Source organism: Teleopsis dalmanni, chromosome 1 (genome assembly GCF_002237135.1).
Source record: "Teleopsis dalmanni isolate 2A chromosome 1, ASM223713v2, whole genome shotgun sequence".
In the NCBI taxonomy this organism is placed as follows: domain Eukaryota; kingdom Metazoa; phylum Arthropoda; class Insecta; order Diptera; family Diopsidae; genus Teleopsis; species Teleopsis dalmanni.
This window is the reverse complement of record NC_051846.1, coordinates 143,908,468-143,980,556: the sequence shown is the minus strand read 5'-3', so window position 1 is coordinate 143,980,556 and position 72,089 is coordinate 143,908,468. Positions and strand designations below refer to the sequence as shown.

General features: G+C 30.0%; 1 protein-coding gene across 1 annotated transcript; it reads right to left on the bottom strand.

Moving 5' to 3' along the window:
- Positions 1 to 51,639: 51,639 nt before the first annotated feature.
- Positions 51,640 to 67,958, bottom strand: LOC119667205 (lachesin; the record flags this gene model as incomplete). The annotated part of the gene is given in 6 exon segments (XM_038076497.1): positions 51,640 to 52,070; positions 56,186 to 56,241; positions 56,370 to 56,540; positions 56,944 to 57,063; positions 67,379 to 67,507; positions 67,766 to 67,958. Coding segments are annotated over 6 exon segments (900 nt in total), but the record flags the coding sequence as incomplete, so codon positions are not given.
- Between the last annotated feature and the right edge of the window lie 4,131 nt (positions 67,959 to 72,089).

Here is a 72,089-nt window from a genome sequence, read left to right as displayed (position 1 = left end):
GATATTGTTCAGTCAATAAAAAAAATTTGAAATGAAATTTACTTTAGATACATAACAAGGTGGCTAATTGCAAGTAAGATAAAACTGTATGATAGATTTTGTTTTTTCTTTGGAAAAATTTTACACCATCTCTAAGACTAAATGGCCATATAGTCCACTATTTTGAGTAACTAAAAGTACAATATTTAGCCAAGTAAGTACTCAGCAAATTAAAAATAAAATTTTTTGATATAAAATAAAATTTAAATTAAAATAGAAAAGGAAATGTACTGGAAAGCAATTACTTTAGTTTGTGATTTTTACTGCCAAAAGTCGAGTTTTTATAAGAATCAAAAATTTTGTATTCTTTAGGATACCATATTTCCAATATGTGTACAACAAAACAATTAGTGCACATAATTCTTCTTATGTTTTTTCAGTCAGTGAACTGAAATTGATTTCAACTTGACGCACATGATGCAGCATATCCATCCTGATGCATTTTTCATTGTCCTTCATGCATCATGGTACATGTATTTCACCACATTGGAAACTCCTTTGATAGTCTTTTATTAAATTTTATCCCAACGTATCAAAGGAAATACTGCTCACCTTGTGGCAAAATTGGATTATAAAATTCATTGTGATTAAAAGTACAGTCCATAGAACAAGAAAAGAAGCTGAGTTCAATTGGTAATATAAATGCAAAAGTGGGTTAAAATATCTTAAAAAAACTCGTATGTAGTTGAAGACGTCCATTTTAGGCGATTACTTTTTTTATTTTACTATAGCGAAAGACAAGATTTTGTAAAGATTTGTGGTTGGAAAATCATTTGCAATATAAGAAGATTACGAGGTTATGAAATCTCACGAGTCACAATCTTTTATTATTCTTGAATTTGAGAAAACTTTGAGTTTTTTGTAACAAAATGTAAATTATTTGTGATCATTTATTTATAGTCTATTAAAATGTTTGCTGGATTTCTTTATTAGATATGGTTAAAGTGTTTCATAGGTATATTTCCTGCATTTTATGTAAAAGTATATGAATATAAAATTAATTAAATGATCAACTATTCTGATTATATTTTGTCGTCTTCATAGTTTTTCTACCTGGCTCGATTTTGCATTCTATTTTCGTAGCCTGACTGAGACATGTCTTTAATTCCTTTAGTATGTTTTCTTTTATGATAACAATCAATGATTTTTCTAAATATGGTGATTTCAAATTTGGGAACAAAAAACTGTCAGATATTTAGTTTGGTGAGTGCTTGTTTGATCGCATTTAAAAGATTTTGAATGAGAACTCTCGAACAAAGATGCCTTTTTGTGATGGCATTATGCCCAAAAGTTCAATCACAAACTTAACTGACTTAAATACAATGAGTAAATTACTCAAATTCTACTTAAGTCTCATTAAATAATGCAACACAGTGCTGCCAACTTAAACAGAAAAATTGTTAAAAAATTTAGTTATTTAAATTATAAATATCGGATGCTTTTGGGAAATATCAATTTAAAATACTACCTAATACTTTTTACTGGCTAACGTTACTTGTAAGTATAGAGTTATTCAGCATGCAGATATCTGAGCCGAGTTCTCTTCTCATTTTGAAAATATACTCACATTTGTTTGTGATAAGCTTTAGTCCAGTGATATTCACAAACTTAAAGAACAATAAACTATATAATTATTTTAATATCCTTTCTTTAATATGTTTTGCATGGGCACATTTCATAGGCTTTAAAATAGGTATACATTAAGACCGAAAAGTTTTCGGAAATTCTCATTTAAAATTCGCGCGCTGTATATTTTCCGATATTTTAAGTTTATGTAGTTTGGCAGCACTGTCCTTAATTACTATGCCAAAAATGAGCGCGATCTGTCAGACAGTTCGTTTACGGCAGCTGTTGAAACCAGTTCACCTCAGTAGGGCGTTGCGAAAAAAACAATGGAAAAAAATATTGAACAAAGAGTTTGCATCAAATTTTGTGTTTCGAACGAAATTTCGTGTGCAGAATCGTTGCGAATGCTACAAAAGGCTTATGGGGAATCAGTTTTATCGAAAACTCAAGTTTATGAGTGGTACAAAGCCTTCCAGGACGGTCGTACGACCGTCGAAGACATTTCGCAACGCACTACTGAGGTGAACTGGTTTCAACAGCTGCCGTAAACGAACTGTCTGACAGATCGAGCTCATTTTTGGCATAGTAATTAAGGACAGTGCTGCCAAACTACATAAACTTAAAATATCGAAAAATATACAGCGCGCGAATTTTAAATGAGAATTTCCGAAAACTTTTCAGTCTTAATGTATAATTACTTGGACATTTTTTGGATCAATAAGGTGTCAGTGGATAAAATGCAATTCCATTCACGAATCATTTTAACAATCTTGAGGGCCACCTGTTGGCAACCATTGCTTAGTTAATTTCATAAAATTTGCACCTTTCAGATTTCCAAACCAAATAACACAACAAAGAGTGACTTTCTGAAGATTCAATTGTCTTTCAATATATAATTTCGGATTTACACTACACCAGGTATGACAATTTTGTATTTGAATATTTTTCCTCTTTGACTATGGAGCGAGTAAACTCAACTCTCTTATAAACTTTCATATGTATGTAATGCTTTCATCGAATCCCGAATTGATGATTTTGAATAAATTTCCATTTTTACTGCAGAAGAGAGAGGAGAAGAGAAGAGTGAGAAGGATTGAAGTTTACTAGCTTACTTATGATACTTTCCCTTGATAAGTTAAAAACCAAGAATACAAAACAGCAATATTGAAGTGGTTTAAGAACGTTATTCATTCTCATGGGTGTTGATAATTATCCGGTTGAAAATTCTACGAAGTTTCTTTATGGTAATCAGATTGTCTTTTTTTTGCTTTAGTTTTTGGTATTTCGATCGTAACGGATTTACTAACATGAAAAACTATATATTTTGGAGTACTCATATTAACCTTTTTTTACAAGTTCTGCTGATATAACTGTTGAAATTAATAATGAATTTAATATAAATTATTCATATTTAGAGTTTCATCATTTGTTCTTGCTATATTATTAATTATAAATAACGCATAAATTATTTCTGTGACCTTATCTCGCAAATGATATTTGATATATAAATATAATCTACCCAAAGCCATATATTCTAATTTCTGCTATCATAAGTGGAAATACGAAGTAAGGATCTATGCACAAGAAATAATGTGATACACAATACTTCTACAAAATAAATAATATTGGAACTTAACAATAATTTAATTAGTCTATAGCTGGCTTATGAATTCGTTCTAAGCTAACATCTAGCAAGTGAATTTGTTAATGGATTTTCACAGTACATTCACAGTAAATTAAGTGCATTTTTGGATGAGTTGCATAATTAAAACTGACTCTGAGTTTCAAATTTGACAGCGTACGAGTTTAAGCCTTGGTACTTGCAGTATATAAAAATTATTTATCAATAATTAATTATAAAAACTGATTCCAAAAGACCACTGATAATGGGTACATAACAATACGCATAACATCTGTATGCTCAGTCAAAAATTCAAAAAATTAATAAATAGTAAAATATTTGTTGTTGTAATTCACTACTATTCAAAATACCTATATGTTAAAATACTTAATAGTTTTTATACGAAAATATAATTTCCTTTCTAACTAAATTTTGCCGCAGAATGCAATAAGCTGGATTGTACTAACATAATTAATTGCATGCTCAACCTAAGTCAATTTCCAAAATCCTGAAAGCTGGTCACAGTTATTGAGTAATTGTCTTCCCCAAACCGGATAAGAATCTAAAATTCTCGCAGAACTGGCGCCCCATAAGTCTGCTATCAACTATAGGAAAACTAGCCAAAAGGATAATTCTTCGCAGATTAAATGCTATAGTGGCTTAAAGCAATAAACTCCCTGACGAACAATTTGGTTTTGAAATGACCTGTCCACGAAGTTTCAACTGGCTAGAACGACCCAAATGATACAAACAGCCCTTAGTAGAAGAAAGTCGACTGGAATGATCATTTTTGATATTTCTAAAGCTTTTGACAAGGTCTGGCATGATGGCCTGATAGTAAAAATGTCTCATCTAGGTGTTCTAGGCAGACTAACTAAGATCATCTCGGCATCACGTTGGTCAAACGATTCACATGGCTTAAACATGTTAAACTGAAAAGAATTAGCTGTGCCAAAATTCTTCATCACCTCCAACCGCTATTCAGAAATGAAAATGTTAATGCTAAGAACGGGAAACTGATATATGTATAACCAAATAATTCGTCCGTCACTGCTATATGGTTGTGTAGCGTTTAGCAAAGCTTCAAATACTACTATTGGCTAGCTAGAAATTGCGCAAAGCTAGGCTCTGAAAAGACTTTTCAAAGTACAATGGTATATTAGGACGAATGACATCCTCAGGGACCACAAGATTGATCCGATCAAAAAATACATTAAGAATAGAGCCCTGAAATTATTTACGAAAACTGACAGACTTACCAACACCGTGTTATCAAATCTCAGAATCGTTACAGGTATGCAGATCTGAGGTCAATTATTGCTTAGTCTGATGAAGTGATACACAATAATCCAGTCAATAATCCAGAAAGAATAAAAATGCTCAAGTGCACTGGTTCAAATAGCTTCAACATAATAATAATTTCCTTCGTCATAGTTGTTTTTAAAAATCAAAAAATAATGTGTAATTATTAATAATTGTCGAATTATGCCATACCAAATACAACGAATGGGAATGACTGCTCCAAGGGTATCTCTGTATTGACAACTTCATACTTTTTTTTTGTAAGTGGATCAACACACTATATCCTTCTCGAAAGCTGAATGGAAATAACCGATGCTAATTGTGTAAATTATGTTAATTATGTTTTAGCCAATTTTTCATGTTTGACAACTTTCATGAGTTTTATTCCAATTATTAAGTGACCTACGGTTTCCCGGCTATAAAATACATTTATTTTTGAAATACTTTCAATAGTTTGATGTATTTATTTCCATTCATTTAAATTTTCAATAAAATTCTTAAAAACTCAATAATTTGTTTGCATTATCAAAAAAATTAAACAACGCATTTAATTTAATTGACTTTTTAAATATTTTTTCTGTTTTCATACTCGTAAGTTTTTCCTTTTTTTATCTTAAGTTTGCTCAGAATTTATCGGATTTTATTTCGATTGAGTCGGTAAAATTGTTGAGCTGCTGTGCTTTTGGCTGTTAAGCCGGCAAGGAATGTGTAAATGAAAAATATTTTTTTGCTGATTTTATTTATTTCGCAAATATGTTAAACACAATATAATGCGCAGGCATCCAAAGGATGTTTCTCTGTGCAGGGCTTCCCCTTTAAAGGAAGGCTTTTGCCGCTGTTGCCGTTCATGACAACTCCGCGTGTTGCTTGCAATTGAACGATTTAAGCGTTTATTTTCATCACTCATACGCCATGAATGCCACAATTACACTTTAATTTTCATGCAAAATGAGCTTCTATGCAATTTGAAGATTGACTGCAAATTTAATATTGAAATGCAATAAAATATTTAAATTTTATCATATTTGTGATCAGGGTAAATCCCTAGTAGTTTTATCTTCTATACATTATAATATATGAAGTGCTATAATTGTCTTGTATTTACAGTTTTATTTATATCAACTATAATTGCGTAAATAATAATATTAAATGCACATTGCTTCGAATAATGTTAAAAATAGCAACAAATCAAGCTTTTTTGTCTGTAACTTTTTTAAACTGTGTTTAATTGCAATAAAAGTGTTTAACAATTAAATTTACATTTGTTATTATTGCTGTATAAAATTAATCAAAGTATTGTTATGAGAGACTATGTGGTGCCTCATTGAAATTATGTGCAAAATTAATTTTTATTTATGAAACATTGCGTTTTATTGGCATGTGCAGCTGTTAAATTGCGGCATATTCCATAAGGACTTAAATTACATATTTCCCTTGGGCTGAAATGCATTAAATGAGTAATAAATTTGCAACTATTTTCATAATGAGACTTATTGTTTTGCGAGATTAAAGGTCAATGTAATCAAATATTAAATCAATATAAAAAAAAACTCACTAAAGCATTCACCTAATTAATTAGATCGTTATAGTAACTAAAATTTAAGAATATAATTGTTGGTATATTTTATTAATTTAAGGCACTGTATTTCATTCTCAAATAAAATTTCTATTCATATTTTAATTAAGAAAATTTTAAAGAAATAATGGAAAAATAAGCTTAAATTTGGGTTCTAAAACAAACTCATCTGAATTAAGGTATTTAAACTTATCTTCAATAACGTATATATGATTATGTATATATACAATCGTACTGGAAATATTTAGAACAAGCAGGTTGAAAAAGAAAAATAACATAAAAAATCTACACAAAAATGTTACTCAAGATTGTTTTTAATTTCTACGCTAATAATCATAATAATCATGTTAATAATACGTTAATAATCAAAAATATATAGAGTGAATTTGTAAAAAATATTTAAAATTTTTCCATATGCTAATTTATTGCATCAAAGTCAAAACACTTATTCGACAAAATATAAAAAAATCAAGCAAATGCGAAAGCAAAACCTTCAATATTTATCACACATAAAATACTGTAATATAATATTATTAACATATTATTAATTATAATAATATATTTAATATAGCGCAATTCCATCACTTTTTTTATTATTTCCATACAACTGGAGGTTATTGAGGTCATGATAATGGTGAATTGACGATTGAGGATCTTGACAGCGGTATATTTTCCGAGTTTGTCATAACCATTTCTAACTCTTTTCTTATCATTCATCTATTTAGTTAAGTTGTAGCTGTAATGTTAGCCTCTCCATCATTGGCACAGAATTATTATTCTACCTACAATAGATAGTAATAATAGAATTGATATAGTAATTGATAATAAAAAGTTGTTTAATATACATATGTGTTATTGAACAAAGTCATTTGATTATAATTAAGAATGTTCCTCTATATTAAATATTTGGGTTATAAAAGGATTACCTTTATTATTAGCAAAGATGTAATAACAATTAACAAATTATATAGAATAATGAAATAACTTAAAGTACAACAATGAATGAATAATATAACTTTATCTTCTTCTACAGCATGGTCATCACACAAGACAGGCCCGGGCATAAATATAATGGCGGGCACTATAAAACTTAAAACTATATTCGGAACCATGTCGGTAAATCACTATTAAAATCACACTTAACAGCCATAAACCAACATCTTATAAGATAGTCTTATAAAACCATCTTATGGTCTTACGCAGGTGCGTCAAATCATGAAAATGCGATGATAACATCGTTTAAAATACTTGTTGCTGTGAAATGGGGCCATTGTAGCCCTAGCATTGGATCGGATGTAGCTTAAGTAAATCTATTAAAAATATTACATTATAGAAGCTAAGAGATAACTCTCAAGATTGTGTCATCATGTGAAGCAGAATAATGCTAAATTGCAGTTGTCGAATTACTTCTGAATTGGTTTCTGCTCAGAGTGACGAAATGGTGTTCAGAAGGAAAAGATGGTATCATTTTAGCAAATGATGGGATAATGTATTACTGCAATAAATTTTTTTTAAAAAAATGGTTCCAGCTCTATAAAAATATGTTCGAAATGTCTTATTCTGTAATAATACAGTAGGATTTTCATTATTTCAGAAGCAATAATAAATAAGGCTTCAATGCTCTTCAAGGAACCATTTTATATATTTTCTTAGTTAACAATTTTAATGATTTTAAGTTAAAACGCTATAAAATCATTTATTTTTCCTTTAAAATATTAGTAGAGGATGACTGTATATATAATAAAAAGAATAAGTCTACATGTATATAAAAACGACTATACATATATACCTGACTTATACAATCTTAAGCACTTACTGACTATTTTACTTACTAATCTTAAGTATTTCCAATTAACATAAGCTTAAGCTTGTTTTATCAAGAAGTCTCTCGCCAATTTATTATCAAACAACATTTTATCCTTTTATATCCTACTTTCGCAAATATCCTTTTCTGTTTTAATTAACATTTTTTGCCAAAGCAATGCAATTAGCATTTTTAACGTTATTTCGCAGATATTTGCATTAAAAGTAAAGGCCATAATAAAGATTAAAAGCGCTTTTATGAAGTACAAAAGCTACACAAAAAACGAAAAATATCCAAGCACAGCTTAGTTTTTAAGCTTGATGGAATATTTTAACACCTCAATCGATGGGGTTATTTCTGTTTAAAATTGTGTGTAATATTAAATAAAAACAAAAATATTTTAACAAATTTATTAATTAATCATGGAGGAATATCAAAGTAATATATATGCTATAAGCATTCTTTTAAAATAAATTTTTAATTGCTTCAACAATAATTCTAATGACATATGTATTGAAATACCAAATTATAAATGTGTAGAGAGCAGTGTTCACTTAATCTTTTTGAGAAAATTCTATTATAATTCCTATGCGCTTCTACATGACCAACTTACCGACTCACGATTAGAAAAATTAATAGCGTTAAATAGCCTAAACGGTAAAAAAACCGACCTTTTTCTTATTTGTGCTGTGAGACATTGTTTAAAAGTTTGAGATTATCTCTTAAAGCTTTAAGGAACTTCTCTGATACCAACTGAAACTATACATATGGATATGATTTTCTTCTTGGGAGGAAGTGAAACAACTCTACTGTTATCTCTATTGTTTCTATTGTATATCTATTCTTTGAATCGCTGCACCCGGTTAAAAAATGCAACTCTATATCCAATGCAACCAGTGAATCCAGTCATTGTACCCTCAAAATATTGGATATCAACATTATTTACAGTCATCACGATACTCCCATTAAAGAGGCTAACCTCAATTGGCAACCCTACCATTTATACACTCTCATCAATTAGTATCGGGTGGATTTTAGCCGCAAATTAATGACAGACATGCTTTATCTTTCTAGCAGGGATTATGTCTTGAAACATGATAACTGGACAATATATCCAGAGTCTCCTTCACTATAAAATTGTCCCTCATCATCATAACTTTATAGCTTACAGAATCTATTTCCGTCAAAATCCACTATTAAATTGTTCCGTTGCCGTGTGTCCCCTTTATGTTGGGAAAAACATATTAAGTGACTTCTAAGAAAGTTATCAACTCACTACTTATGATATTATGAATACGTGAAATATTGGCGAAATACGTTTGAATTTAGCTCACATATCAACTTCACAAATCTAATCTCAAAATCATCTATATGTTGTGTTGTCCTGTACTGGAGTCAGCGTCAAGCAACCCTTGCCTTTTCCATCAGCATAGAAATGACGTATTTGGCATTATATATCTTTTGAGGTGATATTTCTGGCATGTGTTGTCATGAACTTCATTGAAAGTAAAAACGTAAAAAATATGAAATATTTGACATAAATTTATCACTTCATATGCTTTCGCTTTTGATATTTATTTGCATAGCCTGCAGTTCTGCAACCAAAATTTATCACTAAATTGAAAATTGCTGACAAAAAAATTCAAATTTACTGAACTGCAGTTGCATAAAAAAATAAAAGAAAATTTGTTGATGTGGGCATATTTCAAACAATTTTGCAAACGTTTTAAAATATCTCAAACAATAAAAATAAAATTTTTAAATCACATATTTTAATGTAACTTATTGTTCGCAACAACACAATTTTAAAAACAAATTCAGAATTTCATAATCAAGTGTCAATAATCAATATAATTCATGCCCTCTACATTCGAGAAATTAAATACAATAGATACAACTCAGATTGGTACCTCGTTGCGTATGAGCAACATGTGAAAAATTCATTCCATTTTAAACAAATAAGCTCTGTCAGTGTAAATATGTACAACGTTACTTCCCTGCATCTTTCGATTTTCATCTTTTTTATATAAATTTTGACGTAGTTTGATTTAATATCGATGTAAGCATGTACGTCCTTTTTGACTGATAAAAGGTAAATTTAAAATTCAAACATTTTTTTTATGTGTAGCATATCCTTTTGTTTATGAAATCACAACAATCAATTTGAAACGATAATATGGCGGGAGAAATGTAGGTTTTGATTTGAATCGAAATCAGTTAGTGAGAAGTATTCTGTCTATTTACTTACTTATTTATTTATATGTATCTGATTTTGTGCTTTAAAATAAACGCATCCATATTGATTTGCAAAAGGTTATATTCATTATATTTACTTCATCTGTCTTGGGCAGAACATAAGAACCTTGAAATTTTAGGTTTGTATTTTTTTTATTTTGATATAATATATTATTATTCTCTATTATTCTCTTCTAAATAGTTTTCTTTTTCAATCTTACTTCTCTTTTATTAGTCCTTCTAAAAGGGTTATGTATTACGTGTTCTGTTCATAATGACAGTTGTCTTTAAAATTATGTCAAAGTCCTCAAAATATTTATTTTGATAACAACTCTTTATTTGATAAGTTTAACACCTTGAATAAAATTTTAGAGACTCAAAACAATAAATATTCATTGAGAACTAGATCTGTTAAAATATAAATTTAAGTCAAGGTGACTCCTGGACTCATTCTTCGAAAATGATGACGTTTTTCGGTAATTAAGATTTCCAGTAAAGTTTCTCAGTATTCGAATGTTTACAGTCAATCAATAATATGTCACTACCATAACAAACATGACATCCGGATATTTTCAATATTTGGTTAAAATGTTTATTAAATTTAATTTTAATAATTTAATAATTTTTTGAGCGTATATGTTTAAGCGGAGTTTCTAAAAACCCGAGTTTCCTAAAAATTTATTTCTTCTGGACATCAAAGCCAAGTATACATAGAGATAATGTATTATGATTTCTTTTCCCTGCGGGCTTCCACAATTTTAGCAGTGAGCCTTGCAGTATCAAAGCGGTCTCTTTTGATGAGTTTCGAGGATCTAATTTTAATTTAGCTGGGTCATGTTGACCTGGAAGTAGCATACGGCTTAAGTGTTTTCCATCTGTTATTGGCAAGTTGAGAAAGGTAGAGATAAGTATTTCTCTTAATGGCCTCTAGGGTAAAATACACCGATACCAACACGGACACATCCAGGAAAACACTAAAGCGGGCTAAACTGTAAGCTTTCTCGTTTCCTTCAATGTTCTAGTGAAGAACATGTATTGCATAGATTAATATATAAAACAAAATTCTATAAAATATTATAATTAATAATTTGTACAAAAACTATATTCTTTATATTACTATACAGCTTGCTTTATACTTGTGTTATATTTTTTTTTTTTTTTCAAAAAAGGCTATTTTGAAATTTCTCATCTCGATTTGATTTTTGCTTAAACAAAACTTATATTTTTTACTGTCCATTTGGTTTTAAGAAATGATCAAACCTTTGTTCATCCAGTATCTTAAATATTAACAAAAAATTACACCAATCCAGTCTTAAAATGAAGGCCTAAATACTCGACGAGTCAGAGTGGTATAGAACATAGTGCGGAAATCCCATAATTAAAGGAAGTTGAGCACTGACTACATGCATGAGTGAAGTGAAGGGATTATTGTTGTTGAAGAGATTGCATTATTTTGAAACAATTAAACTCACAAAACTCACTTTACAATAAGAACATTTTTTATGTCTGACCGAATTACTTTATTAAGTAATGCTTAGGATTACAGTATTAGTTTAATGGAAAAAATTTTTTTTTTTAAATTAATTTGAAAATTTTTTTTTCAAATTTTTAGTCACTATAAGATTTTTAATCTAAGAACAATTGAAAACTTCATACATGTAATATATACATATAATGTATAATAATACATAAATAATAATAACTTTAAAAAATATATGAAATTTGTTTTTTTTTCATTTATTAAATAATTTAAGGTGATATACTGTCGTATTATTATTGCTGTTGTTTAGATATTCTTTAATAAATAAATTTTTAGTTTTATTTAAATAATTATTATCGACTGAAAATTTACTATAATATAATTTACTATTATTGGAGTGAAATTGCTTCGGCTTGTCTACTTGATTAAAATTTCAAAACTATTTACACACTTGATGTTTATATCGTCTGATTGAATACTTAATTAAGGTAATTTCAGCTTTTAATTATATATGATAATCCAGTTCAATGCAATTAAGATTTATTATTGATGCTGAAACCGAAACGATTTGGTTAAACTATTTGTGCATATTGTATACTGATTATTGTTCAAAAATGGATTAGGAAGTGCGCATCAATGGATAATAAGCGGAGAACAGTAATAGAAAAAATTTGTCCATAAAATAATAATACACTGATATACAAAAAGATTACTAAAAAAAAGATTTGAGTATTTACGGATAAATTTCAAGTTCCATCAAAAATTGAGAGCTTGCCAAAAAAAATCACATTTGATTCCTGATAGTTTTTGAACCCAATTAAGTATGAAAACATTATGAGTCATAAATTGATGTGATTATTAAATCAACTAAAACTGAACTGGTATATAACTTAAGCCATTTGAATGAACCGTTTTTAGACATATAATTTGACTTAATGTCGTTTTCGAATGTTCGACGAGATTCATATAAATCTCTTGAGTAAAAATGCAATCAAGCCCTTTGTTGTTAGTCCAATATACGTACCGATTGTACAAGTAATGTTTTTTTAGTAAGAACATGTCACTTAATATAATTTTTAAGAAATATAATATTTTGTAAGCTTCATAAAATCAATATTTTCTAACTTCTGAACGAAAACTTCTTTAAGATATTTGAACTGAGAATTAGATCAGAATATTTGTGGTATATATTATAAAACATTATTTTAAATTTATTTTAATTCTAATGATATTATTATATATGTGGATGACAGCATAAAAATGTTTTTTTGCGTTAATTCCATTTTTTCACGAACACTCAATTTATAAATGAACGCCCGTACGACTAGTGGAGTAACATTAGCTTGACTTTCTCAGCATTACGTTCCTAGATTAGGTTCTATACATAAGAAAGAACAAATCATGCAACAAATAATGCCTCTACGAACAAAATAGTATTGAAATTTATCAATTGAAAATAAAATTATAATTAATTAATTAATTCAATTATTCTACAGCTGGTTTATGATTTCGTTCCAATAAAAACACAGCAAGTAAAATTGTTAATAAAAACTTTCATAGTAATAGTAACAAAACTCCAGAAAAATATGCGAATAAAAAAGAAGTCAAGTACGGCTTTGGATCAGTTGGTTAAGGTGCGCTGATTCTGAGATTCACATTTGACAGGACCCGAGTTCGATTCCTGGTACTTGCAGTCTCAAAAATAATTATTTACGAATAATTAAATATAAGAATTATTTCCAAGACCACTGATGATGGGTATTTGGCAATACTCGAAACAGCTGTATGGTCTGGCAAAAATTTAATTAATTAAAATAATATAAAATGAATTTTTGTTGTTGTAGTACACTACTGTTCGAAAAACCTCTTTATAAATGAACGCCATAAATTAACGCTTACTCTTTTTTCCAGCATGTATCTGAGTAAATCTTAAGAACTTTCACAATAGAAGATTTATGCAAAGTTGATTGGAGTGGCTTTCCAGGTGTTAGGTTACTAAGCTTTAATGAATGCATTTCGCTTACAAATGCATTATAGAAGTCAATTCTGTATAATCGGTGCATTTTGAATTGAGTGCTACCTACATAGTTTTTATCTATGAACAGCCTACATTTTAAGAGATATCACCATGAAAACTGAATAATAGCATAATGGATTGATTTCAACATTGCATTTCCAGAGTTGTTAATAAAAAGACTTTTTTTTTAGTACCAATTATAAGTAGTGCTACTACGTTAAATAAAAATCTGGCGCTACGAGTATTATAGCGATTATGACGACTATAATGAAAAGTGGACTTTTATTGAAATGGATATGTGTATTGAACCAGAACTTTTTTTTAAATAAATTGCTTTTTAAATTAAATCTGAGTAAAATTTACTACTGGTAATGTGGGAAATGGTATATAGCACAACGTATGACATAAATGCTCATTAAAATAAATATCAAAGTATGTATAAAGGATCTCAACGCAGTTTATCATTTGAATATTTGAGATTTTAATTTCTATGAATAATTCATAAATGTCACATATCCTCGGAATCCTTGAGTAAATAGAGATTTTATTTATTTTTCCACATTTTTTTTATTATTTTACAATATTCAAGTTGTTTATTTTTCTACATTCACTACACGCGTGAACCAGTAACATAAAAAATATTATAAACCATTTTTTAGTTGGAGGGTGAAAATATACTTTTATACCACTACGGGGACTTTTACACTTACAAGTGTATTTGTTATTATTTTTATTCATACTTATATTTAATAAATAAAGCAATAAAAGTGAAAGTTCTTTTTCACTTTTTTACTTTTTTACTTTTTTATTTTTTACTTTTTCGCACTTTCACATTTAGAGTGACATAAACCCACCATAAAGGGAGCATCTCATGAAAATTTTACATGCGTTTTTCGTGGAAGATTCGAAAAGGTCATGTAGTGGGATTCTTATCATTTAGCGACAGAAAAAGTGCAAAGGAATTTGTGGAACGCACTGCTTGAAGTCGAGCTCTGCATCACGTTGCGCTTTATATGATACCTAAATCCATATTGAGATACTTTTGTAAGTGCTACAGATTTCTTTGAGTGCTGAATAATACTTCTGAAATATTCATGGCACACAATGTGTGACAATAATTTTAACGGTTTTGTCGCGTTCCGACATAAGCACTTATAAGGCCATAAAAAGTAAATACGTGTGACAACTTAACGTTTTATTTAGTGAAAGTTAAAAAACTTCAAAAATAAATGTCAAGATATTTTCCATGCTGTGTTTGTCTGAAAATAGTTACTCTTAAAGTTTAAAGTTTTCAGTTTTGAATAGACTTAAATAGTTTAAAGTTGCAATACGGTAGGTTGTTATGTATCGTATTTAAAAACATAAATTAATTCGACTATTTTTAGTATCTCAGTGCAATTTGTATATAAGTAAATACAACATTTGTATAAAAAATTTATCACTTACTTGTAGTTTATAGTTCTTTGAAAAATTCATCGAACCAGCACAAACCTTTCTCTTCTCTGTGCAGACAGTGTGAAACATTAGCAAGCAATTCCTACCCTCATAGAGTTCTTGAAACTTTTTTTATTCACAGTTTAGCATTTTCAAACGCCTCCGGCACTCGTGCAGATTTGACCCTAATCATCACACCTTGTTCCGAAATCCAACTGAATAATGTTTAAATAACCCAAACAAAATTAAGGATAAAAATATAATAAAAAGCACATCAAACCCAAGCTGCTGAAAGCCTAGGGAAAGCGACAGTGTGCATTTTATTATTACATTTACAACTTTATTGGCTGGAGGTGTGAGGACCCATGAAAGGTGGGTGTTAAGGGCATTCATTGAATTATACAATAGCCTGGAAGGTGAATTGCTGTTAAGTGGGCAGTAACTACACGGCAATCTACGTCGCATCTACATATATCAGTAGTTAGAAGTGGCCACTCATTCAATAGACCTGTCAAATGTTTTGCATTTGAATAAAAATGATTGAGTGATTGTGTTGAAAGAGGAATAATAGACGGAAGTGCTTTGTATTCAAGAAAATAAGCACAATGGACACATTGACACAAGAAGAAGGCACTTTTAACAATTTTTGTGTTATTTATTGTGGGTATTTAAAAAAATATTACTTTTACATCCTTTGAAATGAATTATGTGATTATATTGTACTAAGAAATTATGAAAGGGTTTATAATAAAAAAATATTCTCATAATCGATTCTCATAATATTTTATTTATATCATTATCATTTACTGATTTTTTTTAATTTTTAATAAAGATAATAAAACGAATGAAGATTTGGTTTAAGAATTAAATTATGGATTTAAGAGACGAATGCAGATTCATTGTATTAATTCTGATGTACAAGTTCGTAATTAATATAGTTGTTTATAAATTAAAAGATTATTGAGTTTTGGATAGAGAGCAAATAGACTTAGACAAATAATAAATAATGAGCAATAGACGTCTCTGAGTGTAAGTGTTGACATTTCGAACAGGAACGTTGAAGGAACGTTGAAAATATACAGTTTTTCCTTTTTGAAAGTTTTATGAACTTGTATTGACAAAATCTGACACTAAATATTCTTATATATTATTTGTTTTATTTTTATATATATTTTATATACATATTAAAGTGCTGCATCAAAACATTCGTTTTTGCGGTCATTCGTTTTATTTTCAAATGTGTACCATATTTACAAATTATTTCTAAAGCGAATACGAACGAATAACAGAAACGGTCCGATAGAATTCGTTCCCGCCGCATTCGTTTCAATGGAATGGGGGTTGATTTGTTCTCTATAATCGTTTGTTTTGAATTTTAAAATCAAATAAACAAATATTTTAGAGTATTTCAATCACTTTTAGAATATTTCAATCACTTTTAGAGTATTTCAAATAATTCTGTTTTTGCAAAGTATTTTGTGTGCGTTTGGTTGCCTGCGCAAAAGTAAAGAAAGTTGGATGTGCGTAAAGATTTGCAATAATTGCAACAACAAAGTACGTAAATTAGGTTTAATTTTCTATTATTTTCAATGCAAAAGTTGTTTAAACAGGTAGATCTAATGCAAAAGGTTAACTTAAAAAAACGGTTTGCGCAGAATTTCCTTCTTTGTCGTTAGTTTTTTATGATGTAACAAAATAAATTGCTTCACATATTTACCTTTTCCTGGAAAATAATTTTATGCATGATATGGTAAAAATATCTATTTATGACAAGAGAGATTTTTAGAAATTTGTTAAGAATTCTTTCAGAATTTCTACTTTACAAAGTTTCTTGTAAATTATTTGCAACACCAGCAAGTAGTGCATCTTCGGAAAGGGTTTTTTCAGTTGCTCGGAACTTAATATCAGAAAAAAGAACATTGATTTCATCTAATCAAAGATCTATCAATCAAATCATGTTTTACACAACAATCTTGAAAAAGAGGAATTAAGTCAGACGATGCTCAACATTTAATTTGCATATTAAATTAAATTTGTGAACTGTAAAAACTGTAAAAAAACTTATTATAATGTTTTTAAATAAATTTTTGTTCAAAATTTTTTTTATATTTAATTAATATATTAAGTCATATTATATATGTAATCAACAAATTACTATTATCAACATTTTAAATAATATTTAATTAATAAAAAAACTTAAATAAATAAATTTGGGTCTTACTATTTAAAAACACATAATTTTTGTATGAACTGAAAATCAAATGCTTAGAGTACTCCCAACTACTTCAACTACTTTTAGAATGTTTAGAGTTAGAGTACTCTAAACAAACGAAACAAATATTTATTCCATTCCATTTTGTTTTTATGCCTATACATTCGTATTTGTTCGTTGAGAGTGAGAGTATGCTACCATTCTAAACACAATAGAATGCTTTGAAACTGAAATCAAATGCGCGCGTGCAGTACTCTAATACATATTTCAGAGTCATAAGCGTAGAATGGTGACATTGAAGATATGTATATGGTGTATATAAAAGTGGACAAAAGTCTTGACTATGATGTTAAGCTGGATGGTTTGAGTTCTAACTAAATACTGTCTCATTATTGCTCCAATAAATGTTCAGACAAAAGTCACATTTTTTTATTTAGCTCGTTTTTACTTAAATTAAAGCATTTATCATACATTAGTATCCTTTTTAGCTCCATAATCTGTATAGCAAATCTAGTCTCAAAATATTAATGTATTATAATACGGATATAAAAAACACATAATTATAATGCAATTTTAAGAATCCAATACCTAGATATACCTAGATTTATTAACATTATTGGAAGCCGTCTCATTAGTTTGAAGTAACTGTGATGATCATCATCAACTGCAACATTATTATTACTTATTTGCTACAGCAGAAACGGAAGAATAGCGTTATTTGTATAATCAAAAATTTTGATTTAATGGATATTTTAGTGTCTTTTTTTAAGTAGGCAAGATAGATTTAGCAGTGAATGTTTGAAAATACGTTGTTTCGTACGCCTTCACCAAATAGTCTGCAATCGGAAAAATTTTGTCTTTTTGTGCATAAGGTTTTGGAGATTTCATCAACTGCAAGCACAAGCCTGACAACATACCCTTCTCTAACACTTACCTTTACAAGAAGCTTAGTTTACTTGCATTTGCGAGTACCTCCTAAAGTTCGATTGGTGGTACATTACACGGTCGTATAAACCACTTCCCGATATATCCTCTAGCACCCTTTCCTCTGACTTCTTGTTATAGCCATGCTCCATAACTTCCCTAAAACCCTATCGTATACTTCAATCAAAAGCAATCAAATACTTTTATCGCAACCCTTAATAACAGTAGCTTTCGTGATCCAGATCACTAAAATTAACAATTAATCTACCTCCACTCTGGCGCAATATCACCTACCGTTTTATCTATCTCTCTTCTCTCTCTTCTCTTTCTTCTCTCCCATGTTATCTAGTTTAGATAACCTCCGACTTCTAAGTACTAAACCTCTTTATTTCAACTCTGGCCTTTAATCACTGAATTGCTCGCTGAGTCAATGGTTGAACAAAATGGGAGACAAAATCAAACGGTGGAATGGAATAAAATTTTTCATTCATTTTTAAGAGATGAAGATGCGAATACAGTTTTATTGGGATAAAGACTCTCATATTGAGGTTGTCGATGCTTTTCATCTACCACAAAAGAAAATCGTCGTTCTGTCATTTACTATTAAGGTGGTAAGACTTGATAAGTACTTCTAGTCCTTAGCTTGCAGATATCTAACTCACCGACACAATCTGTCCCACTTATAACAACATTATCGTTCAAATGAATGACTTTCTTGTCAAAATTCTCTCTCATAGGTCTCCCTATGTTTTGTGTTTGATTATTTTTGTAACTCTATTCCATATATTATTATGTTTATTATGTTAACACATATTTAAATAAATATTATCTTTTAAAAATTACATAAATTACGTTCTTATCTTTATTTTAGATAAATTCGTTCAAGCAAATACTTCTAATCTTTCATTCCATGATTACTGAAATATAATTTTAGTTAGAGGAATTATACAGTCAGATGGCTGAGATCCTAACTGATTTCTAAATATGGTTTTGGTGGGTTAACGTCTCACAAGGTAGTTTTCGATATTTTTCACATTTTTCCAATAAAAAAACCAAAAAAGGAGTACTTATATACGCATTACTCCTGAGCAGATGGCAGCTTTATTAGATGCGTTCGTTTTACAAAAACAATATACGTAGAAAATCAATAATAAAATCGAAAAGCAAAATTAATTCTATCAGCATACAAAATTCTATAAACATAAACTGAGAGAAGAAAAATAATTGTCACACTAACTAAAAAATGCAATATTTCTATGCAAAATGTTATTTTTAATAACACATTGGAAATAATGTAAATAAAAAAAACGAATTTAATTAACATCATACGCAATGCTGTTATATTGAAGAAACAGTGATGCAACAACAAAACTCCAACTTACCTGATAGAATTTTACACCTCTGACTTACGTTTAGCAGTCATTACAACAATACCAACAACAATAAATATATTTAACATACGAAATATATTTACTTCTGTAGCATAACATAAGTAGTACATATGTAACATAAGTTAATGCTTTGCATATTTCTTATTTTTCTTTCTCTGTTTTTGATTTTTATACCTTTTACATTGTGGTGAAATAAAATCTTATGAAGATTTTTACAACTACAGTCAATAAGATGACAAACATCAATTAAACCACGATCAGGCGGACTGTTATCATTTAGTGTAGTTCGCACTCAATGCTGTAAACAAACAGTCATATAAAGATTTTAAATAATTCTCTCAAATTATATATATGTATTCACTTGTTCGTGCGAGGGGCATTGAAGCAGTGGTAAAAAACATTTGCAGTTTTTATGCTTGTTTAATTGACAATCGAACTTGTGTTTTATTTTTGGTAAGCAAACTTTACAGTTTCTCTATGTGTTTGTTTTAAATAAAGGTGTTTCATTTTCATTTCATTTCATGTCATTTCGTGTTTAGTGCTTTTTAAGCAAAAACAATTGAATGATAAAAACATTGACAGCATTATTGATCTTCATAAAGTGATCGGCAGATGAGCCGATATACGGCAACATATTTGTTAATAATGAAAAAGTGATAAAAGTTAATAAGTGATTGATTTAATAATTGTATTAATAACAATTAGTTTTTATAAATTAATTTAACGCCAAATATATTGTTGATTAATAAATCCAATGTGATTTAATAGTCAGAAATTTTATTTAAAAAGTTAAAAAAAACGGATTATTTAACGGCAGTGGATAAAGTCGAGTAAGAGTACATTTTTTTTATCAATTTTTTTTTTGTAATAAAAATTTGTTTGTAAACTTGTGCGTCATGCGTTAACAGTGTAGCAATATTTAAAGGTAAGTGCCAAAAAAGAAAAAAAAAATAAAAAAATATTTATTTTGCTTTTATTATTGCAAAAAATTGACCATTTTGTGTTTTTTATGTATTATTATCCTTAACATAATAACGATACATAATCACAATTTTTTTTGTTAAAGATATTTATATATTTATATATGTATATATAAATATGCATTTGTTGTATATAAGTTATTCTCTTATAAGAGAATGATTTTTAAAAATTTTAATTTTTTTAAAAAATCTAATAATCAGAAATAAAATATTATTTAAAAAAAATTTTTTTAACTAAAATTAAGTGAAGTACAGAATAAATTGAAATTTTAATAATATTTCTAAAATTAATGTCATTTTGAAAATTTTAATTTATTATTAAAATTTTATAATGAATTGAAATCAAAAACTAAAAATGAAAATTATCGATGTATGTTTAAAAAAAATTTTTTTTTTGAATAACGTTTATTTTTAAATGTTATTTATTTATATTATTTACAAAAAATTCAATTTTTTGATTTTACGACGTAAAAAAAAAATTTAATACCAGGGATAAAGTCTTTCAAGAATTTATGTTCACAAATTCACAAAATCCCATTTTCTAGGAAAGACAAGTTCTTTCCCGAGACTCTGGTTTTTTTTTCAAAAAAGACGGTGTTAGATAATATGATTTGTGTCTTTTTCTATTGGAAATTATAACACCATCCATTAATATTTCAAGCTTTTATTTTCTAGAAACATATTCAATGCAATCTACATACATTCTGAAGAGCTACATTAATGCATCTTATATTTAACCTCATCCGTTTTTAAAATTATTGTAAGAAATGCGATCAAAAAGCAACGAGAATTTTTAATTTTTTTCTAAAACTATTTACTTAATGTTCAAGGTTTATTGCATCCCCTTTAAAGGCGATCCATTAATCCATTTAATATGTTTCTATGAGTTCATCACTGATAATAAAGATAATAGCAGGTGTAAATTTTTTTAACGTTTCTGAAAGCATTTCTATGTATGTACACTATATATGTTAAGCGATGTTATAATATCTCCAAAGGGTTTCTTCACAGTTTTAAATGCTTTATTGCATAGAATATCTGGTAAATTTCTGGTACACGCTGTCTGATCCTTTTGCAATATATACACATTCTGTCTTACACTCGACTCACAAAAGTTAGACATCGATGCTATATTTTAGATAAAAGCAGCAAAACCATACCCGACTCGATATACATGATAGAGTTGACGATCTATTCTTTTCGATCACACACCATAGTGAATGAATAACTTTTTTCAAATTAAATAAAAAGTGGGTTAAAAAATCTCACATTAGGTAGTATTTTACTGCTGGTTAAATTTTAATAACAAAAAATTATTTTAAATATCTTTATTAAACTTTAAATACAAATAATATAATTTGTCAAGCTAAGCTTAACCAGGACCTATTTCCACAAATGATAAGCTATTCCTTTTCAAAAAATCTATTTCAAGGATTCTCATATTTTTGTAAATTCTAAATACAAATGCATTGGTATCAAGCAGTTGGTCACAAAAAAAAACTTAGCTCGGCGCCATCTATGAGGGAATGATGATAGCTGAATTGTGTATACTTCTACTTAGTATCAAAATTTAAGCAGATCTACTTGAAATTGTGATGTAAGTTGATATTTTGTGTAATGTCACTCTCTGCAGGTCGATCAAACAAAAACAGGACAAAGATAATTCTGCTTTAAATTGGGTGAAAGAGGCGCAAAAAGTACGGAATACTAATAAATGTATTCGAGAATGAATATGTATTTAGCTTAGTCAATGTATTTAGTTTATTATTTTCCAATGATTTGGCTGATTCTGGGACGGCTATGAGGGCCTTGAATACGTCGACTGAACAGCATCACCAATAGATAATCGCATTAGAAACAAAAACGAAAAATTTACATTAATTGTTTGAAAACAACTTTTTTTCACGAGACTTAATGAACAGAATTCATTTTTGAATATTGAATTTTGACCAAGTATTTAGACAAAAGGCATGTTTCCGTGCACTGGAGACTGTACTCTTGGACGGAGATCCACAATGACTATACAGTTTAGCACCGCAAAGACTCGTCGAAATAGTCATTGGTGATGAAGCGAGATTTTTCCTTTAACATCCAAAAATAAAACGTTAGACTACTACATGGAAATCATCAGAAGAAGTAAAAGTGAGAAAATAGAGAAGCAGCAAATTAAGAGAATACTGAAATCGTTCTAGAAGGCCAGACGGTGTACACAGAATAGTTTACACATTCTATAAACTCTGACAGTTTACAGAGTTTATAGTTTTTTATGTGAATTCTTAATCACATTTTATTCCTTAATCGTTTAAGGTGTAAACACTGCTCTCACTACACGTAATAATTTTATACGATGATATCAATTGAAGATATCCGTTTAGATATAGTTTTCTCTTCGGGAGGTATCGAGGCTTATTTCACATAATTATTTGGGGTATAGCACTGGTTTTAAATATACAACCGGATTTTCTTAAGTTTTATTCTATTACTTTATTCCATATCGAATAAGAGTAATTAATACAGTTACAGTCTTCCCACTTAACTTTGGGTCTTAACCTCACACACCACGGGACTCGCATTAATTGGCCCATTTTAATTGATCAGGATAGCCAAAGTTGTAGACCTTGACCCCTGAGATACCAAATTTACACCTCTGGTCAGGTGCTGCAGGTGAAACACAAGCGCTATTATTTATACTCGAAACAACATGGGAAAGTACATACTAGACTGTAATCGCCTCGGGATGCCTCACTTCGGAAATATTTTAAACTATTTCTCGCATGAATATCTGGAAGTTTAAGATCAGAACATAGGGGTTTGACTACAATATCAAGGTAGATTGGTTTTATTCCACAAAAATGTCTTATTATAAAATCTTCATAGCACGTGAATTTTCCACGAAAAAATATGTTACCGTAATACAGCGTTCTTTCCCGATTTCGTTCCAAACGGCTTCTGGTCTTTACCTACATTCTTTGTTCACAATAAAAGGAAACAATTCCCACACAGGTGATTCCAATCATCTGTAAAGTTTTGACCTACACAATATGTAACACAGCTATGATATATCTAGAGCAGCATTAGAATGAAATCCAGCGAGTAAACGAAAAACTGGTAGCTCACGTAACACATAGAGAATATCGGTGTTAGCAAGGCTTGAGTCTACAGGAATGAAACGGTTACAATTAAAAACATTATCACTAAGTAGAATAGGATATTGTAATTGGATTGAGACTTTGCGTTGCCTAGTGGAATGAATAAAGGTGGAAGGAGAGTAACTATGGCAAAGTAATTTCGGTCGATGAGTTTAGAAAATACTTTGAATTATTTATTACACTTTTATAATATGCCATGCTACTTGAGACAGGAAGTTACTAAACAGTTTCGTTAAAAAATTGAATCGAAATTTTAATTACATGCACTTTTCAGTAATTATTAAATAATTTTTTATAATAGATTTCGGAGGTAACTCATTTTACAACAATGTCTATAGAACTTGAAGGATAGTAAGTTGGGATATTAAACTATTTCAATTTAAAATATGTTGGTTAGCTTATGGAGCAATTTATTGTTGCAATAATGAAGCAACAATAAAAATTATTGCTTTCTCCTGCTGTGGAGCAATTTATTTTGGATTGGTTCCCAAGCGTAAAACTTGTCACTTTCATAATAAAATAGGAAATAAAAATTATACATCAGCGCAATAAAAGATTGCGTGCTGTGTGCTCTATCAGCAGCAGCAGCCACAACAACAACATGAACTGCAGCAACAATGCAATTGCTGTTGATGCTGTTGGTGCTGTTGGTGCTGCTGCTGGCAATGGCAGTTTCACTAATAAAATTGACAACGTCAAACATTGCTGAAATGTTTCGCGTATCTAAAAATTACATACTCGTACACTGTATCGAGAGTACAAAATCAGAGCTTCTAAAATCCTTTGTATTTTGGATCAAAAATGTTATTATGCAAAAATAATAACGCAACTAAAATATTAAATTAAATTTCAATCCTTCCCAAGGACATGGCGAGGCGAGGGTTGAGTAAGAGCAATGTGTAACTGAAGTTTAAATAAACATTATTGCAATATCACATCAACAAGTACGAATATGTTGCCGCATGAGTGAGTTCTGTTGCTGGTTGCTGGTTGCTAGTTGCTCCCTCTTGGATCCTGCAGGACCCTTTGCTGCTCAGGGGCTGATAAAGGAGACAAATTGATTTCATGACTAAAACTTCTTATGTGCCTTGTTGCAGTGCTGAGTATCTTTTATGAAATTCGATATTACTCACATGGAAAAACTTTGTATTTTTGCTACAATTTTGTGCATTTCTTTTGGAATTGTTTTTCTTTTTTTTTTCTGAAAATTTGTTTGTTCTTTTTATTTGGTAAGTTAAAAAGAAATTGATATGCTTTCTTAGAAAAACTGTTCAAAACAACAAAAAGGAATGAAAACGGATATGAAAAACAAAATTTGCAATAAAATGCTTCTTCTCTTGTGTGTTAGAATCCTTTCTAGTTTTTGTTTTTTTTTTTTCAAGTTTCTGAATTTCAGATTTTGAAGTGCCAGTAGAGCGAATGAATATTCGCATTAAAGTGAAGGCAAACGAAAACTTTGCTTATCCATGTTTGCCGCCTGCAACGGCAACGGCAATGGCAACGGCAATGGCAACGAGTGTGTGCATGACTCCAACACATCCTTTACGATATCAAAATTGCTTTGAAATAATGCATTTGATTAGCAAGGATACTCTTGTACTCGCACTCGTACTCGCACTCGTACTCGTACTTGTATTGATTTTGTTTCTTTTTGGTAAGAAGATACTAAATCGCCTGTATGTGTTCAGCATATGCACAATGCAGTGCATTGTTATATGTTAGAGTGGATAAGTGAAGACTGAGGAGTCGAAAAGTATTTATATTGCATTTAATATGAGTTATTAGATGAATTTTTATAAAGTTTCCTTTCATCAAATCACTTTTTGCATTGGTCAAATAGGAGCAAAGTTATTTCTTATTATCATCATAAGATAATGTATATTCGAACATAACGAATGATATTGTGAAGTATGGATTATTAAAATTTATGAGATTTTGTAACTCGCATAAATAATGACATTTAATAAAAAATTATAATTAAAAAAATTCTTATGACTTATTTACTTTTCATTGCTCTGTAGCTATTAGACATATAGTATTTGAATTCCATACCAAACGAGATAAAAAAACCACTCAAATTGTAACACAAAAGATACTTACATATTTTAACAAAAAATAATGGGACTAAACATGAAAGTGATCTAGTTACACTTACACACATCCTCCATATAATCTATTTTAAAACTAACTTCTAGTGGATTCTGTTTTCATCCTATATATTCTTACATTCTTCCTATTGCAGTTAGTTTCGTCTGTAAAGGTAATTTAAAGAGGGAGGCTCACACATCATCTCTATAATTTCGCACGTTATAAGCGGTAGATGAAACTTAAATTAGATAAACATTGTTCAGTTTACTTATCTTATGGAGATCTGAGAGGAAAAACAAAATAGATTTCATGTTTTTCTTAGCTCTTCTAAATAACTTCATAACAGTTTTTGCATCCGTTAAAATAAATATGTTTTCATAACATGAGGTCTAACGTCTTATACACCTTTTGTTCCTTTTTTTTGGCTCCAACTTACCAAAGTGCCTTAACCTCATAAAAATGTAGGTATTGTAAAAAAATGAAATTTCTTAATTTTCTTATAGAGAGGTTTTGAATTTCTTATTTTCTTATTGAAACTTTCTAGAACGTTTAGAAAGTAAAAACAGAAATACTGTTTCTGTTCAGAATAACTTAACCCAACAAAATTCAATTTATTTCTCGCAAAATGCTGGGTTATAACAGATGTTTAATCTGCAATCGACTTCAACAGACGAATGTGCTACTGAGCACAGCCCATTCAAGCTCACATCAATTTTGAGCATTTAGCAAATTACTCTTAAATATTGTTCATTGTGTATTCTTTAGTGACAGATCATAATTAATGAAAATGAATTCAAGAAAAAAAAAATAACAGATTTAATGTTCCGCTTTATTTACATTTAATTGATATGTTAGATCTCTGATGCTACCCATAGTGTTCATTTAGTGCTTACCTGTGTTGTGTTCTGTGGTAACTTAGTACTCTGAGGTTCTTTATCTTTAATTGCATAAGAAATTTTGTAAATGTGGGATTCTGTTTCGGGCCACTTTCGTTTGTGGATGGATTCAACAAATTCGGCATCTTAATAAAAAATTTTTTTCAGAACTAACGACAAAAATTAATTATTGATCATCGTATATAGCCTTTATTAGTCATAGTATCGGTCAATTTATTATCTGTGGCACCACAAGGAACAAAGAGTCATATAAGATGTATTCTATCTTATATGGCAATGTTATATAATTTGATCTTACATTCACTGATCATGTTTGAAAAACCTGAGGTTATATTAATGCTCATGTTAACAACAGTTTTAATTGCACATTGATTGTTACTGCAAGGACTGATGTATTTCTCGTGCCCATTCTTTTGGATAATAGAGCAAGTAATGTTATAGTACTATAGTATAGTACTGACTTTCGTTAAGAAGAGTATTATCATGCATTTGTTGACAAAAACACTTAATCTCAACTTACGAGAACCACTCAGATCCAGTACCAGTGACGACTGACACTGTAACTGTAAAAACATTAGTCCACACTTTAAACAGAACTTACGCATTGATCTCGTTAGTTCAAAAATGTGTAATGTCTTCGTTCAAAGCATATAAAACGCATCAGAAGCAGAAGATATAGACCTGAAAGCTTGTTGAATAACTGTCTGTAATTAACATTTGCTTTTATCATACCATCTTGTCGTCTCTTACAGATTACAAATGTGTGGAAGTCTGTGGCTTATTAACAGATGCATAGTGTCTGAGAATAGACCACAATTATTTTCATTTCTCAGATCATAATTAAACTAGTCTAGCAGTAATTTAAAGTGTTTGGATGATGAGATAAGTGAGGTATATAACAACCATTATTTGTTTTGTTTTGGATACAAACATGAGTAAACATTTTTATGCATAACATATGCATTAATGGTGTAAGCTTCAAATATCTCTTCCATAATTTTAATATAAAATGATATTTTAAAAAACAGTATCTGAATATTGATTTCGGAAGGCAAATCTTCTACCAAAATACTTGTAGCCCACTTTAGGAGTGTTTGAATACTCATTACTAATTTTTGCTGCATTAGAATGCAATTGTGATATTTTAAAGAAGCATAAATCTAAAACCAAAATCTGGGTTTGAATTTTGGTTTTAGTAGCAAAACTCAGAACCAAAAAACGATAGCTTCATTTGGTGGTGGTTCGTAAAAAATTATATTTCCTATATATTTGGCATGTGATATCTGAGTTTTATAAACTTTAGTTTAAAATTTTTTGTGAAGTTCTGTTGCCTCAATTTTAATTAAATTTTGTTTAGCTAGTAAGAGTCAGGCCAAAAAACCATATATTTTGAAAAATGAGTGTTCTTAAAAATCACTTTAGACTTATAGTTGCTTCGCAGCATTCATTCAGAATGGTCTAAGTGCTCATAGCTTGCTATACACTTTTGTGGAAATTTACTAAATAAATAAATGAATCTAACTTAATAATAATAGTGTGAGTTAACACGTCTTCCTGTGTCTCTGTTCAGGACTGCAGACAAGGCGACTTCAATGTCTTGGGAAACGCTTTTCCACTGGCTTGGTAGAGATAACGAAAGCAGAGATATCGGATCTTCTCATCTTCATCTGGAAAACCAAATGGTTTAACAAGGATAACAAAGGTTAGCAACTCGCCTCTCCTAGCATGACTTCTGAGGGCATCACAATTGGCAATATATGCCCCGAGTGATAGGAGGTCTTCTGAACCCAACCCTAACACGTCTTTCCTTTTTCAAAGGGAATGAAAATTTGAGAATATCTAAGAAAGCTATATATATAGATATTAAATGGTTTGAATTTTATAGATTTAATCATTATTATGAATTATTATTTAGCAAAGTATGCAATCACTATTTGATGATTAATAAATTTAACTACAGTATTTGTAAACTTACCGATTCTTTCTGGTTAAAAAAGAAACTAGGTTTGAAATAAAATTCCTTTCTTCCTGGAAACTGAAAAGTAAACATCCATAATAAAAAATTAAAGTAGCGTAACTTTTCGAACATATATGGATTACTATGTCTAGAGGAATTTTTATTGTTTTTCGTAAATGATAGTAGCAACTTGTGATTGTTTCGGAAGAATGCTTCTTTCGTCTTATTTTGTAGTTTTTTTTTGTTTTGTTTATTTATGGAAATCCTGGTAACTTGTTAGCTTATCTAGCGATTACATCGATACTCCGTTCGCTACTTTACGTGTTGTTCAAACTTCCGCACGTACACTTCTTCTGCTCTACATGGAAGTGATATACTGTGTGGCAATGTGTGATGTCTTTGAAAAATGTATAAAACTGCAAAAGCGCATTGCTGCAGATAATAAAAAACTGCACTTTTTCAACTTCAGTTTCGGTGGCAGTGTGTTTTCGTCTTGGTTTAGTAGCCTTTTTATGTGAACTGCTATTCTCGCGCTCAATCAATTTCAGAAACATGCGGAGAACACGTATTTTCACGTGCTACATCGCCGAGATACTTTTTCTCAGTGCAGGGGGGTAGGGAAATGCATGTTGTTGCAGTATGTTTTACACTTTGTTGCAATATTGTAAGACGTACAATGCGGAGCTTAATTTTTAATGTTCTTAAACTTCCTTTGGCAACTTTTTGAGGTCTCTAATGCGATTTGATTGTTTGCGATTTATTGAGTGTCGAATCTCAGTTTCGTTATGTATCTTTGCAGTCACATAAAATAAATACTCAATATGGTAAATTGGTTTGTTTTTAGATGTGATATTTTAAATATTTTTTTTTTTTTGCCTCAAATTTTATTTGACTGCAAACGTGAGGTCGTAATGATGCGTGTAATTTAAAATTCTATAAATTGAATTGAGCACGTATCATTGCACATTTGCATATGCATAAGCAACAAATGCGGATACAGATTCATTCTACCAGCGCAATTGTTGTGCAGTAAACGTGCTTTTGAGTGCAACATTTGAATTACCAAAAAAAAAAATATATATATAAAAATCTAAAAAAAAGAACAAAATGTAGAATGTTGCAAATAACGAATGCAACTCTGTGCTGCTTTTGTTTTAGTCGCTGTGACAACTGATATATTGAGTTACACTGTAAATGCCACTTGATGTGATCAATCAATGAGACACTCAATGTGATTTGTTCAGTGTCAGATTTAGTTGCCACACATATTTTGGATTTGTTTTACTCTGAAGCTCTGGATGCTACAAAAGTGATTGGTATACTTGGACAGAGCTCAAATTTTCTAAAATATTACATTTTTTTGTATATTTTTAAATTTTATCAATTAATAAAGACTTGAAATATAATTAATCAAATATTTGCTAAAAAAATATTTTAATTAATCAACTTCTTGATATTTAATTGGGAAATCAACACATTTTTATCAGAGAATAATTAATAATTAAACGTTATACTGAATTCACATCCAGTTTGTAATATGAACTGTCAGAAAGTTTGAACTGACATGTGAAATCAAAAAACAAAAATATCGATTCACACTGCAAGTCTACATCATAGTAATTTGATTGTCAGATTTATCATTCAGTATGTCCACACTTTTTAATTACTGTCACAAAATATATATTTTGCATATAGATATGTATTAATATGATAAACAACAGCTCTGTTTTATTTTGTGTGATAATCCATTAATTCGTCAAGACGATTCACAATAGCACAAGTTTGTAATGTACAATAGTGTACTACGGTGAATGGTCCAAGTTAAAACCAAGTTGATTTTGTAGAAGTTATGACTCAATTTTCAGAATTATTTCAACTGTCAATATTTTTATACAAATTTTCTTGCTTTGAAGCTTTTTTCTAGTTGTTGCGATTTGAGTTAGTGCTATTGCGCACTTTTACTCTTTTGTGGCTGAGGGCTTATCCCTGCCCCACACTAAACTTTAACTATACTAGAATTATTATCATTTGTATATTTATTTATTTTTTTTGTTGCTGTCTTCTTGTCTTCTTGATTCTTCTTCTTGGGTTAGTGCTATTACGCACTTTTACTCTATAATGGCTGGGGACTTATCTCTACCCCACACTAGGCTTTAACTAGGCTAAGAAATCATATTATTTATTTGTGAGAGTTCAGAAGTGGACTTGAGAATTGTTAGGGCGGGGTTAGGTATCAAGTTTACTGAATACTTTTAGAACTCTGTCTTTGATATATTTTTAACTGAATCAATCCTAAGATCTCTATGTATGTCTGTTGATCTAATATACTATGGAATCTTAAACAGTCTTCTTAAAGCCAGGTTTTGTGCTATCTGTAATTGCCTTATTGTAGCATTTGAGGCTTTGCTATGTTATATGTAACACATCCGTACAGTAGTGCGGAATAAGAATAATTTGAAATGACAGCTAAAATTACAAATAATCCAAAATTGTGAATGCAATGATAAATAAATCTTTGTTTATTTAATATACAAGTTTTAACAATATTTTATTAATATAAGTGGAATACTATAAACATTTGTTGAACCTTTAAATTTTTCATTTTCCCAGCCTTTTCTCTATTTATCCTATAAACACAGCGGCAAATGTTTATCGTTTTAGTATTGCCTCAAATTTAAGAAGAGCTTTTCAAAATTGTATCGATAAATTTACCTAAACTTCAAACTGCGGGTTTATGACTTCGAAGTCTAGTCATGTTCGCTAAAACTTCGATAGGCGACTTCACGGTTTTAGTATAACCTTAAACTATAGTTGAGTTCGCTAAAACTTTGAAAAGCAGATTCGCCTTTCTGATGTCGCCTGGAATTTTTTTTTTATTTTTAAAAAAAATTTTTTTCGTGTTAAACCAAACGATTCACTAAAAGATCACCAAACCGAGTTACCAGAAAAGTAAAAATCTTAAAGAAAAACGAATTTGTCGGTGATTTGCCCCTTGGGTTGCCTCGACATAAAATCTAATAAGGGCAAATCCAGCTTAAATTTGAGGCATGTTCAATATACAGACAACTCAGATTTTACATATGTATATATATGTTAGGTAGGTCCTCAAAAACTATCCTATCCGAAAGCGTGCACCCCATATTGTTTTTGGTTTTGATGTAGTCAAAAAATGTAGTCAAAAAAATGTTTAAAAATTGAGGAGAAACAAAAATCACAAGATTTAACCTTAAACTTTTAATTAATGAACAATTTTTATAATTGATATACTGCTAATCTAAAAAATATGCCACTAAGAAAACCTTTTTTGAAGTAACTCTAATCAAACAGTTCAGTGATGACAAATATATGGGACAACACACAAGAAAGTACTTATGATGAACAACGTAATGAACATTTAAGAATTATTGAAAGTTAAGAAGCTTGTTGCTTGTAGGTTAATTTTCACTATTACTAAATTTTAGATATTAGTGTTCCGAGTTAAAGACTAAACCGTGAATGATATCTTTGCTACGAAAATGCTCAGTATGCTATTATTTTCTTTTCAGTTTTGTGATGGATTTTTTTTACTATATCAAAATAAAACAACATGCAATATTTTGCATTTTTATCATATTATCATTATATTTTATTGAGAAAATAAATTTACTTTACTATAAGGACATTTCCCAATGTCTGACATACTTACTTTCGAAGAAGGCGTAAACGGTTTAACTTGCAAGTTTGTGGTAGAGGACATATACGCTCGTATTTTATATGAATCTGATAGCTTAGAAATCTACTTGTTCTAATATAAATTTGTTTAGTGTGGGAATTATAGAAAAGAACAGAATTTGAAATCCATGTAACCATTCCAAAAGGAGCTGCTGACAATATTCCCTGAACTACATTGCACATTTATGCACACATGTGAATGCAAACAAATTTTTTGCAGTGCATTTGAAATTGAATTTCCCAACGAATTTGTATACTTTTGACTTGGAGTATTTCGTCGATTTATAATCATCGTATCTCAAGTACAAATTTGCGTTGTGTGTTAGCCAAAATTATGTTAGCTTGTCGACGTTTTGTGGAACAAATATTTCGCTACCAACTAAATTGGATTCCCTATATTTGTGCCATTACAAAATCAAATAAAGCTGAGTTTTTATGTATCTCCGAATTTGAGTATATGTAAGCCACTGTACGTACAATTATCCTGGTATCTCTAAATTCGAGACGCCGAAGTCATTGTGTGCGTTCTTTACTACCACAAAAAAAGGCGAGGAAAGGAAAAAATAAAATTAAATAAAACATTTTACAACCGCATTGTAAACATTTTACGCTTTCATTGTTTCAATTTTTTTCTTTTAACCAAATTTGTTAATTCTTTTTCGCAAGAACTTAAGAATTAAAGTTGCTGCGCTTCTCAGACATTTCGCCTTACGCTTTTCCGGCTGCCATTGTTTGCATTTTCATGGGTGTTCATTTCTTTTTTAATTTTCTTTATTGTCTTCTTATTATTTTCATTTTCTTAGTGTTTAATTTGCTTTTTATATGCGCAACTTTTGCATTGTCTTTTATTGTGTCTGTCTGTCTATATACACGTCCGTCCGTCTGTCCGTACATCCCTACTTATATCCGTACAGCCATTTTGCACTTACACTCAAAACTTAACATTTTCATCCCAGAAGTTGAAAACATTGAAAGTCTCAGGTTTCAGGTTCTGCTGTTGCTCCCTCCTGTGCCATTATGTGCTTAATTTTCGCTTTTCATTTTCAATTGCCATAATTCACATTTTATTTTTTCAATTTTCTACATCAACTTTGTTAATTTTGAAGCATTTCATTGTTATGAAAGTGCGTCAGAGACAAGCACCTACGAAGAAAAATTAGGTTACTTTAAAGGACTCGATTACTAAGACTTGAGGAATGAAGTATGTTTTTGCATGTTGTTTAGTAGTGTAATAACAATACTTAATGAATTTAGTAGCAATTAATAGTTAACACACTTAAAGAAATATTTTTGAAATTGTAATTAAACATTTTAAAATTAACATTACAGCACCCTAAGTCTTCCCTTACAATTCTCATTTACTTTAAATTCTCTTAAACAAATACCACCGCATGCTGATTTGTTCTCTTTACAGTGCTATCCATTCAATAGTTTACACAGAAAATGTGAATAAAACACATTTTATATTAAGATTTTAAACAAATTTTTATTTAAGTATATTACTTGGTCCTTACCATTATCCTCTAAATATCCTCCATGAGAGGATATCTTACAGATTGGTAGTATTAGATAACATCGAACTCATTTTCGGTAAATTTTCAAACTTCAAACCGTTTCACTTTTGAAGATTGTCCTCATAAACATGATCCGTTTGTAATGTCACAAAAAAAAGTTCAGTGGTGACAAGTCGTATAATTTTGTTGGACGAATCACATTGCGAAACCGTAAATTGTACATCTAGATCGTAAAGGTAGAAAAGAATAGATATGTTGTGTGGCTAGTGACACAGTTTGATTAAGCTGTAAGCGTCTATTATAGTTCTAGACCAAATACTACACCATATTTCAACTTTTTCTAGAAGTTCTAAAAGTCTAGCTTTGGGACAATTGTGTCACTACCCTACATCTGACAATGCTTTTTGTTAACTCATTTATAAAGCAATGTATGTAAATGATAATTTGGAGTTTCATAATTTAAGAAAATCGGATACAAATATATATGCTATAGAAACACCGAGGTTGCTTAACGATCTTTATTGTAAAATGGCAAACCGTAAGTTAAGCTTATAACGACTTTGATGACAGCTCTGCTTGGTATATGTCATTCAAACAGTATAATTGTGATCAAATTTGATTGCTATGAATTGTAAAAAGTTGCCTTTTATCCAATTAATCCATATGTGTAACTTGAAATCGATTTTACTGATGTATTCGATTGATAACGATATATTCTTCTTTTTATAGCACTATTGATGGCAAGTTTATCATCATATGTTTTTTTTTGTATATGGCTCTTATTACACAACTAATATTTTGGTTTGTCTTACTAAGATTAGATCTATCTTTACTGTAAAGAAATTGTAAATTAATTATAAGATATAGATATACATATTTCTTTTTCACTTAAATCTAAATTTTAGATACAATTTCTGGTGATGTTTGATTGCAGCGGGTTGGGCAAAATCTTATGATATAAGTGTAGCAATTACCTTTAGAGGTATCAAATGTAAGGTCTACTTTTATTTTTTCTTCACAAGCTTCAAATTTTCGCGAAATCCTCCAATCCTTCCCTTCACTCCTTAAAGGCATATTTTTGACACATTGATTTGATTGGTCGGCACGTTACTCATGATTCCTGCAAAGGAAAAATATGTATGATCATCCTATTTGCTCTTATTAAATATTTTTCTGGGTATACGTAAAATTAGTTTTCGTCAATATGGTCCTCAAATTTACTGTCTGTAGGTATTCAGTTTAAAAACAGTGTTCAGTAAAAAATTGATTGTCTTTCAAAGCATTGGAGAGTTTAATATGACTGTCCTTTTGTATCTTAATTGTTCTATTTTCTAAAGAAGTTTATGGTATCAACTTCAGTGTGGAATACTAAAGCCATAATTAAAGTATTGACAGATATTCGATTCTTTGGGTTGTGGAGAATAATAGTATATTATTTGAAGGTATATTAAACTTTCTAGATTGTGTTTTTTTTGGTCAATGAGAATAGGCATCTGCCTGTGTATTCTACAATTTTAGAAAATATAGACACATTGTTCTTTGCTTGTGGATTTCACTCTCGCGATTTGTCTTTTAAAAATAAACTTAATGCAATCATACGACTTTTAACGTTTCTCCCAAAAAGGAATTATTTCTCGAAGTTAAGAATGCTTTAAACTTTAAATGCTGCACCCTGTTTGTTTGCTATTGGATTTGGAGTTTATGAAATGTTTATTAGAAAGAACTATTCTAAAGAGTTAAGCTTAGTAACGCTATTAAGTTGACAATATAAATAAGGTTGATGATAAAAAATTGACAAAAAAGTCTATTGTTAGACTTTCTTCTCTTGTCTAGTAATAAAACCTACAGATCCAGGGATCTGTACAATTAGTATTTTTATTAAAAAATAAAAAAGGTACCAAACGTTTTTACTTAAAAATCCATTCAAAAGTAACCGCTTTTTCTACATTTCTAAAACGCATTTACACTGTGGACTCATGTTAGTTTCGCACCTTATTCCTCACCTTCCTGAGCTTATTATAAACTTTAAGGTAACTTCTTAGGCGTCTGATTACATAATAAGAAATGCATAATAATCTTGTTAATCTAACTACAAAATGCGATTATGATGAGTAAAAAGTGTATTAAAAATGAAGTACGCCAAACAAATAATGCTGGCGGAAGCATTAAATAAAAACTTTCGCATAGGCTGGAATAACAGAAATTACTTCAAGAACAATGAGGATTTTAATAAACAAATATAATTGTTTCCCAGTAGTGGAATTAGTTGCTCTTTAAGAATTTACACTGAAATGTTATTCTTCTTCTTTCAAGAAACTTAAAGTTGAAGACGTAAAATTATAAGTACAAAAAAAATTGTTTAAACTAAATAGTTATAAAAATGGGCTACTAGTTTGTTAAATAATATTGATTGAATTATTAAAAGTACTTAGGATGTGATGCACACTTATAGGTTTTTCAAAGATTAAGTACATGAAAAAAATATTATGGCTTGCAATTCATCTGTTTTTCGTATCAATAGACTTATGAAAGACAGATACTCATCCACCTCACATAATTAGCATTTAATCGGTGCTTCAATATCACATTCCTTAAAAAAAAACTTCTGTAGATTAAGTAGATTATTATTATTATTGTTAGAGGATGTGGCACTGCGACCGTCGGGTCTATTGTGCCCCTTCTAAGCTTATAGTGGGTCTTTAAGCCCTGTTGCATCAATAAAAAGATAAAGTAGATACTTCCAGTTGAGTTTATTTGGTTTAATAGATAAAAAAATACGTTCTTTCTAATGAACAGTCTGAGAGCCTGTCAAGAAAGCTTTTCCCTAAACTTCTGATATTTCTGTTAGCTTAACCTGTGCAGTAACAAAAAAAGTGTGTGATTATCTTTTCTTCATAACATTGTTTTCAAGTTCTACAAAAGGTGTTGAACGGAAGGTGCAGTTCTTCTGAATTGAATCCTATAGGTATACAAGTATTCTAAAATAACTGGAATTAGTGCAGTAGTTTGAACTCAGTCCAAGTTAATGTGGTCCTTAGATCTGGTCTTATTGTATGAATGTTGCCGATTTCTACCCTCCTATCAGCACTAAATTAGGTCTGTATTAGAGAGTATTCTTTTAAATAAACAAACAACAAATAAAATAAAATATATAAAATAAAATGATAGGCTCTAAATATATTTAAACGAAGCGCTGAAAGCGTTTAACGAATTTTTTGACCCATTATTTATACTTATGTTATTCAGGTTTCTATAGTTGTCGATCAATGCCTTTTGGATTAAAAGGGTGGTATCGAAGCGATTTCCTTTCACCGTAAATTTCAATTTGAATATAAACAAGAATATGCATACAGATGAATTAGATAAAAACGGTGGATGGTATGGTTAGAGATTCACTTGACATGACAGCTTTGTGCGATGATGCGTTATCGTTCAGGTCGATAAGTTCCGGCTTGCAGTTTCATAACTTTCAGTTTATTGTTTGACCCTGTTAAATCGGAGAATACAGTTAGCATAGTTTAGTTTTAGGTCGCCTAGAAAGTAATTATCTCTTTTTTGACCACGACTTCTGTTTTTGTTTCCGGATGCAAACAGTGTGTGTCATCTCCAATTTTAATAGTTGACATGCTTGCGATATTTTGAAATACTAATGGTTGAAAGACACCATGTTTTTGAAATACTAAACTCAAATGATTGGAATGTCAATCAATTAATTTTTAAGAACCTTTAAACCTTTACTTGATATAAAATAAAATAATAAAACTTTCTTTATTTTTTTATAACATAAAAGTAATATATAGATGTTTTACAATATTCGTTATGATATATTGAAGATAAATTTGAAAGATTTGTCCTAATATTCATAACTAATATAAAATATTTATCAATTCATGGTTTGGATTTAGCAGCACTAGTTTAGTAAAATATATCAAACAACTCTTTCGGGCATTATATAGTTAGTTTAATGTTTGCCATTTCACTATATGGATCTTGTAATTACCGTCAATATCAATACAAAATTGATAGTTTTGTGTTAGATATATTTTGCATAAAACTTATTTCAGTGATTAGGGGCATAATAGACCCGACGGTCCCATATGCCTTAGTGATTAGGCCCATTTTTGCTTGGTGGATATGCCAACAAACAAACTTATCGCATCTAGATCAGTGGAAATCCACAAGTAACTGTCGCAAAAGCGTGGCAGCAACAAAAACTTCCATATCATTATGTTTTGTGGTATTGAAAACGTCGCTACAAAATTATTGTATATGTATATATATTATTTATTTCTGTTTTTTTATAGTCGTTTTCTTCCTATTTGTGTATTGCAGTTTCTAGCCGATAATTGGTGTTTATTTGGATTTTGATGCACTGCTAATCCTTTGATTTGATTACTGCTTCATGTTTTGATTGTTTTTTTAACCATTTTGAAACTGAGGCTATGATGGATATATTTATATCTTTCTATCGAGACAAGGTATATATTTTCAAATAAAGAAAAGATTTCAATGTGAGAAAACTTTTTAACTACAAAAATTTTATTTATTTTTTATAAATAAATTTTTAAATTAACTTATTAGTAAATTAATTTTTGTTTGACCATACAAACGTTTCATGTATTGGATTTCAATTTGAAAAATATCTAGTTTCAACAGAATGTTACCACAAGTCATGAAACACTTAGGGTTATGTAGGGTGTCTCGGGCACGTCAAAATTGGCTCTTTCGAAATATAATGAAAATTCATGTTATGTAGGGTGTCATATTAGTTTATTAGTTTCGTATTTTTACTATTACTTTTGTACTTTTTGGTTGTACTTAAATTTCAAAGGAAATATATGCATACATTCATACAGCACGGCTTTGACTGAGTGACGAGGTACAGATAGTCTAGGCTCTTATTACCGAATTGAAATCGACATTTGTTTTCTGCTCTTATTCGCAGTTTCTTTATTTGCATTAAAAGGAAGAACAAGTTTTGATTTTGACGTGCCCGTGAAGATCTACATAACATGGGCCTTAGAGTTTTGTCTTTGTTGAACTCATATCTTCTATGAGTTTGTCATATCTTTTACCTCTAAGACCTCTAAGATTATTCGATTTGTCACCACTGGTATTGTTGGGTTACGTAAAGGATTTATATTTATGCCAGCCAAATTTAAGGTTTCAACGTTTTGACGTTCGAAAAAGAGTCAAGCATCCGTGAAGTAATGGCTGAGCTAATGCCAGGTAAATGCCGACGAGTCACCGAAAACTACTTCAAAAAGAAACAATTCAGTACTTTAAAAAGTCTGATAGAGAAGATTTGAATGATATTACATGTATGCAAGTGGCAATAAAAATGGATGACCCTGTGTCCGTTGAAAAAATATAATTAAATATTTTAATGCTAATTAAAACTAAAAAGTGCCTTAAAAACTTATTTTGATTTGGAATTAAATATTTTTTATTGCGTATTATTTGCATAAAACTTTTTTTCCATGAAACGTTTTTGCCCAAATTTAATTGCATTATTTTATTTTTTTTTTTTTGTTAATTGTGAATTGTGAATTTGTATTGCAGATACAATATGCGATTATGAAAAATAAATTTTAATAAAAATAAATCTGTAATTAAATTAAAATATATGTTTGAGTGCAAATAGATATTCACTTATTAACATCTACGCGTTTGCATCTCGGAATTAGATAATGCATAATTTTAATTGTTTGTGGCGTTAGGAATAGTTTTATAATTACATGACTTAACGCGATATATCGTATGTAATGGATTTTTATTTGTGGTCGGTCTATTTGTAAAAAATGTGAAATTAATGTATTAATGATTAAAGCATTTAATTAAACATAACCGAACACAAGCACGAGCCAACATATGGAAACCGCAAATGAATATTTACCTTTCCGAGATACTATACGTACGCGTATAATATCACAAAGGGCGGTACCAGACCCAACGTAAGCACTTTTTAGTCACTTACAGTCAATATGTGGGCGGCGGTCGTTTACGTGGTGGGTAAATAAAAATTAATATGCAAAATATTGTTAATATGATTTTTGTACTTAACATTTATTTACATATTTTATTTAATTGCTGCATCAGTTTAACCTCATTTTTCTGTTGCCATCGCCTGTGTGCGATTGTGTGCGATTGTGTGCGTGCGTATCTATGTGAGCTTTTTTCTTTATTAGAGTTAAAAAACACAGAGAATCCATTTTAAATTAAAAATCCTTCTTTTTTCGAGTGTGTAAATATTTTATATGTGAAGCGGCAACAATAAAAAAGAATTTATATTGCACAAACTACAACTACAACTACAACTCCAACTCCAACAACACAAATATAAAACATTTAAAACACTTTACTATCACATTTTCACATTGTTCAAATATTTTGTTGCAACAGCAGCGATGTTGCAATTTTTTATTTTCAATATTTTACTATTTTACTATTTTACCATTTTACCATTTTACTCTTTTCCAGCTTTGCAGTTTTGAATTTTTTTTTTGTTTCTGATATTTGTAGTGCGCATCCCTGATGGCGTTTGTTCATTGTACTGAAATACTCTATTTTTTTAGCAAACACAAACAATGAAAATCCTCAAATATTTGCGTAAATTATAAAAAAAATTATATTCGTATATATAAAAAATTAATGCACAAACCAAAGAGCAAACAATTTAAAAATAAATATTAAAAAGAAAATATATACTACTAAATGCAGCTGGCATTTTGACAAACATAAGTGCAAAGATTCACAAACAAATATTTTCGACACAAAGCAAAAATATCAAAAATTTTGTCGATTTAAAAAAAAAAAAACCAAATCAAATACAATTGAAAAATAAAACTGGAATCAAAAAAAAAACAAAGCCATATTTAGATACTCCATGTTCTATAGTCTTTTTAACTAGTTTCAATTACTTTTATATTAAACAATCCTTTGCTATATTAAAACCATTACTTTATACGAAATATCAATTTATATTATATAAAGAAATATAATCAATTGAATTAAAAATAAAAATTTAATTATAAAACTTCATTAATGATAGAAATATCTTTTACATTTCTTGATATAAGTTTAGTTTGGCAAAAGCACACTGAAACGGTTCGTTTGCTAACACTTACACTCAGAAAAAAGTATTGTTAAAAGCAATGCTCCTGAATTTGCCAGAAATAGTTGATCCACACTAACCATTGTTTTTTAATATGGCACTTTACGTTAATCTTATTAAGTTCCTTGGTTTTCTAGTTAAGAGCAGGATGAAGAACCAATAATTCCAGTCTTGTTTCTCTGTGTGTTTTTTTTATAGAAATATAAATCATACCCTAGATATTGATTCAGGTCTTTGTATGTAGTCTGTAGTCCTGGATAGATATATAGAAAGTATTTGATGGATTACATTTCATTAACGCCACTCCTGAAAACAATGGTTGTCGTGGTGTGCCAATGTTGAAGCATATTTTAGCAAGTCATTCGTACTCTAGTTAGCACATGAATGAAAAGTTTGATGGAATTCAAAATCAAAACTAAATTATGCTGACGACCTCTTCATCTACATTATTAGTCAAATAATTATTCTTACTGTAATGGTAAATTTATTCCTAAACAATTTACAAAATGCGATTTAGCTCTACTTAAAAAATTTAAGTGAAAAGATTGACTGTTGCACAGCAGTAGTGATACCAATTTTTCAAATGTAGTTCAAATGTGATGTACTCAATGCAAATATAAATATAAAATATAGATATGTTATACTATTACCAATTTTATGAATCCTAAATCTATAAGTAAAAAATCAAATAATCTGAATTGTATTAAGGTGACGGTCTCGTTTTTATTCTTTTCAGAGACTTTTCTAGCAATCTCATCTGATAGTTGGTTTCCTTTGATATCTTTATATCTAGGGGCCCAACTAAGAGACACCTTGTGACAATCGTACAGAATAAGTGATTACTCCAAAAGTTATTCGTTATTGCACCGGTCAACTTAGACAGTTCGCACTTGTGGGCTGAGCTCCATTTAAAACAAATTCAACGACAGAGCGAAGATTAGCTGACATACTTTTTCCTAAAATATAAAATATAAAAATGGGGTTCCAAATAAAAGTGTCATAGATTTCCATATTGTTTTAGTGTAGTTCAAATAAAGTGACAGAGCGAAGATTAGCTGACAGAACTGACATTTTTCCAGAAATTTAAAATATAAAAATGGGGTTCCAAATAAAAGTGTCATAGATTTCCATATTGTTTCAGTGTAGTTCAAATGAAGTGCATCTGTAGGAAGCAGTAATAGCAGTAGTTGTTACTTACTGGATTAATCCCACATTTACAAGAACCAAATCAATTCCTCAAGATTGTATTAAGTAGTCAATTTATGTCTATATCGAAGCTTATTTTGGTCATTTTATTCTCTATGTGGTTTCCTTTGATATTCCCAAGTTAAATAAAAAAGCAGTTTGTACTAATCAATGTTTATTGCTGGTGGATTGTCTAGAAGATACTGATATTTGAAGTTAGAATTTTTTCTAATGTGTATAAGTTTGGCTGCATTCTTGACTGCATACATTTTAACTTGAACAACACAACAGAGGCACGCTACCTAGCTCTTTAAATAGATATTCCTTCTTATGTTTCTCTCCATGTTTGTACTTCAAGCTTACCTACATAAAAATTTTAACTAATTGCTTTCCCTGGTTGCACAAATGTTGTAAATTTTAGTTTCAAACTTTAGGATTGTAGTTGAGTAGTCTATCACTAACTTCAAATCTCGTTTTACGAAAGCACTATTTTTTTATCTGATTTTATCCAAAATTGCACTGTAGACTTAGCAAGATGATTACCATGCCTTATAGTCTTTGAGAGAAATACAAGTCTAAGTAAATAAGCGCCACGGGATATTTATTCATATTTAGATCGTCCTGCAGCTATTGAGATAGTTAAGCTAACCATTATCTGTGTTATCCTAATATGAATCTAATTGGTTCTTATATATTGTTTGGCACTAGTTGCTTGGCCTGATGATCCCTACGATATATAGTATTACGTAGAGCAACTATGTCCAATATTTCTTAAAGACTTTTTTGCAAACATTATACCTAGACAGTTTCTTTCTGGTTCATTTCTCAACACTTCTTCTTCGTATTAGCTTGGAGTTCAGGACGACGACTAGATATTTAGCTTTTGAGAAAAATCTTAATGATGCTTCATTCAACTTGTATGAAATTAAATTAGGAAAATGATTTTTCTCGTGATGAAAACATTCTCCAGAATAGAAATTATGTAAAAAAAGAAATGATGTTATTTCATTTTTTGTGGATAATGTTTTGTAGTTAGGATATTATTTTTAATAGTATTTTATTTTTTTAAAACCTCTCATTTTATTCTCTAATCCGTGATATCTTCCTTTTCCCGGTGCTTCGTTATCATTCGATCTTTCACTGCATATTAGTTGTTATAAATGATGATTAGGGTTACATATAATATGGATATAGATAATATGGATGCCAGGATAAGATGCTGTCTTGTATTTGACGCGTCTTATAAGCTTACTATCTGCATTAAGTACTGCCTGTTAGCACTTTAAAACTGGAGACATGCTATATTTATGATCAGAGTAATAAATATTGATTCTAGGGTTTTATCAAATCATAAATATGGTTAAAAAATGGCATAAAATGGCAAATGGAATAACAGTATAGAAAAACTACTTTTTGAATCAATTAACACTTAAATATAAAGTAATATTTAAATATGAAGTCAACTAATACAATATTTTGTGGTTTCTATTATAACACAACTATTAATGTTGGATATTTAACAATATCCGAAACAGTTGTTGGGTTATTCAAAAATTCATTCAATTAAAAAAATATTGTTTTATATATATATTCATTATTACTTGGCTCTTGGTGCGATATTAGTTTCATATTAAATTATTTCTGGAATAAAAGGTATATTTATCTAAAAATTTTGAACTTATTTAGTAACTTTTTTCCTATCTATTTACATTATTTCATAATTATCATAGCAACGTTAATTGCAAAGGACGTTTTACCCATTAGTTACCTAGCAACTGAATCAATAGTAGAATATAGTGCACTAAAGCATCCCTTTGCAGGATTATAGCATATTAAAACCAATGAATTAATTAGGTTCGAATTCCATTAATTTAATTTTATTTCATGGACATTCGTGTATTGAAAACTGCAGTTTGTTTATGAACAAATTTCTGAATACAGTAGATCTTCTCTAAATCTGATTAAATTTATGTCGTTAACGTATCTAAACTATTCAAGAAAATGAAAACAATTTTTTTGAAAATTATTAAATCAAATCAAATACTTGGAAAAAGTATTGCTAATGAAGCCAACAGAGCGAATGATAAGCATATTACCACAGACTAATGCAATGTATCCAAATGCAGCTGTTTTTTCACATTACTCATGCGCCCCAATGAAACAGTTCTGATAAACTCGTACGGATATAAGAAGAGTATTAGTAAAAATAAATATGTTTGTATCAGAATATATAAATACAAGTACTCTATCAACATAATATTTGCATTGGTAGAAAATTTTATGCAAAATCACAAATGATATACAAACTTCAATGAATGCTTTGTCTGCATTAACAAAAGACTTGCATTTAATATCCACCTACAAAAGATCACAACTGCAGCAATTCGAAGCGCTTGCAGATACGTAGATACGCAGATACCTCGAAATGTCTGTATGCGAGTGCAGTGCATGCAACCTCAATGTTATTTCAGAATTGCATGTTGGCAACGCAAAGTGGAAGCGGAAATCTAATGTGGCGCATGATGGCAAAAAATAAAAGAAATAATGAAACAAACGGAAGAAAACCTAAAATTCGAGCACATTAGTGCAAGAAAGTGTATTAAGGATAATGGATGCACTTACAGATATTTGTGCTAAGGATATGCAGGTGGATACTTAAATGAATGAAGTGAAGTAAATTATGGGGCTCATTCACATATCCACACACAGACAGCGGCTACAATCATAGAACATAGTACATTTATATTCCGACAAAAATAAAACAATGGAGCAGTGCTGTTAGAAATTAAGGATCTGAAAATTCTAAGTAAAATTTATTTTGACTTAAAAGGTTAAATTTTCTTCAAGTTTTTCTTCTTGATTTTGTATAAATATTAATTTATTATAACATAAGGAATGCATATTATTTGAAGAAAAATTTTCTAAAAGAAAAAAATCAAATATATAAATATATATATAAATATATATATATGTGATTAAATTCATATTAACTAAATAACCTTGAGGGTAAGTCAAGTGTAGTCTAATCACTAAATCAATATAAAATTGCTCTTAAACTCAAATATTTGACATTTGACTAATCACAAATCACATAATCAATGAGGTCTTGGTCTTGGATCCCAATGTTTGAGAGTTTGTGATCCAAGAGTAGTTAAGTTATTTAATGAATTTGAAAATTGTTTTGTACATTAAGATTTGAAAAATAATAAACAATGTTATATTTATCTTGTTTATGAAGTCGTGAATCAATAGCAGGAACCGCCAAATCATTTTCAAATTTGTCTTGATTCCAATGATTGATAAATCATAAATCAAGAAAAGCATGATTTTCTAATCAACATGAAATTCAGATTGAACCCCAAAGTTAAAGAGGTCATCTTGAAACAACTAATGCGATTAGCAAAAAAACCTCGATGAACTACCTAAATAAATTAGTCTTAAAAATCTCTAGAATTACTATAATTTACAAAAGATTAGAAAACATGTTTTTTTTTTGCAAATGGCATATTCTGGAGCAAGACTGGTTGAAAATTAAAAAGGCTTATTCCTTTTTTAAGATTTTAGGAACAAGCTAGTTTGTAAAACCGAAGGCTCACTACTCTCTGTACTCAAAAATAATCATAAGTTATTACAAACTATTGTATATTGTATGTAGAAGTTCTAAAGTAAAAGATTAAATATCATTAGAAGCAAATAATGTATTCCGACTGATTATCGTAAAATAAATTTTAATACTTCAAGGACTTGTGAAGTTTTAGTTGCCAAAGTCGCATAACGTAAAACATGAAATAGATTCTATTTGGAAAAATAAAATTTTGAGCTTTCTTGAAATGTTATTATAACAAACCTTTATTTAGCTAATTGTAGTTCTATATGATGTCGTTTTTCGCACCCCCATCCACCGATAAAATACTCCCTATGTAAGAAAAGCTCTCGGTGTCTACGATATGATACCCATTGATTGTAAATCGAGTTGTGTTTTCGGTTTTTATACGCATTGCTTTAGTTTTACTGATGTTTATTTTCAAGCCAACCTTCGACGATTCGTCTTGTAATTCATTAATTTTCGACAGCATTTGCAGATATGAGTGCAAAAGCAGTACAATGCTGTCTGTATCCTCTAGATCTTCCAACCTCGTATTTAGACAACAATTGGTGCCGCGGCTTTGCGAGTCGAACCTTTCTAGCACCCAATCGAACAAAAGAATAAACAGTAGTGGTGACAAAATGCAGCCTTTTTTGACTCCGGTTGTTGAAATGAATGGTTCACTTCTTTTCCCAATATGCGAACTCTATACATACTGATTATAGTCTCTCTAACGCTGGCCAGATCACCTCTCTCTTGCTTGAATCAAACGCCTTTTCATGATCGACAAAGACTGAATACAGGGCTATGTTGAACTTGATGAGCTATTCAATGATACCACGCATGTTATTTATATTGTTGACACAGTACCGCCTCGGTCGAAAGCCTGTTTGATTTTTGCGATGTTGTTCATTTATTGGTTGAATAATGGGTTCCAAAATTATTTTGTTGAAAAATTTGTTTACTATTTAAAGTAAAGAAATTTCTCTCCAGTTGTTACAATCAGCAAGGTTACCCTTATTGTACTATATTACGCTCTAAATTCAAATTGGTGGTTTGAATCAGTTTTTTCTGTCCATAATTCTAGAGGTAAGATCTTCTGCAGTTAACTTTCTAGTGACACAAGTTGTGTTCATAATTTGCAGGCAATATTAAATATAGAAAGTCTGATCAAGAATTAATTTTATCAAAAATAATTTATTCAAATTTAAATGTTTTTTCCTTCCCTTCGTAATTGTCCCCCTTTGATAGTCTGCACATACACAACCGTAGTTTTGATTCTAAAACAAACTGTTTAAATGATTTCTTGGGTATGGTCTTGTGCTTTTTTTTATGATTTCTCCCATATGTAATCTATTCATAAAAAACATTGTCATGTATAAATGAGACATCTATTCATGATAATGTCCGGAGAATATTTTATCTGTACCATGACAGTGATGTTAAGTTCAAGCACTAACACTTGAATAAGCAAAACAAAAAAAAAATTTTATTGCATCTCGTTTCATCTCAAAAACCTACTAAAAATCCTTTCGAATATTCCACATTCGACATTCCTATATCTTTAGAATTTCTTCTAATCTAATCATCTAGTTTTATAATGGTTTTCCATTGACAAGAACAATTCGTTTAATTTTTTTTCACATCAATTTGCAATTTTTTTATCTTTTATATTTTCATCAAAACGTTTTAACTATTATTAATTTTTAATTATGAAATAGTGTCCACATCAAACTCGTCCATCAAAGTTTGAATACTTTGTTACACTGCATCTGAATTAAATAATTCTACATTCGTAATCTTCCACAAAATTTTTAAGGTAATTAATCATTATCTAATTCCTGTTTCTTTAATTAGTAATTTTGGTAAAAGTAGAGTTCGAGCAATTCAGCTAAAATTTATATTTAATCACTCTACTCTTACTCTTACTATTACTCCTTTTCTCATCTCACACCCACAGCCACTCCCACTCTTATTTCTACTTCTACTCCTATTTTAAATCCTATTCGTATTCCTACTCTTACCTTACTCGCAATCTTACCTTATTACTCTTACTTTTCCTCTCTTTTAACTGAATATGTTGTTTCTGTAATATAAAAATTATTACTATTGAATTCGATCATTCCACTTTTATCGGAAAACTTGATGGACATTGGATCATGTTTTATTTAGTTAGTCCACTATACAATTGAAAGCAGTCTCTGTTGATATCCATTTCTCGATTAAATGACTTCGACGTAAGGAAATATTTGTGATGAATATTTGTAGACGCAGTCAAGCAGCCAATAAGATCTTTTCTAGTGTTTAAATCACCTCAGTTTGTATCAGAATATCGCAGAATTTTTGAACAAGAAATCTGTTTAACCTCATTATTAAAAAAATCTGTACATTTATCAGGCATTTTAAATTGGTCATGAAGGCACTCTCAGCACTTGTGATGCCAATAAACTTACCTGCAGTAGTACATGACATCTTTTAATATTAATCACCATTTGGCTATAGGTTTGTTTATTTACTGAGCACTTTAAAAATGGCTGATGAAAGAAGGTTCAATGAGCTTAAACTTCAATCGACTCATATGACATGGACCGTGTAAAGTTAGAATAAAAATAGACTGCTAATTAGATTACTCCTTGCTTTCCAATACAATTGTTGTACTAATAGGGAATGCATATTAATCTAACACTGACTTCATTTAATGACTAATATTATAGCTGTTAATAGAGAGAGAAAAGGAAACAGTATTTATGCAAATAAGTCTCTATTTGCCTGATTTTTTCCAGACGGAGCCAATTCTTCATAAAAGTTCATTTCCAAAAATATTTAGTTGGTTTTTAAAGTCAGTATTGACGAAAAAAAATAAAATCCTAATGCAAAGTATTGTTTTCAATAGAGAAGTTTTTATCAGTAGTGATATTGCAACAACAAAAATTTAATTAATAAGAAATAATAAAAAATAAATTTTGGTTCTTGCAATATCAATAAAATATTTAGGATATCTTTAATGTGGACTTACTTCGCTCACTTTGTCATAGCTAACAGCTTAGTTCAAGAATGTGTAACGAAGCTCATAGAATGTGCTCATGGAAATGAGGTGACTGTCATGTGGGTTAAAGGACACATCGGTATTGAGCAAAACGAGAAGGCAGATGAACTTGCTACGTAAAGATCAAGCCATAATTTCTGTAGCCCAGAGCCCAGAATACCATTGAGTTACAACATGAGAGCAGCCTATGTCTATAAGTGGATATCCTCACTTCATCTTAATAGGTGGAGAGAGTTGAGCACATGTAAAGAGACCAAACTCATTTTGCCGAAACCGTGGGCCAGGGAAGCGATAAAAGTGCTTAGCTATTCGCGGAGCACTCTAAGCTGGCTGACCTCACTAATTACTGGACATGGCAACTTCAAGTATCACCTCAAAAAGATAACTCTTGCTGAGGAAAACACTTGCAGACTATGTCTAGAAGAAAAGGAAACAGCGGTGCATATATTGTGCCAATGCCCAGCACTGACAAGTAGAAGGAAGACTGTCTTGGGACACCATTGGGTTGGTGATGACTTGGCAGGAAACCTCAAGCTAAATGAGCTGCTTGCATTAACAAAAGATGTAGTTATACGAACGGAAGCCACCCCACCCCGTTGTTATTGTTAACTCAATAACAACATCCGAGAATCGAAGGACGAAAAAGGACCCAAGTAGTTTCGTGGTCTACTTCGACTAATCCTTTAACTCAGTGGGGCCACTTGTTGGACAGTGCGCTGTCCCATCGTCCCACCATATATATTGCTCACTTTGTTTAACCAAAAATTTGGTTCCCTGGTACACACTTTTCGGCTCTTAACCTTATTCATCCTTTATTCATCATCCTTTATTGGATTTTGTTTTCTAAAATATAATTTCAATACTTTTAATGTAAGCACTAAGTTGCTTACATTAATTGCCTACTCTGTTAAATTACCAAATTGGTTTTCTGGTTCATAGTTGGAAAATTTACTAACGGATTTACTTAAAACTCAATGTGCTAAAGAATTGTTGTTTCATTTTATTTGAAGTCTACATTTGAAGTCTCTCATTAAGGTCTGTAGGATGTACGTCTTGTAATGTTCCATGTAGGACGTACTGGTACTGATACGAGTATCTACCATTTTCTTTATGTATATGATTATATGAATCATAATTTTAGCAAATTATATGTACTCAGTTCTACCATAAGTTACTTACGTTAAAGTTTAATTCTTGGTCATTTTATATCAATAAAAGGTTTCTTCGACCTACTTGACTATAATATTTTTTGATTGCATATCCAATGCTAATGATAGGTTAAATCTTCAAGCAAATAATTGACCACAGTTTTTGGTTTAAATTCATTTTTCGTTATATATTTTTTGCTTGGGATATTTCATTTTTACAATACAAATAGTTTATTTACAGTTTTGCAGTATAAACTAAACCTTTCATATGTTTAATATTTATTAAGTGTATTTTTCATTTTATTTCCGTATCATTAATACATCTTAAATGCAGCAACTTTATATTATTATTTTAGCCATTCTGAATGTCTTGTCCCATGATTTATATAGTTATATTATATATATTATTTAATTTTTGACATAGCGTAGACATTTAATGTGTACATATATTTGCATAAATATTTGCTTATAAAGATACTTTTTTGTTTGATTCTTAATATAATTTATCATATAAATTGTCTCAAATACATTTTAATTTAACTTTATTTTCGCTCAAAAATTTATCTAATCATATTTTCGTACGTATATATGTCAATTTCCTATGATATTTATTTAAATTACTTACTCTTTTTGTTTTTCGTAATATTAAGGATTAACTTCTGTTAGATATGCAATAATTTTATTTTTCATATATTAACAATTTGCACATATTTTAATACAAATATGTTAATAATTTGCAACAAAATTGATATCAGATATGATTAAGTTCATAACTTTATGTCGTTGAGGAGATAAAATGAATTCAATAGTTCTCTTAGTTTGGCACATATTTTTTGTAATTAATTTACGTATAGGGGGAAATTATTCAAAGGAGGGGAAGGATGTGGCATATTGCACAGAATTGCATTTTGTTGTTAAAGTTTAATGAAAATTTACGAGTAATATCTTAACTTCAATATCTCAACATTAACTCTACGCTTTGAGCATATACTTATTTAAATATATATATGTATATAATTTCATTTATTTTTGTTTATGTACTTATATGTGTGTATATACTTATGGTTTTCTAAATAAATGCATAATTTTGAATATAGATTTTATTTGATTTTTGTTTATCTGTGATTTAGTCTCTTACCTACACACATATTCATCGTCGATACAAAGTTAATAGTTACATACATTATTAAAGTTTAGTACATCCTTTATCAGGATGTTTTATTTTTGTTGTTTTACAAAAAGTGCTGCAGTTTACTACTTGTGCAAATATTTACAAATATATAAATACAAAATAATTGATAACAAAAATTATTTACAATTTTCATTTTATATTGATACTACGTCAATTTTAACAAAGTTTTTATATATTTTAAAGCTTGAAAGGTGAAAACATTACTGCAAAATTCTTTACACAAATGCCAAATATTTTATGAAATCTCGTAAATTAAAATAGTTTCAATAGTTTCAATAGTTTTCAATAATAAATTCAATTCTTGTCTTAGTTTATCTTTATCTACATATAAAGCATTTCAACTGATTCAACGGACTTAACACACTCTCAGGAAACTACAAATTCTATTTCAGTTTCTTGATTGCCTTAACTAGGAGCCTAAAATAAAATTTACATTGCAATAAAAAATTTCACTAACGAGGTAACACTGAATTGTTGCAATTTATTTTTAATTTAATTATAATTAACATATTTACTTTCGTACTTGCTATATTTGATATATTTTGCATTGAGCCTAGAGTATTTCCATGCAATCAAACATCATTTCTCACTTTACTTGCGATGCCTGTTAGCTTAGCTAAGTGTCCTTGTGGTTTCTCACAGTTTTTGTGGCTGACTTCGCACTTAATTAAGCTATAAACCGCCTTGACTGCTGTCACTGCTGTCCAATCGCAGGGTTCGTGTTGTTGCCAATAAAAGTAGTACTAATGTCCCTATTAATATTTTTATGGTTTGGTAGTGCTGGGCTAGCTTCCTAGTGCTGCTATACAGTCCTGAGTCGTTGCCGCGCTCCTTGTACAGGCGCCCGTTTTGGTTGCGTGAGCCATCTTCGTGACGATTTTCCTTGAGCACAATTTCGTTTCTCTGTAAAAACAAATATTTACAAGAAAAACATTTAATATTATCATTAATAATGTCGTTATCTAACAACAATTAAATAACTATTGTATAGTGCAATATGAATTACTTGAAGTTGTGAGATATTTTTTTTTTTATTAAACTTAAAGAAATTTTAAAATATATTGTTTTGTGGGATATTTTTCTTATTAAATTCAAAGAAATTACAGAAGAAGTGGTTATTGTTTAATATTAGTATATAATAAACTCATAAAAAAATAATTAATATATAATTATCATTAAGCTTTATTCCATCAGGAACATAGACTATTTACATAGAATCGCCAGGTATTTCTATTTAATGCTAAATATCTTAATTCATTAAATGATTTGTTCGTTTCATGTCGGAAGGTTCTACTCCAAGTGGTCCGTTACTTGCCGGGTCTTAGAGTGCCTTACGGGTTCTATTGTTGGGTGGCATGACAGACCTTTTTGCAAGATTTTCTTAATATGTGCCCGAGCCTATCGAATTGTATTGTATGTAAATAATATAAGTTGTTACAAAACGACTCAATCCATCATTTATAAAAAAATTATTAGAGAGGTTACTTAAACAGTCGTGTATTATTAATCCTCTCTATTGAAACAATAGTTACTAATAAGAAACATGATTTCTTTCATCACAATTCACTTTAAAAATCAAATTAAATTTTAATTATTCTAAACATATTTGTGAGAGTAACAGAAATAGATTCGAAACTTGAACAAGTTTTATTCACCTTCTATTTCTCTTCATTGAAACATTAGTGATATTTATAATCCAAGCTTCTTCCTAATCAGCAGAAATATCAATTGAAATCATCCATTTGATTAGTATTTTTGCCTTATGCCGTTTCAGTATATGGGCTGTTAACCCCACAGAGTTATTAAAGGGAGTTAATCTAGATATTCTTATCATACATTGTGACCGAAAAGTTTTCGGAAATTCTCATTTAAAATTCGCGCGCTGTATATTTTTCGATATTTTAGTTTATTGTGGGCAGCACTGTCCTTAATTACATGCAAATGAGCGGACTGTCGGACAGTTCGTTTACGGCAGCTGTTGAAACCAGTTCACCTCAGTAGTGCGTTGCGAAAAAAACAATGGAAAAAAATATTGAACAAAGAGTTTGCATCAAATTTTGTTTTTCGAACGAAATTTCGTGTGCAGAATCGTTGCGAATGCTACAAAAGGCTTATGGGGAATCAGTTTTATCGAAAACTCAAGTTTATGAGTGGTACAAAGCCTTTCAGGACTGTCGTACGACCGTCGAAGACATGCCGCGTTCTGGACGACCTTCGACCTCTACCACCGACGAAAACATTGAAAAGGCAAAGGAAATCGTGTTCAAAAATCCTCATGTGAGTGTTAGAGAGATAGCACGAGAGCTAGGCATCGGTCGTGAGATGGCTCGTTTGATTTTGGTGGACAATTTGTGTATGCGACGTGTCAACGCCCGGCTTGTTCCGATTCACCTCAATTTGTTCAACATTATCAACGATTTTAAGGCCAAACATTCAATAAATACCATCGAACAGCCACCGTATTCACCTGATCTTGCACCGTGTGACTTTTTCCTGTTTCCCAACCTCAAATTACCACTCAGAGGAACGCGTTTTGAATCCATAGAAGACGTAAAACAGAATTCGCAGAGGGAACTCAAAGCCATACCGGAAAGCGCCTATAAATGTTGATGATTGGAAGAACGTTGGCATTGTGTATCGCTTCTAGGAGGATTTTTTAAGAGATAAAATAAATATTGATGAAGATTAAGAATTTTGCGTTTTATTTAAAATTTCCCGAAAACTTTTCGGTCACAATTAATTAACAAGCTTGATGTTTTCATGTTGTAACTGATCGAATTGCAATTAGAATTTTGTGATATGAACAATAATACTCTAAGTACTGTTCTGAATTAAAATTTTTTTTAATTAAGATTTTTTAAAGTCTTCATAAAGATTTCATAAAGCAGTGCAGCAACAGTACTGTCTACTGTTTGAGTTACATGTGTGTATTTCCTATTAGTTTAATTATTCTAATTTAATTTAAATAATTCTAATCAATTAATAATTCCATGTATGTATCCTTAAACTACTTATAGTTTCATAAACTCCATAAATTTTGCTTGATGAACTCAAAAGCGACGGTGCAAGGTTTAATCAAAAAATAGTCTGAAGATCCCAGATATACTTTTAGATACCTGAAAACATCTCTTGATATACATTTCTTTTAAGTGTCTTATGTTCTGTGTTAGATAGAAAAGCGGAATAATTTTTAAAAAAGAAGCATTGCTTTCTTCATTTCTATATGAAGAAGAATAAACAGAAGTTTAAGGTTAAGTATATGTTTACCTATTATATATACTCTTACAATACAGAGTCAATAGTTTTTTAACTATTTCCGTGGCTTAACACTACTGTACTTTTAACACACATATCAGCATAATGTGAAATGAAACGGCCCCATTGGATTTTCTAACGGCAACAATTGAGGCTATATATTTGGATGTAATTTTTTTAATGAGAGGGAACGCGGTCTATTTAAAATCTCTGATGTTTTATGGGTAACAGCAAACAGTTTGGAAATGCAACTCAATATCAAATGAAAGTAAATGAATACAATCATTAGTATCTTCAGGTTTAAGCCACACTCAACACGAAATTCTCATTAAAAAGTTCAACTTCTTTAATGGATGTATCCGATTCAGAATAGTCTAAGCTGTGGTTTTTGAACGTTATATTACAAAATTTATACCTCCAGTCGTTTACAACAAGTTAATGCCACTCACTACCATTTTTTACTCCAAGCAGTATCAGTCATATCCTCCATATCCCTAAAGGTGTAGTTTCCACAAAATAGTTAGATCTTCATTTTAATAATGCTATATGAACAATACCAAAAAAAAAAAAATGGATCATATATCCACTAACCGCTATGACCTAAGTACTTAAAAGACTCGCTTTTTAGCAAACTCAGTCATTATTTGATTGAATTTGGTTGTAAATTCACTATAAGTTAATAAATTTGAAAAATGGTAATACGATCTACTATGAGGTCTAAATAGATATTACAATTTAAGATATAAGTACGGACCTATTACTATATATATATGTATATAGTACATCCTACATAAACAGGAAACATAAAACAATTCCAAAAATGGGAAGTATATTGAATGTTTAAGATATATAAAAACTAAATTCCTTATTAGATTGAGTTGAGATAATTATAAAAATGTGTGAAGTATTTTTATTTTCCACTTTGTTGTGTAGAAATAAAATTTTTTTTTTACTATTTATTCAATTGCTCCTTGTAAAAAATAAAAACTAATTAAAACTAATGGGGACTTAAAATAGTCGATATTAATCTTTATCTGTTACGTTATAATATAACATAATGATTAATATTTAATTTAATTAATTAGTTTAATCAGGCGGTTTAGTTCTCTTAGGTCATCGTACGAGGTCTTCTGTTTGAAAGAGTGTTAAAGCTTCAGTGTTGCAGTGAACTTCAAGTCCTTTTTTATGTGCTCCAGCCTGAATAGTGTAGTAATAAAATAACATATATTTTATTCACCATTTTACAATTCTTATTGTATTAGTAACTATAATCCAGTGGGTTCAATATACTGGCTGCTTTTGATTCGAAAGTAAGCAAATTAAATAACATCATAATTTGTAAAAAGGTGGCATCATTTTTAACATTTTGATAGTGATAGTAAAACTATGAAATTTGGGTTGCGATACATATAGAAATAAAAACTTTTTATACAATTGATATGGATATATATATTGTTATAATATATTTGCAATATTTGATGCCAACAGAACCTTCGAATCGAGTCTAAATGAATCAGAAAGAAGGCAGATATATAATAGTGAAAGCTTTCAATATCATTCATGTTTATTCAGACAAAGAAATGAAAATATATGCATTCAGCAAGTGGATGATTTGCACTTTATTCAAAGAGGCATGTTTAATAAGCATAAAACACGAAACCAAGATAAAATTCCCCTAACTAAGATAACTGGTGTATCAAACTTACCAACTATGAACTTAAGTAGTTATAATACCATTATTAAAAAATGCTGACTAAACTTACCGAGACTTCGTTCATATCTTCCTCTCTTTGGTTCTTCTTCCCAGGACGTTCCATTTCTGTATAAAAAATATAATCACTTTTATTAATATGAAAAAAATTAAATGGAATAAAGAGTAAAGTATTTTAAATTTTATTTTAAGAATTCCATATACGTGAAAAGAGATTCCATATACGGAATGCTTACCATATAATCTAATGGTTCCCTCCGTGTCTCCAATGCTGTTTTTCGAAATGCATTTGTAACCGCCGAAGTCACTGCTTTGCAAACGCTTTATATGCAAAACCATCTCAACCGCGTACATGTTATTCTCCTTTTCAGTGAGCGTATATCTGTCACCGGCAATAATCATTTCACCTGAAAGGTGGAAAAAAAATTGAAAAGAAAAATCAAATATCTGAAGCCGCAGTAAAGAGACAGGATTGGAAAATGACTAAAATTGAAAATGAATAGATTTTTTTTTCGTGCTCATTCCTTCAGTCGTGGATCAAATCGTCGATTTTAGTAGAAAAAGAATTTGTCACGTTCCATGGGAAAACAAAATTTGCTAAAATGAACTTTTTGCAGCAAATGCAGTCAGTATAAGAGCATTTCAATAAATTTTTGTTGAATTTGATAGATACTGCAAATCACGAACTTAATAAAATCGCGCTATGGTACGAGTATATTCTTCTCATATAAAAACGAAGTGCAAAACTTAGAATGTTGATTTTACTGTTGTTGTTGCTGTTGTTGTTGTTGCTGTTAATCTTTGACTTACCATTTTCCCGTTGCCAATAATTGATGGCTTTCGGTGACGCCTCAACGTTGCAAATTAAAGTGACATCTGTCAAGACAGGAGCTCCAACCAACTGGTTTGGCACTTGCACCAAAGGATGAACTGCAAAGAAAAAGCATATGCTGGATTGTGAAATTTGAAAAAAAAGAGGAAAATATCTCAAAGCAATTATTTGGACAATTTAAATCAATTAACTGCAAATATAGCATACTTTTCCATTTCGACACAACTTCAAACTCTAATTGAAAACCTAATGACATAAGCTGTTGGCATTTGAAAAGCAGATTAGTTTCGACTTGAGTATTTGCTTTCTGTTCTTAATATTTTTTGTGAATTTTTATATGGTTTCGAAGCTTAACATTAGTTTATTACATTTATAAATATGGTTTCCAAGCCAGGATTTAATATTTTCCAAATTTTAATTGGTGATTTCAAAATTTTACATATCATTTGTTTAATAAAAATTTTTAAATTTAAGTAAGTATTTGTTCAATTCAATATTTTTATTAAGGGATTAGGTATTAGTAAAAAAGTTTCTGATAAAATTTTTACTTAAAATACAATGCAGATTTTATTCAAATATTTTCAATACAGTTGCAGTGCTTTAAAATATTTTATTATTATATTTCAAATTGAATCATTTAAAAATTCAATAAATTTTTTTGTTGTTGTAGTTTACTACTTTTCGAACCTCTCTTTTAAATATATTAGTCTCTATAAAGTAAAATAATCACTATACTCATATTGACGTTAAAATCAAATTTAATGGAATCATAAAAAAATAATTTAATAATAATTTAAAAATTTCAAACCGTCCGCCACATTACTAGACCACCCGCAGATGCGCCAGAACGTTGAAAAAAATATGAAAGGACTTGCAGAGAACCCATCAGTTGCCGAACCTCTTTAGGTCTCCTACCTAACAACTAGCAAAATAACTGTGATTCAAGTCTGAGCACTTCACTTACAGCTGTCATTTTCTGGCCCTTCATTAAACAAATATGCCGCTATCACACGGTCCACACTAACTCTCATTGGTCTAGTATTTTTGGGTTCCCCATATCCAGAAGTCAAGAAACTTTTTATTTAGTGACCATGAATTTGTATTCAGTGCAGTTGAAATGAATTGTGAAGTGTTGTCTACTGGAAATTTTTTCGAGGTGGGTCAAAGTAAGTCTCACGCTGAATTGTTTTGAACCCACGAAATCTTTATCTATTCATATGGAATGGCTTTTATAGTACAGTAAAACTCTAGTATTTTACAATACTCCAAGAGTTGAGGAGGTAAACACGAACCTGCATAGTATTCGTCCATTTATAAAAAAGGATGTATCAGCTACATCAACACTTTGGTATTTTTTATATTCCAAACTAAGAAGTTATGGAGTTTTAAAGCTGGTGAGTTTAAAGGCTACAGTTTAGTCAAAATAAAGCGTTAAGTGTTTTCTATTAACTTTTGTTGTTTTGAAGCGTACTTTGTGTGGCAGTAAAGAAAGCTGCTGTTATATCCACCATCTTTCTTTGGAATATTTAGTTGTCCACAAGTTAAGAACTTTCAAAACTTAAGACTTCCAAAACTTTTTTGCGGTATACATTTAGCATCTGACTAAAAAGTTGTGCTGGTTTTTATGTAGACAAAGCAAACGCCCCTCTGTTTCTCTTTCAATTGATTTGTGAAATATTGAATTGTCCATTCTCTCTTACTGGAATACTTGGTTCCATTCAAAAATTATGGTGCACTGTAATATGTGCCAACAAAACTTACGTTCTATAGGTCGCTCATACTTTTTTGGCTTCTGTATGGCGCAGTAGCACGGACGTTATTACAGAATGATTAAGCATCAGTAGAAGTATTCGAGACAAATGTTCTTCGTTAGATCATTTATCCTCTACGAGTTGGCGACGACTACCACATACGAATAAACCACAAGCTGTATGAGTTTTATCACGATATTGACATAATTCAGCGAATTATCATCCAGCGGCTTCGCTGGTTTGGTCATGTCATGAGATTGAAAATACTCCAGCAAAAAAGGTATTTGAAGCAGTAGTTGGAGAAAGAAGTCCGCGTCTCCAATGGAGTGAACAAGTTGTGGGAGCACTAACCGGATTTAATGTACAAGACTGGAGAAGGTGCACATGCTGCAGAGGCACCTGGTGAAATATGCCCGTTAACGGGTTATTAGGGCCACATAAGTAAGTATGTAAGTAATATGTGCCGTAAAGTATAGTTATGTGATGTATTTTACACTGAATGACAAGGTCCAAGTCATATAAATTAATTAAAATTTGATCGTGATTTCAATTATATACCTTGTGATCAAAAAAGAACTTATTCGTACTTTTTTTTAAATTATCGCGCTTATCCAATCGGTAATTTTTTTTTATTTTCACACTGGCAACACTATTATACACATTCTGTCAAAGCATGTGTATAAAAGCATATCGCACGATTAATTTTAGTTTGGCGTCTGTACAAAAAAGTCGAAAAATTTTCGTTTGGCGATTTTTAGTTTAATTTCATTCAAAAACAGCGTCTTGATGTGGCCAAAGAGATGATGATCAACGCAAATAGTGACCCCACATTCATCGAACGCAGCATAACTGGTGATGAGACATGGGTCTATGAGTTTGACATGCCCACCAAACAACAATCGACCGAATGGTGCTCCGAAGGTGAGCCAAAACCGAAAAGAGAACGCCAAAGTCGGTTCAAATCAAAGTTATGCTGACTGTTTTCTTCGATATTTGTAATGTGGTGCACTACGAATTCCTTCCGGACGGTCAAACGATCAACAAGGAGTATTATATGGCCGTAAAAGAGGCCAGATTTATGGAAGGAAAACTCATGGATTTTACACCATGATAACGCACCGGATCACACAGCGTTGGTTGTGTCGCAGTTTTTGTCCAAAAACTCCACCAATATTATCAACCAAGCACCGTACTTTCTAGATATGGCCCCGTGTGACTTTTTCCTCTTCCCCCCACGCAAATTGCCATTGGCAGGAACGCGTTTTGAGACCATAGAGGCCATAAAAGAGAATTCGCTGCGTGAACTAAAGACCATACCTTCGACAGCCTATAAAACTTGTATGGAAAATTTGATCAAGCGTTGGCATGCATGTATTGCCGCAGGAGGAGAGTTCTTTGAAGGCGATAATAATTTTTTTTTGATGAAATGGTATATACTGCACATAATTTTTTTTTTGAAACACGAAATTCATGACCTTTTGTATATTATAGATCACAAATAAGGTTTTATAACTTGAGTACTATGTCATTAAAAAGAAAATTTTGAAAGTTAATTTAATTTCATATATAATCATTTGAAGGTAGAAAGCATTCCTTTGTCCTTTTGAAATCTAATCCACAATTTCTTGAGCAAATATCACACATTCAAAATGTATCTAATTAAAAAAAAAATAAAACATTCATTCAAAAGTATAGAATTACTCATTTATAAATATTTCAAGACTTTTATTTATGTAAATTCGTTTTAAAAATATTCTCTATTATTTTATTTATTTATTAAAAAGTAAAACTCATGAACAGAAATTTCAATAAAAATTTTCCCTTTTATATGCCACAAATGTGCCACAAAGCACACTCTAATGTCTACTTTTATAGTGTCTAGAATAGAAAAAAACTACAAGAAAAATAGAAAAATGGGAAAATAGAAAAAGAAACCCACACCACGTCTGATGTGATTTTAATTGAAAATGAATTAGTTTGCTGCAAGTTGCAAAAGTTACAAATAGTTCTTCCATAACGTAACATATGAGCTAGTAACGCTATTGTGAAGTGGCCAATATCCTTAACCTCGTGCATTTATTTTTTCCTCTACTTTATAGTGATTTACAATTTTTCCTTCTATTCGGTTTAACGATATTTTGGCCACATGCAACATATTGGCAATAGTTGGTCTCTGCTCTTCGGGTTTGTTTGTTTTTTGGTAGACCAACAAATTGCATTGTTGCTGTTGTTGTTCTGTTCTGCTCTGTTCTGTTGGTTTATTGGCTTCTGGCTTCTGGGCTCTGACTTCGTCCTTATAGTCTGGCTAACAACATTTGCTGATTTATAGGATTTGTGTACATTTATTGTGTGAATTTATGCCATTCTTTGTGCAAACATACTTAATACAAGTTAAGCAGCAGCATAAGTGGCAACAGATAATGGTAACATGTGTCAACTGATTTTCTTCTCCGTTCGCCTTTTTGTTTTCGATGTTTATGGTTCCTGTTAATGTTGATGTTTTATAGACAGTGATCAGAAAAAAAGATACAGAACACATTAGTAACGCTACATTAAATACATTTGCAATTCATGTGAATTGTGCTTTGTATTTAAAAGCATTTATATACTCGTAGTAACTATTCGTATTAAGACAGAGTGAATTGAATTAATAGTTTCAAGTCGTAGTTATAAGAAGATATACATTCCAAGATTTAACATAGGCTCATTCAAATAGTTAAGTGTGTCTTTCTAAGAACTCTAATTTTAAAAGTTACTCAATGGCTTCATTTGCATGACAATTGTGTGCCATTTTTGGTCAATTTTCGGGGATATGTCCATTGCGGTTGGCTTGAATGAAACGCACATTGAATTTCCAATTTCAGAACAGCTAATATTGTATTCAGTAATAACTCTGCGAGTGGTAGCTGGAAGTGGTCCAATATCTCAGAAGACCAGCGATTAGATATATTCTCAAAAACACTAAAACAGAGGTGAGAGACGAGACGTTTTTTTGAAAAAAAAACGCTCTCTGAATTTCGAATTTCGGAACAGCTAATATTGTATTCACTAATAACTCTGCGAATGGTGGCTGGAAGTGGTCCAATATCTTAGGTTCACTTATGAAGACCAACGATTAGATATATTCTCAAAAATACTAATACAGAGGTGAGAGACGAAAACACAGGACCACTAAGTAATAATAAAACGCTTATTGATTTTATTCCGTGACATTATAAGAACCTGATTGTATGCCACAGGTTCGTATGTTACTGGAATTTATTTATTGTTAAATAAAGATAACCATGTTGAAATCATTGTGAATTAAAGCCAAGTCAAATATTAAAGAATAATAATAGAAAAATAGCTTTTCTTTCTAAGCACTGAAAAGTAAGAAATTTGTAATAAAACTGTATGATCTTGAATTTGTTTAGGACATCCGTAGTATATTCTAGTTCGGATTAGGGCACATTTTGTAATTGTTACAAATTACATGTGTAATATATTATCCCATATATTCCCATTATATCCTATTGTCAGTACTACTTGATATGAATATTCGTAATAAAGATATGATTTATTAAGAAATAAGATAAAATTGAATAACGTGAAGTATATGTTGGCTTTGTGTGTTAATTCACGGGCCCAAGGCTCAAAATTGACGGATTAATTTCTAAAGTTATCCTGAGTCAGCCTAAGAATTTATTTGATTAAAAAATTTTTCTTGGATTTGAAACTTTTTTCACTATTACCAACCTTTCTTTAAACGAGTATATGCGACATTTTAATTAAAGAAGCTATATTACGAATTGCTGTTCTGCTCTAGATATGGGAAAACTCTCTCTGCTCTGAAAACAAAATAATTTCGTATTTCAGTTATTTTTCTGACATATTAATGCGACGCTGAACTCTTTTATACTCCAAAACAGTTCGCACATAATCATTGTGTCGATGTGTCAGCCTCATTGATGTGAATTTTAGAATCTTTTCTTTGATTTCTTGTTCGCTTCAATATTACTATGTCTACGAAAGCGGAGAAGAGAGACCTTCTGATGTATAATGTTCATTACAGAAATACGCTATTTTGTCACAATCCTCGATTTCAACCTTTTGGATTCGATTACCTTTATAGCAGCCTAACTGTCTACAATTGTCTGTATATTTTTTCTCGATTAAGTATATCTCAGTCTGAACGACGCTTGAAGTGTTGGGGAGTCAGTATGACTATCTCATCTATATATATCTCGAATAAATACCCATTCTCGTTCCATTCTCCATTCTTAGTGCCAAGAAAGTAACAGATTCCCACTCATTGTTTTTCTTGGAATTATTTCTTGTGTTTAGTTATTCGTTAATAATTTTTTGAGACTGTAAGTATCAAGTTAAACTCGCTTGCCAAAAGTCACATTCCTTACTGAATTTGAAACTCAAAGTCAGTGTTTATTAGCCAACTGATACTCAGCTCTACTTGACTTGTATGTTCTCTTGACTCTTAAATGCAATAGCACTAAATAATAACTTGAGCCATATACGAAGTACAAACCTCAAAAGAAATACTTGGAAGCTAGTTTTTCGGACGTAGGGAAAAAAATCTGATAACCTTTTTTTTTTTAATTGCAGTACTTGAATGTTCTTTATTGCAATTTTTTAATTTATTAAAATAATTATCATTTAGCTGGTAGTGGCAATTGTAAAGGATGTACTCATGTGAAGCACCTCACTTGAGAAATGTTAATGGTCATGCAACATGCACACCTACACATTAGCTTCTCGGCTTTCTCACCTCGAAACCCTTCGAAACTAAAACAAAAACTCCAAATAAATGAAAACAACAACCGAAACTTCTAAGCATTAAAGTCAAGAGCCAAAAATTAAATTTCTTTTCCTTAACACGTAACGTGGCTTCGTTTATTTATTGCAAATATAAGAATACGAATTTTCCACACTCACACAAACAAACCATAAACACATACAAAGTCTTCAGGCTGTGGGTTGTGTGTGTGTGTATATCCTGGGGCAATACAAAATTAATTTTCATTAAATATCAACGACGTTCAATTTCTGCTGTCACTTCATTTTCCTTTCAACTTTTTTATTGCGAATTTTTTCTTCTTCTTTGTTAACGTATTTTTTTGGCACCGAGTTGAGTGTGAAGTGAGTACCGTTCGATTTCTGTACTCCTTAAATTTTCTACATCCTTCAGTGCTAAAGGTTCCCGAAATTCACTTGATTGATTTTAATCAGAAAATTAAGTGGTATCTTCGCTTGGGAGTCTTGCTTCTCTTGCCGATTGTGGCTGTGGTTTTGGCATATCGACTTAACTTATGGATATTGATTGAAAAGAAGTTCTTTCCAGACATTCTGAATTCATCCCAGCAATTGAAATTAAATTTTCACATGTTAGAACTTCGGTACATAAAGTTAATCCGACAATAAGTGTTTAAAATTAAGGGGGATATATTATCGTCTATGCAATGCTATTAATTGTTATAATATTAACTAAGCAAATTACAGGGTGCTTATAATTCTTTCAATGTTATAAAAAGTATTAATTGATTACTATGAACTACAGTCAATCAACTTTCTACAAAATTAGTTTTGGATATTTGAAAATTTTTGAAAATATATGCTGAGAACTTTCAATTTTTACAACAAATACAACTTTATTGTTCTTCTATTATTTCATTAGTACAATTACGAAACATTTTATAAACAAATCTTACAATTCAATGTACAAATATGTTCAATACATTAAGTACTGCTATTAAACGTGAAAGCGTTTAATTCAGCCTCATAAAATAAATTCCAATATTAGCTTCTAGGCAGGAACCATATATAATGAAAAAAATTCGGAAATTGGTTAATGATGTGAGTACCAGATTTCTACAACTAATCACGATAAAGCAACATATATACGCATAAACCACATAAAAAACATTTAGTAGGTAGACTTAATATCTTATTTTGGGTCCCATCCAACAATAAAATACAAAAGTACCAGTATTTTTTGAACATATTTGCGCCTACTTCATAAGATATTATGAAGTTATTTGGAAAGCAGATTCCAAATAAAGAAGACTGTTTTAAAATAAAAACCATAAAAACAAATATAAATAAGAATAGTTTGCTTCTGATTCAATAAAGTGATTTATATGGTTGAATGATTATTTTATATTGTCGACGGAATGTCCATCAAGATATAGGAAGTCTTTTAGATAGCTTCTACGCCTACAAAAGACTTTATCTTTGGCAAATACATCTATCAGAAAAAGGAAAAGCCGTTGTTAAATCCAGTTAATATGAAAAGTAATTACCAGCAAGGAGCAAAAACCTAGATGATCTATTGGTTTGGCTAATTCAGTAATGATTGAGCTTTGAAATGATGACGAAATACCGCTGCAAAAAACCACTCCAATGAAGAAACCAGCAAAAATTCGAAAACGTTCTGCAAAGCAAACACTGTGTATCATTGAAACTTATCGTGGAAACTGTTTTATAAGCACTTTGTTCTTCACACTTCGCAGATATCCAAAAATGTTGAAGAGTTCAGCATGTTAAAGACATATTTAGAACAACTCGAAGAAATTCTTTAAATATGTATGCCATTACAGTTGGTGATGACATGTCACAATGTTGTGTAGTACCAAAAGACTACTAAAAAAGCCAAGAGACAGTAGACTACTTTTCAATTGAGCAAAAACAAACCAATGCTAACCGTTTTCTTTAGTTTAAAGAGAATTGTTTACAAACAATGCACTTAGAAAATTCTTTGGGTTCCATAGTCCGAGTCTGGGTCGGACTTTCAAGATATTGACTGGAATATTCAGGAATTGACAGTTGGTTTAGTTTCCACTATTGCACAAACTCATTAAGATAAGTAGAAAAAAGTATAATTCTTATTGTCTATGATATTTATATGTTTTAATTAGTTCTCAAGTTAAAATTATATAGTGATTTCTTTCTTTTTCCAAAATAAAATTGACTTTAAACATAAGAATTTTTATAAATATCGTAGCGATAATTAGGGAATTACCTCTAATATATAGTTATAGAGTTTCGACACACCTATTAAAGCTGATTCCCGCACATGACTATTAAAAATGTTTTAAAAATTTCATTTAACGTTATGTTTGCTCGAAGATATTTTCAGTAAAAATTTTTTAAAAAAAATGTTTGATATTATTTTACACTTCGTATTTATTTTGAGATTATCGGTTGAGTTGAATAACATTTTGAAAGCAGCACTTTGGAACATTAAGTACTTCTGACATTGGAATTTCAAACAATAATAAGTTTGTTACAATAATATCAAACCCTATTATATACTAACTCTAATATATACTCTAGCTATATATAAAAAAACCGATTTGAGTGAAATGTTTTTTTTTTGTCTATGTTACGTATACGCTGCGAGGTACAATTTAAGTAAAAATTTTGTCAAACTTGAACCTAAAATTAACCGATTGCAGTTTATAATATAATAAAGGTTAATAATATATAATAATAATATATGATAATAATATATAATAATATAGTTAATAATATAATAATATATAACAATTAAATAAGTTGATATAATAAATGAATTATGTGTATATAAATAAGTGAATTATAGAATAATTAAATAAATTAATTAATGAACATACGAGTAATTAAAAAAAAATAAATATATTATTTTATTTTATATTTTTAATAGAATTATAAATTCAGTTATTTTTTCCTTTATCAACTTTATCATTTCTGCTAAAGATTATGACCGAAGTTTTAACACTTAAATTATATTAATTATAATTAAATTATTAATAAAGTATAAAATATACAAATTTATTAGTATAAATTTGTTATTGCATAATTTTGCATCGCCAAACACTAAAACTATCAATAGTGTTAATAATCAACTTATATTTTTTTCCATTTCGATTATTTTATATTCATTATTGATAATGAATACAATCATTAATAATCATTATTGATGTTTGACTACCTCAAGAACGATATCGGGCCAAAGTTTTAAAAATAAGTGAAAGCTCTATGAATCATTAAATATAGAATGAAAAAATATTTCGAATTATTCATTTAATTTATTTTTATAATTATTAAAGTACTTAACACATTCTCATAAATTTTTTTATATTATCAATTTGTTAGAAATTATATTTGAACTTAAAGTAAGACAATGCTATCATGTTGCGCATAATTAAAAGTTCTTCTTAATTGTTGATTTATATAATGACTTGGAACCATTTAAAATAGATTTATAAAATCGCTTGGATCTCGAAAAAAATGAATGCATATAAATGAATATCTAATTTTATTCCTTTCGATAGCCTTTCAAAAATTAAGTTCGATAACTACTTAGTTATCTAACTGAATGTAAAAGTTAATTTTACTTTTTGAGCGCGTTTTATTTATTTAAATAATACATCTTTATATATATATTAAAATATATTTATATATACGCAGATTTTATTAATTTTATATATTTCAATATAGCTTTACAATAAAAACTAAAAATAATTTCCGTACTCAAATCGGTGGCTGGTCTCATAAACTGAAACGAATAAAACTTAATTTATGCACTTCTGCATGTAAATATTACACATTTATGAAACTACGAGTATCTTTTCAAAGTATAGATACCCTATGGTATATCAAATATTTAAGCGAAAGTCAAAGTACTTACAGTGCACCTGTAGCTTCATGCGTTTGCTCACGGATGGCGGCACTCCATTCGATGCTATGCACATATAGGCGCCCATTTCGGATCGCGTGACTTTTGACAAGGTTAGCATTTCGCCCTCAACTGCCAGTGCTGTCGAAATGAAAGAAAGAAAACATTTTTATATATGAACGCTCGTAAAAAATTCTTTATTTATAAAAACTGTACAGAAATCACTGAATACTACGTAATTTTATTAAAATTGTCGGTTGTTAAAATTTGAATTCATTTATGTTAAAATTAATTCTGATGGAATAATAAATACTCATTGCGTATGAGTAATCATGAAAAGTTACTGCTTTCTTCAAATAATTCTAAATTGAATTAAATTTACTTTTTATTGATTTTTACCTTTAGTTTTCTGATGTGCTCCATTTCTCGCTATAATTTCTCTGCCATCCTCACGACGCCAAGTTATTTTCGGTTTCGGATGTCCGCGTGCACGACAAACAAGCTTAGCTGAACCGCCTTCTGGTACCATCATGTCGCCAGAAGTTTCCTCCATGATTATGTCAGGTGGTATCACAACTTCCAATGTTGCTGTCTAAAGGGTTGACAATGCAAAATTAAGAAAAATATTTTGGTTTATGGCTTTTTTTAGTTGAGTTCGTTACACATTTCTGGTTTAAAATTCAGTTTGTGACATTAAAGCCAGCATTGTTGAAATTGACGTTTAAGTACGAAATAAAATAAATTTTTAACTTTGAAGTTTATAGAAATGTGTCAAAAATAGAGTAAAAATGGAAGAGGTGGCGGAGTTCGAATGGAATAAAACGTTAAATATTTCAAGAAATATCTTTAGTGCAGATATTAATAAATTTAGAAAAAATTTCTTTCAAATTTACTTCCAAAAGATGAAATATTAAAATCACATATTTTTATTATAGCGTTTCCAATAACAATTAGCTGTTTAGATGGAGGTATCTTAAAATACACTAGGATCAAAACAATTAGAGCACAAGGGGGAGCTCAAAAATTGTTAGTATCAATTAAAGTTTTCTCAAAAAGTAAGCTATCAATGGATTGATCAATCTTTTTTAAAATTTAAGAATTTATTTACTTTAATGCAAAAGTTTCATAAATATTTTCTTCGGAAAACTATTTAGATACAATATTTAAACGAACAATATAGCCACAGGTGACATACAAATTGGTTCTTTCGTTTGACAGCGAATCAAGCAAAAGTTCATTTTTCATTATTAGTATTGTAGATTGTGAAATCAGTATGACCCTGTACAAAGCTTGAAACAAATTTGTCTTCTTCTCTACATTTCTAAAATAATATATTAACTTTAAATCATTGACATTATCAAAAATATAAATTCTGACTACTTATTTAGCAAGCATTCATGAACTCATTTTTAAATTTCCACTTCATTCGTACTATTTCGGTTAGCTTTTTCTAGTTAGTCAAGTTCCATCTAAAAGTACAGATAGGTAAAAAAATATAACAATATAGTAACTGTACCACTAACATTCAAAAAACAGATGAATATCTGTATAGATATTTTCTAAAATAGTTATTCTATATTCAAATGCTCTTAAACTATTTACAATGGAACCTTTTTAGTCTTTAAGGTCAATAAAGATAATGAACATCATGGACCGTATCAATTGAAAGCAAAAATGTTAAATTTTAAAATTAAAAACCCTTTTTATTTATATTTTATAATATTATATATTTATTAGTGGGTTTTGTAAGTGCCTTGTCTGCTTCATATGTGAGCCAACAATATATCACAGCATGCCAACACCCGAGTGGATTCTTAAGTCATGATATTCTTCAATTCCCAGGCTCACACTTTAATCCATTCTGTTTCCAATGGCTAACTTATGTTGTCCATATTTCTTTAGATACTTAGATTTTTCAATATAAGTAATCCAATTTTTCTCTGACGCGTAAAGCGACTACTTTATTTGTGAAGTATTTAGTCCTACCAAATTTTTGATATGGTTCGAAAGCTTTAAACTTAAAGCACATCTACGCAACAAATCGGGCATATATCTCGACACTATTAAGTAATGAATCATTATTCCTATTAACAACTACAAATAAGCGTTTTATCAGCTTCACAAAAACTTGATTTATTCGTAATGAACTTTCACAGAATGATTCTAGTGCGTATAATAAGTATATATACACCTTTTTTATCTAAAAAAAAAAGTCTAAATATCTAGCTGATAAAATCGTCACATTATTATGGTTTGCATTCATTACCATGTATTCAATTTTTTGTTTTTAATTCTAAGTAGATAAAAGGATAATTTAAAAGTACGTTTTGCTTTGGGTCTTATTTCCGACCCAAAATTATATATATAACGACTCAGTGAATACTTTTAACAAGCAAATATCAGGAAGCATATTTTGACATCAAGCTATATCTCTTGTTTTGGTTGCTTGCAGTGGCTGGGCATCAGATAACTTTCCATATACCTCAATTAGTTATTTTTCGCCGTTTTGCTACCACATAATAGGTGTTATATTGGAATTATTCTTATGAGTTTCATTGTAGTGCTAGTTCAATGACGGTATTAGCATTTTGAAATCGCCTTTTGTGGAATGTGTATTCGCATTTTGTTACAACTCTTAAATTTATGGTGCTTGTGATTTTATATTTGATATCTTTAATACTATGAAAATTCGTTGGTCATCTCATTTTAGTAAAATAATTAAAAAAGTATAATTATTATAATTATTATTAAAAAGCAGATGCACTGTGGTCTAATGTGCAGAGCTTTGATCCGTAACCAGGTACAGGTATTTAAACTCTTTGTACATTTTAGTATAATTTGCAGTTTATGTTTCCATAATTTACACGGAGGCATAACAAAACCTATTATGAAGTCCTTGTCTATCAAGAGCTTGCTATTAACAAAGAGTGTGCTTTGAGTTCCCAAAATATTAGTGTCGAAGAACTCTAATTGATTGAAGCAGCACCGCAAATTTTAGGGAACTGCAAAGTAATCAGATAGATACCAGAAGCCTACCCTGCTTACCGAAAGAGTTTGATTTGATGATTTCTATTTAGTTACTTATAAACTAATTAATTAGTTCGTTTATTAATAAGTTCACGTTGTTGATACTGTGAGAAAAATTTTAGAAATATTCGAAGCATTCCATCTGTAGTAGACTTAATAGTTCCTCATGTTATAATCATTCTTTATGATTACTTGCATAAAGTTTTTTAATTATTATTTAAGTTTTAGTGACAGTCATAATTATTTATTTAAAATAATTTACGAATGCTGTTAATTTAGCTGTCGTCTTGATCTTCTTGTATTTAATTGAAGACATTTTGATCTTGTTGTAAATGAGCAACAGATTTTTCCATTTATTTCTTATTTTTGTACTACATGCCGAATTGTATGATACGGATTTCCCACTTGTGTTCATCTTTTCACAAATCAATGCAGATACTCTTGTGAATTATGCTGAAATACTGACAAACAATACTTAGAACAAAAACTCGTTTTTATTTCATTATTAATAAAAGCGGCTTAAACCTTGCTTTTGACTTTTTCATATGTGAGAGGCATTGCAAAAACCTCAGCAATCTGGTGTGAATTTTTCGACATTCTGGTTCTCTTAAAAGGGATAACCTGAGCTTTTCTGATAAAAGAAATATTAATGGACTTTAAAGTTTTCTTAAAAACGGAAAATCTAGCTTCGAATACGGGAAACAATAGTAAGAGAAGGAAAATGACAACTTAAAAAATGTTGACAAAATACTAGACTATAGATATTGATATATATATGAAACAAATTAAAGTATTATGCTAAAGTTTTAAGAAAAATAATGTTTTCCATAAAATAGCGAAAATGTTCCAAATAACGAATTATTCATCTATTCACCTTAACTTTAGAGTCCATTGAAACAGGAATATATACTATATTAAGCAACAAATTAAAGAATATTGAGATATTGTAGTTTTTTAAATAAAATCTTTTCCTATTTATAACCCTTTGATTAGACTAGATTTAATTGAAAAGGGGCTGAGCGCTATGTCACCATGTCACTGCAACCTTTTAGGAGTATTGGGATAAGTCCATTTTAGTTCCATAGGCACGTACCAGTTAAAAATGTCATAATGTCCCTTGGAGAGATGCTGCCTTATTCCGTTATAAGTGGATAGGCAGTTGATAAGTATCGAAGTCTGAGACTATGACAGAGACACATAATCTGTATTTCTTTTTCCTCTTCTTCTTAACACAGTCTGCAGCTATTGTCTTTTGTAATAACTAGATATTATTACCCTATAATTTACCCACTTAATTAATAAACATTCAAAAAGAGTTTTCTTTTCCACTAATATTATTTGCTTGTTTCTAGGACCAAATAGTCACCTTTTGAAATTTGTCCAAATCACACGTTATATGTATATCCATATGTTCGAAGTAATTTATTTATAATATAAATAAAAATAATTTATTAAAAATATATTTTTACAAATGCATAAAGTTTTAAATTACTTTTGCATGCATTCCATCGAAAATGGCCTTTGTATAATTTATTTTGCATTGAGTTCAAGGCATTTCTAACTAATATTTGTATTAAGATTTATATATGGATTAAATTAAGGATATAGTAACAAACCACTTCACTGCAATTATACTGAATGAAAAGTTTTGCTATGTCGTGTTTGAAACTATAACTCAAGGGTTTGTAGTTTAGAT